Below are 72,089 nucleotides of genomic sequence, written 5' to 3' on the forward strand. Positions count from 1 at the left end.
GCTATGCAATGTTTACGTTTAGATTTTGACATATGAGATATAGATGTTAATTGGTCTCATTGTGCAGCTCTGCCTGTCTTCCTTTGATGTTTCTGATACTGGCATAGAAATCTTGCAAAATGACATTAAACCACACCTTCGATGCAGATCACAGATTAATATTATAGATCCAGTATACTTGGTTAAAATGCATAATTTCATACCAAAATACTTTTATCTAATCCAAGTAACAGTAATAGTCACAAAACATTTCTGTCTTCAGTCACTGAAATAGATAATATACATGAAATACAGGCTACATTGCAGAATTGCCTTTACTGTCTATATATACTGTACATCCAACATCCTCATCATGCTATTCAGGTCAGAACACAGCTATATATGGACGTTTTTTGTCAATTAAATACATATTTATTATAAAACTTTTGGACCCAAAGATTTCCAACGCTATCAACTTTGAAATACTCAACTAATCGACCATCATTGATTTTTTTTGGTTTGTTGTTTTGTTTTACAAAAACAGCAAATACAAATGAATCGGTTTGAGACATGTCACTGACAGTCTGTGTTCCATATTTGAATGGCACTGAAACACAACACACATAACACTCCCCCTTTACAAGGCAGTTGAAAGCAATTATAATATCAAAGTCGCAGAGCAGTAGGTTTAGTAAATTAATTAATTAATCAAGTAAAATAACAAAACATCTCTGGAAGATAACTGCTTTGCACGACTTTCGCCGTGTTGCCACTCTGTAATTTGTAGTTTGGCGATGTGGTGAAGCCTCAATTTGTAAAATTGAGACACAGCTAATGACAACAACCTAAAAGGATGGCTGTCGATACCAATTTGGGTATCCTCAATGGGCTCCCTGAGCAATCTCCTCCCAAACTGCACACAAACTAACCATGTCTCTTCTTCCAGTGGAGTTCGAGTTCCAAGTTGCCTCTTTTGAACTCCCCCTTCCCCGTATGGCGCCCGCAGAGACATACGCCCTAGAATCCGACGCAGCGCCTACCTTTTTATGTTGTGTATGTTTAATTCCTCCCCGCCCCAACTTTATCAATCTCATCATTGTGCAGCCCTGGGTGTCACTTTAAAGTGGCGTTTCCTCCAGAGACATTTGCTCTATATCACTACTCCATGGTTAAGCCTCCATGGAGATCGAAGTTCACCTTAAATGTTCTCTCATGTTTTATCCTGTTTGATCCAGGAGCGCCGCTGATACTTTTAACTATTTTAACCATGTATCTCCTGTGAGAACCTGGGTGTGTTGTTTTCTCACCTAAACCCATTAAGACTGGGAACGCATCTGTGTAACCACTTTAACCATTATTTTATACTTTGGCTATTCAAAAATAACAGATCTACAAGCTCATAGCTTGTAGATCTATATATATTTTTTTTTAAAGCAAACATTTTTAACTCAAATCTTTGCTTCTGGGGGGTTCCTGGAACAACATATTTTGAGATGGGGGTCCGCGGCCAAATACATATCATTTTGGGGGTCCTTGACATGGAAAGTTTGAGAACCACTGATATTATAGCAACATAAGTTTTTTTTTTAAACTGTTAGGATTTAGAAGACATTTGTAGAATCCCCAGAAGCAAAGATTTGAGTTAAAATACGATACGATAATACGATAATACTTTATTGTCAGTTTGCACTGAAATTTGTCTTGCGACCCAACAGCCATGTATGCAACATATAACAGTACACACATTTGACATGACACAAGAAAACAACAAAATACATACATAAAGACATGCAAAGACAAGAGCAATGTCCACCACTCAGCCTACCCCTGGCCTATAACTCCTGATTAAGCCTCAATGTCGTCTGATGGACAAAGGACCTCTTCAGTTTGACCTTATTGTATGTTGGAACACCGTATCTCCTTCCTGAAGGCAGCAACCTATATTATATTCTCCATACAAAGCATGGCTAGTGTTTGAAGTGATATTCCTTGCCAACCTTATCATACTGTTATTATACGTAGATGTATAGAGCCTCTGAAGTGGTTGTCCAACAATCTTTGAACAAATGTTCACTTGCTGCAGCAGTTGTGACTTTAAAGCTACAGACAGACATCCATACCAGGTGGTACTACAGTACTTCAGAACACTCATAATAACAGAAGTGAAAAACAAAAGAAGAATCTGTCTACTAGTACCAAAAGATCTCAGACGGCGAAGGAAATAGACTCTTTGTTTTGTCTTCTTACCCACTGATGCAATCTAAAAATGTTCTTTAAAATAATATATATATATATTCAGAAGATTTGCACATATTTTCACGTTTATTCAAAAGTAGCAGATCTACAAGCTCATAGCGCGGCACTTGGTGCCGCGCTATGAGCTTGTAGATCTGCTACTTTTGAATAGCCCAAAGAAATCTTAAAATGACACACAGACGCGTTCCCGGTCTTAAAGGGTTAAATGTTGCTGTGGATTCCACCTTATTCTGACCCCAATGTATGTGAATAGTATGATATGCATTTTCAGTGTTATTTCTTGAAACGGTGCCGAAACTACTCTTGTGGACTGACGTTGTTTTTCATTTCAAAAGGTCTTTTTAAAAGGAATTATGTATCAGCATGGATGTGGAGCAGCAGCAGCAAGGGTAACACAGAGCCCTGTTGATTGTGGATTTAACATTAGTGTGATTAGCACTTCAACGCTGATGGCTGCCTCGCTGAATATTCCGAAGACATTTGAGCACTGAATGGTTCATAGAAGGTCATATCCTCACATTCGTGACTCGCGATGCTTCAACACTTTCTTGATTTGAAATTTAAAAAAAAATGTTGCCCATGCATAAATAGTGCTTTAGAGTAAGACTAAAGGGATATTTCACTTTAAAAAAAATGTTGGGTCATTTTATCGTCTACTCAGGCTTCTGTGAGCCCCCAAGACAGGCTTTAATTTAATTTGCTCTATTCAGTATTTAGATATTTGATATTAATTTTATCAGACACGCCCCGTTCTTATACAAACCCATTGTAACTTCAAACCCCATTTTAACCATGATATTCATCGGAAACACCCGTCCTCGGTTCTGGTGACTCATACTGCCCTCCTAATACAGTACATGAGGGGGCCGTGTTTTTTGGATTCAGTTTTTCATTAATTTTATAAAGAAAATGTATTATATTATTTTGTTTTCATTACAAATAAATGAAAAAAGTAATTGAAAAAAAACACGGCCCCATCACGTTTTAGGAGGGCAGTATGAGTCACCAGACAAGGACGGGTGTGTTCGATGAATCTATGGTTAAAATGGAGTTTGAAGTTACAATGGGTTTGTATGGGAAGAGGGCGTGTCTGATCAAATTAATATCAAATATATAAATACCGAATCAAGCAACTTAAAAAACGCTCCGGGGCGCTACCAAAAGCCTGAGTAGATGATAAAATGAGCTAAATTATTTTTGAAAGTGAAATATCCATTTAAGTAAGAGGTCTGATGATGCAAACCATTTGACAAATACTCATGGCATAGACCTACGGTGAGCAATCTCAATTCTCAATTCAAAATGTACTTGAGTAAAAGTACAAAAGTATTGGTATCAAAATGTACTTAAAGTACCAAAAGTAAAAATATTCATTATGCAGAATGTCCCATTTCAAGTTTTCAAATGTATACAAATCATTTGAAAATAGCCGATCTACAAGCTCACAATGCGTCGCATTGCGACGCATTGTGAGCTTGTAGATCGGCTATTTTCCAAATGGCCAAAATGTATGTATAGGGCTGAAGTGGTTAATGTATGTTTTGTAATAATAATCAAAATCTATAAAGTAACTAGTAACTTAAGTTTTCAAATAATTGTAGTGGAGTAAAAGTATAATATTTGCCTCTGAAAGGTAGTGGAGTAGTAAAAGTACTGAAAATTTGAAATACTCCAGTAAAGTAAAGATTCTCAGATGTAAGAGCTACCTGATGCAAAATGGTCTTCTCCTTTCTCTGAAAGTCAACATTGAGAAACCATAAGCTATAAAGAGAGATGCGCCAACAAAACTGTCCCCCGCTATTTGCTAATCTGCTAACAATGTAATGAATGGCTCATATTCTGACAAGGAAAGCGTTGCCAGTCATTACTGGCTGTAAAACATAGCAGCGAATCTTCATGCTTCCCAGAAACAAATACTCTTGGCTTAATCCATCAAGACCGGGAAAGCATCTGTGTCATTTTAAGATTTCTTTGGTTCCTCAAAAATAGCAGATATACAAGCTCATAGCGCGGCACCGAGTGCCGCGCTATGAGCTTGTATATCTGCTGTTTTTGAAAAATCTAGATTTTTTTGGCAAATCTCTGACAACAGTTTTTTTAAAGCCAACGTTTGTAACTTAAATCTTTGCTTCTGGGGGTCCCTGGAACAAAACATTTTGAGATGGGGGGTCTGCGGCCAAATACATATCTAAATACATATCAAAATATCTAAAACGGTCTTCTAAATCCTAATGGTGTTGCTATATCAGTGGTGCTCAAACTTTTCCATTTGAAGGACCCCCAAAGTGATATGTATTTGGCCGCGGACCCCCATCTCAAAATGTGTTGTTCCTGGGACCCCCCAGAAGCACAGATCGGAGTTAAAAATGTTCACTTTAAAACATATATATATATAAAGATTTGCACAACATTTCCAAGAAGAAAAAAATGCAGATCTACAAGCTCATAGCACGGCACCAAGCTTGTATATCTGCTATTTTCGAATAGCTAAAGAAATCTTAAAATGACACAGGTGCGTTCCGGGTCTTAATGGCTTAATAACGAATGCAGGTGGTGCAGGTTGGTGCTTGGCACAGGAGCCGTTCGGCCCTGCCACGGCCCCTAACCCTAAACTCCAACCTTGCCAAATAGAGGTCTCTAATCTCCTAGTGTCACACTAAGTATGGTTGACATTTGAATTTTAATCCTGATAACATGAGATAAGATCTACAGTCAATATTGATTGACCACTAAGGTCTCCCTGCCTCTCGGCACTTTCTTGTACTTGGAAGATGGAGTGCTTCTCCACTTTTTCAAAATGTTGTATAGACAGTGGTGGGGAAAAAGTACTACTGTACATTTCTTTACTCAAGTAAAAGTATCGATACTGCAATATAGACATACTCTGTTACAAGTAAAAGTCCGGAATTCAAAATGTACTTGAGTAAAAGTACAAAAGTGTTGGTATCAAAATGTTCTTAAAGAACCAAAAGTAAAAGCTCTCATTATGCAGAATGTCCCATTTCAAGTTTTCAAATTTATACAGATCTTTTGAAAATAGCAGATCTACAAGTTCACAATGCGTCGCGATGCGACGCATTGTGAGCTTGTAGATCGGCTATTTTCAAATGGCCAAAATGTATGTAGTGGCTGAAGTGGTTAATGTATGTTTTGTAATAATAATCCAAATCTATAAAGTAACTAGTAACGTAAGTTTTCAAATAATTGTAGCGGAGTAAAAGTATAATATTTGCCTCTGAAAGGTAGTGGAGTAGAAGTAAAAGTACCAAAAATTTGAAATACTACAGTAAAGTAAGAATTCCTCAAAAGCGTACTTAAGCACAGTACTTGAGTAAATGTATTTAGTTACTTTCCACCACTGCTAATAATATGTGATGTTGTTTTTTTTACCTTCTCTGTTAAATGTTTTTAAAATGTCTGTCTGGCAGCAGCAGCCATATTGTTGGCTGTTTGTCATTCAACCTGAGCACTTACCGGATAAAAAAAGAATGCAGGAACCCTGCAGGAAGTGGACTAAATAGAGAGCGTAAAGGAAGCATGCCTCGAGAGACAAAATCTTGATGAAACATTAATGGACTTTTGAAATGACTCCACTCCCAAATCCAAATTGTTTATTTATTAGCCGCTCTCTGGGCACTAAGGCAGCTGTAGTTGCCAATATCGCCTTTCTAAACATAGATTTTTAATTCAAGCCAATTGGGGCCATAGATGAATTCTGTAGAAACGTTTACCCACTCTGCTCCCATATGATGCGTTTCCCCCCATAGGATGATTTTCAGGGTATCACGTTCCCATTAACAGATTTGACTTTATTGAATAATACATTATATTATTGCTGTCGGGGCAGAAACCTCGTACCTCCATATTTCAGCTTTTTATGAATTCACCGCTTCATCATGCATGTGTGTCGAGTGTCGCACAAAAGTAGTGAAAATAGTAGATCTACGTGCTTGTAGATGAGCTTGTACGAGCTTGTAGATCAGCTATTTTCACTATTTTATTTTAAAAACACATAAGTTTGGACATAAAAGGTTTCCACCCGACAGTGCCGATATGCATCTATACTGATGCCTTGTAGATCTGTTATTTTAGCTGGACTTTTTTTTTTTTTTTTTAGGTTCTGGCTACAACAAAGTGCCCAAAATAGGGAGGTTGAAAGTGGTTAAAGGAAAAGCAGAGTTTTAACAGGGACACTGCAAATCACTGAGCCAAGAGACAATACATGTTTGAATCCAATGCATATTATCATACAGTATCATTCTCTCTCTTTTGTGCTCTCTCACTTTCTGCTGTAATATAGCAACAAAGCAGGAAATAATGCTTTTTGAAGAAATGTGACTGTTATGGCCCTTATCTGGAGGGCATATTTTATTGACTCTTTTAACTCTGTAAGACCGGGAACGCATCTGTGTGTCATTTTAATATTTTGTTGGGCTATTCAAAAATAGCAGATCTACAAGCTCATAGCACGGCACCGAGTGCCGCGCTATGAGCTTGTAGATCTGCTATTTTTGAAAAATCATGAAAAGTTGTGCAAATATTTTTTTTTGGTAGACATTTGTAACTCAAATCTTTGCTTCTGGGGGTTCCTGGAACTAAATATTTTACAAATGTTCGCTTTAAAAAATATATAATCCAAGATTTTGCCACACATTTTCACGATTTTTCAAAAATAGCAGATAAGCAATAAGCTTAGCATCATCTTCTCCAGTTTCTGCAGGCTCCTCCTCTTCGTCTTCCTCCTCCTCATCTTCATCCTCTTCCTCCTCACCCTCTTCGGCGTCAGTGTCTTGTTCCTTGTTTTTCTCCAAGCTCGTAGCGTGGCACTCGGTGCCGCGCTAAGAGCTTGTATATCTGCTATTTTTTGAATAGCCAAAGAAATCAAAAATTGACCCACAGGTGCGTTCCCGGTCTTAATGGGCTAAAGATTGCTTTTATGGGCATTATTTAGCTCGTCCAGCACACTGTATTTCACGGTACCATACTGCCATCTGAGTGAGTATCAACAAAACACAACATGTGACTGGGAAAAAAAGCTGCAGCACAATATACTTTGGGTGGGAAGGTATATCTGGTTCAAAGGCTATGTTCCTGGTGACTTGTGTGCGACCCGCGTCACCTGGGATTGACTCGCACACCGCTCTCCTCCTGCCTGTGCTTCGTGCCTTTGTTCAGAGCAGACGGTATATATAGCACAGTATATCTCACCTATGTACTGTATGTTATGTTGTTCTTTCTTGCCGTCTGTCATTTTCACCACCATCAAAATAGATCGATGCCATATAGATTTACCTGCACTGAGAGATTCAGAGTTATTCTGACCATGAACAGAGCATAATAATACTGTGTGTGTGTGTGTGTGTGTGTGTGTGTGTGTGTGTGTGTGTGTGTGTGTGTGTGTGTGTGTGTGTGTGTGTGTGCGTGCGCTGGTGTGTGTGTGTGTATTGCTACTTGTGAGGACCAAGTATAGTAGAATTTGAAGAAATATACATTGTGAGGACCGTTTTTTGGTCCTCACAAGACAAATGGTTGTTTTATAGTTAAAAAACATTTTTTAGAGATACGTTTACTATTAGAAAAACATTCAGGTCAGGATTAGACATTTAGGTGTCTTAGAGGTTAGGTTTAGGGATTGGAATTAGAATTAAACATGATTTATACTTAGTTGCGTGACAGTGTCATGGACCGAAAAACAGCCGATCTATAAGCTCACAACGCGTCGCAGCGCGACGCGTTGTGGGCTTGTAGATCTGCTGTTTTTCGGCTTTAGGCTTACGGTTAAAAATGGCAAAATATATATATATTTTTTAATGACATTCATAAAATGGCTGTCCTAAAGCGTTGATGTCCTCACAAGTATAGTACTACAAACGTGTGTGTGTGTGTGTGTCTTGAAGCACAGGTTCAGATGTTCCTGGAGATGTAAACAATCTCCATCTAGAGCTGATCAATTCAAACACAATACGTGAAGGGAGAAAAAAAAAACTATGAAAACCTGTGACCACTCAATAAGTATCTGGGATCTACAGCTTCCCCGCACTAGATAATAACAGCAAAAAATCCTATCTTTATTAATAATTCACAAGCCAAACAGTGCTCAGGGCAGTCGCAGAGGGGATCTCTGAACCCCACTTAGCCATCGCCCGGGGCTATATGAAAGAATATGGCAGATATTTGCAGTCAAGAGGAGCAAGCCTTCTGTGTTGTATAGGTTTCATTGCCGTGCAAAATACATGCAAACTGTGTAATTTTGAACGGGCTGTGGGGAGATTTACATTGAGTCCCCAGTGTAAAATCATGTAAACGAGCGTGCTGAAACGGAATACAGAGCGTAATAAAAAAAAAGGCAGTGTTATTGAATCAGCGGTGCATTCTGGAGAAAAGGCTGAGGATTGTAATTGATAATCACCGGGATTATTCTGCTATCCTTGTGAACATTATGTATGAAGAGATGCTTGCCTGCCCAAATCCGTCCTAAACAGCTACTAATGAAAAGAAAAAATCAGGGAATAGGGAGGTGACAGTATTGGAAAACAGGCCATCATCTCTTAGCATTCAGAGTACTGAGACATCTCACACACACACACACACACACACACACACACACACACACACACACACACACACACACCCACCCCCACTCCTATCATTCTAGTGTGGCAACAGCGCCATCTTTTGGCAATTCCATTGAATAGTGTCCAGTGAGGGAGAAAAAGGAGGGGGGAGGGGGGCTGATGAATGAATCAGGCTTTTGAGAACAAAATAAAAAATAATATATATGGTTGCAGTGGTGTAAAGTAACTAAGTACATTTTCTCAAGTACTGTACTTAAGTACAGTTTTGAGGTACTTTTACTTTACTGGAGTATTTCCAATTGTCTATACGTTTACTTCTACTCCACTACACCTCAGAGGCAAATATTATACTTTGACTCCGCTACAATTATTTGAAAACTTTAGTTACTAGATACTTTGCAGATATAAATGATTACATTATAAAACATACATTAACCACTCTAGCCCTATTTTATACCTAGGCTATTTGAAAATAGCAGATCTACAAGCTCACAACGCGTCGCATCGCGACGCGTTGTGAGCTTGTAGATCTGCTATTTTCAAACATTTTAGTACTTTTATTTTGGTACTTTAAGTACATTTTGATACCAATACTTTTGTACTTTTACTCAAGTATTTTTTTTTAATCCTGGACTTTTACTTGTAACAGAGTACTTCTACGTTGCAGTATTGATACTTTTACTTAAGTAAAATATCTGAGTACTTTTTCCACCACTGTATTTATCATGCATACAATGCCTTAACTCACACTGATTATCAGATCAACAAAGTGGCTCTTAACTCATGTAATGACTTGATATACACATACAACATGACATCATTTAAATGTATTTGGCAGTGTTGCATGTCACAGTATAATAGCCATTGTTTTTCCCTTTTTTCCCTCTCCTCCTCCTTTTGTGCAGCGATCAACATCACCCGTGCCAGATTCAGTGGAAACGATGAATTCGGTTCGACTTCCTTCGTGGCCTACACCGCCGTGCCCAGCCTCAGCTTCTTCTACGAGTTCCAGTTAAAGCTCACGCTGGCTAATAACGCGTCCGCCTTGAGAGACAACCTCATTCTGTTCTCTGGACAGAAAGGACAAGGTGAGAACAATCTTGACACCCCTGCGAAGGGGTGTAAAATGACTTCCTCGGATCATTCCGGAAAGGATGAGCGCACGGCAAGTTCAGAAAAAAAGTCTCCTGGGCATGCAGTCTAATTCATTAAGACCTGAAAACCGATTCTACAAAATGTCTTCTAAATCCTAGCATTTAAAAAAAAAAAAAAAAACTATGTTGCTACAGTATATCAGTGGTTCTCAAACCTTTTCATGTCAAGGACCCCTAAAATTATATGAATTTGGCCGCGAACTCCCATCTCAAAATATTTTGTTCCAGGGACCCCCCAGAAGCAAAGATTTGACTTACAAATGTTCGCTTTAGAAATATATATATATTCAAAGATTTGCACACATTTTCACGATTTTTCAAAAATAGCAGATCTACAAGCTCGTAGCGTGGCACTCGGTGCCGCGCTATGAGCTTGTGTATCTGCTATTTTTGAATAGCTAAAGTGTAAAATAATGCTTTTTTAGCTCAAATGAAAAAGTGACACAGATGCGTTCCAGGTCTTAATGGGCTAATTCTCAGGCTTCATTACCGATGCTCAAAAGAAAAATTCCATTTGCCACTTTGAGAGATTTCACCCACTGTGTATGGTAATGTGCCGGCCCAAGAGATCAGGGGTTCCCCGAACCTTTTCAGCCCGAGACCCAAAAGAGAAATTTTAGTTTTTCCGTTGGGACCCAGCCACCCAGGATTACAAAAAATGAATTCAACCACTTAAGCCCCTTTTTCTAAACCAGCAAAAATAGCCAACCTACATGCTCACAAGCTCAGGCTTTGCACCTTGGTGCGTTGTGAGCTTGTAGATCTGCTATTTTTGCAACTTTTTTGAATTTCTGAAAATGTTTAACATTCTTACTTAAAAAAAAATTGGTTGGAAAAAATACAAATTCTTTGTAGGAAAGGTAAAGAAAAAAAAACAGTTTGTGAAACCTGTGAGATCATCTAATCAAGAGGATTTCCTCAGAGGTGTCCCGTGGTAGAATTTGACTCACCGTTGAGTCTCCCTGCAATCCAGCAGTTATAGATTCATTTCCGTCCGAACTGTTGTCGTTCGCCACTATCAAGTGGAGGAATTTAGCATGAAATGGATAGGCGAAGCATTATCTGATTGTAAATTGCATTAATCAGTTTTTTTTTTGGGGGGGGGGGGGGATTTGGCTGTCGTCAAGGTCCACTGGCTTTCTCCGTTTCGGAGACGCTCAGCCTTAGAAATGGCAAACGACCATGTCATTCCTCACCCGCATATTGTCATCGTCGGGCAGAAACCTTGTATCTCCTAATTTTTATCTTTGTACGTTTTTTTCCCGCAGATTAATGCCCTACTTCATCGTACATGAGTGTCACGCAAAGCTAGCGAAAATAGCCGAATGTGAGCTTGTAGATCTGCTATTTTATCTCTCTATATCTCTATTTTACAATAAAAAAAGAAGTGGTTAGGTGTGTCTGTGGGTTTTATAGATATTGAACCAAGGAAAAGTATTAACAAGAGCGTATGACTAAATAATAACTAAATTGGATCCATTGGAACGCAGGTTGTCTTCTAAAAAAGCAACAGTTTTGGACGTACAAGGTTTTCGCCCGACGACGGCGGCGATATTTAATCCCCAGAAGCAGAATAAATAACACCGTCGGGGTTGTGGATCTTCTTCACCTCGCTTGTTTCCTCTTGAGATTTCATTTCAACAAGAGAAGAGGGGAAGAGATGAGAGGGACATGAATAATGAAGCGCTTTGCCAGCGGAATGAGCGGCGCCGAACAAAATGAGACAAAACTGATGAAAAAAGTGTGTAAAATAAGAGGATTAAATATGAGCAATTCACCTATTAATTGGTCTAATGCGGTCTCATCCTGGGACACGCCGTTAGAACATATTTATGAGCATTTTTCCCTCAAGCATTCGATTCGGTCTGTGAAGATGGAGATGAATGTGCAGAAAATTACACATTACAGAGATTGAATACAACAAACAGTAGATATATACAATTGTCCACGGCATAGCAAAAATGCTTAGGTTAGTTTAACTCCAACCCTTACAGCTCCAATTGTTTCCATTTGTACTCTCTTCTTGAGTTGAATTAACACCGAGGATTTTACTGTGAAGGCAGACTTGTATGTATTTAATTGTTCAGTTATGTATTTACTTGAGGAATGTTTAGCATAAGGTCTTTCTTTCTTTCTTTCTTTCTTTCTTTCTTTAAGGAAATGATGGCGATGACTTCCTGGTGTTGGGCATAAGGAATGGCAGGATTGTTCACAAGTACAACCTGGGTTCGGGCGTGGCCACCATAGTCAGTGACCGGCTGAACCGGCAGACTGACATTCACACCGTTCAATTTGGGAGGTCCAAAAGAATAGGATGGTTACAGGTGCTTTCTTTATTTATTCATTTGACAATGCAAGGCCTTTGAGGGAGGTGAGGGTAGGGGCTAAAATCATTACGTTCAAATCAAGTTAGAAAAGTAGATCAAAATGTATCCGCTTGAATGAAACCGAATGTGGTTTTATCATGACAAAATGTGCTCCTTTAGTTTCACAGATACCTAAATGATTGATCTGATCAACTGTTGATAACTGGGAAAAAAACTGATATCTGTGAGACCGTGTCACTTTAGATTTTTGCGTTGGCTATTCAAAAATAGCAGATCTACAAGCTCCCAGTGCGTCACATCTGCTATTTTTGAACATTTTCGAAAAATCTCGAAAGTGTGAGAACTACCGATTCAGAAGGCTTTTTTTGTTTTTAGAATCGGCCTCAGGTCTTAATGGGTTAAAGAGCATTGCATGTTCCGCGCTGAGTGCTGCTGACATTATTTTGTGTCTGCGTTCAGGTTGATGGACAACGCAACAGGACGGGCTCCTCTCCGGGACCTCTGGTGGGCCTCAACGTGTACAACCAGGTATATATAGGCGGATATAATGAGTACACTCCTGAGCTGCTGCCACTTGGCTCCAGGTTCCGCAATGGATTTCAGGGTAAGTTACTCTCATGCAAGACTTATTACGCTGCAGACTCCCACTAGTACTTCTTAACCCATTCAATCCGGGGACACATCTCTGTCATTTTAGATTTCTTTGGCTATTAAAAAAATAGCAGATATGCCGCGCTATGAGCTTGTATATCTACTGATTTGAAAAATCGTGAAAAATGTTTGTAAATCTTTTTTAAAGCAAACATTTTTAACTCAAATCTTTGCTTCTGGGGGGTCCCTGGAATAACATATTGTGAGATGGGGGTCCGCGGCCAAATACATATCATTTTGGGGGTCCTTGACATGAAAAGGTTTGAGAACCACTGATATAGAAACATTCTTTTTTTCAAAAAACTATTTAAAAGACGTTTGTAAAATCCCCAGAAGCAAAGATTTAAATAAAAAATGTTCGCTTAAAAAAATATAACATTAAAAGATTTGCACAAATGTTCATGATTTTTCCAAAAATAGCAGGTCTACAAGCTCATAGCGCGGCACTCGGTGCCGCGCTATGAGCTTGTAGATCTGCTATTTTTGAATAGCCATAGCAGGCTATATAAGATAATGATTAAAGTGGTTAAAAATCTAAAAATGACAGATATGCTTTCCCGGTCTCAATGAGTTAACAGCGCTTCTCCTCTGGCAGAGAGAGGAGGTTTGTAATAATAGAAGGATTACAGGGGCTGTATGTGAGACCAGAACAGCGCTTTGAGGATGATTGTAGCTGCAACCCTTTAACCCTTTCAGACCGAGAGCGCATCTGTGTCATTTTAATTTGGATTTCTTTGGCTATTCAAAATTAGCAGATCTACAAGCTCATAGCGCGGCACCGAGTGCCACGCTACGAGCTTGTAGATCTGCTATTTCTTTTTGAAAAATCTTTGAAAATGTGTGCATATCTTATTTTTCCATAGCAAACATTTTTAACTGTATTACAACTTCTGGGGGGGTCCCTGGAACAAAATATTTTGAGATGGGGGTCCGCGGCTAAAATTCATATAATTTTGGGTGGTCCCTGACATGAAAACGTTTGAGAACCACTGATTATAGCAACATATATGTTATGTTTGTACATATATGTTTGACATAGAAGACATTTGTAGAATCTCCCAGAAGCAAAGATTTGACTTACAAATGTTTGCTTTGGAATAAAATACATATATATTCAAAGATTTTCTCAAATTTTCACGATTTTTCAAAAATCTTGTAGATCTGCAATTTTTGAATAGCCCAAAGAAACCTAAAAAATGACACAGATTCTTCTTTCCCGGTCTGAAAGGGTTAATCACTTCACACCCATAAAGATGCTGGATGCGTTATGTGCAAATCCAATTCCGGCGCTCACAAGTCACTTGGACAAGAGTACCATACAAATTATCTTTGTCATCATCAGTATCCGTTCTATTTGGCTCCCAGGTGACCTTAATGTAAGCGCGCGTTCCGGGAAGCATTCATCGTGCTTTCCTAATGTGCGGAGCAGCATAGTAATATTGCCATAAAATGCAATGATGATAACAGCTATGAATATCATCACAGCCCCATTGGTAGTCCCGCCGTTCATTGCTCTGATGTTTGTTATTGTAAAAAATATCATGGCACATCCAGTAGAGATGAACAAGATAGAATTTAATATTTGAACACGATTTTAATATTTGGAGACTGTCGGCAATTCTCCCGTGTTTTTGTTCTGATCATCTTTTTCCCTTATTCATCTTTCTGTCAGCATATTTTAATCTTAAATCAGCTATGAGAAAAAGATGAATTCCCCCATGTGTAGCTTTCTGTTTGTCCCGTACTGGTATGAGCACCACCTGAGCCGGGTAGACAGTGGTGCTTGGAAGTGTAACCTTTCTGCTACGGGGCTGTAATGAGAACTCATGAGCATCTAATCAGATCTGTGTGACCTTCCTGGAGACCTAATCATGATGGCTGGCAGTGAACACACTGATAATGCACTCCTACTGCCAGTTATCAACACATCCATCCGCACTCTCCCCTGTAGAACGGGCAGCACAGAGGAGCCACTGTGTGTGTGTGTGTGTGTGTGTGTGTGTGTGTGTGTGTGTGTGTGTGTGTGTGTGTGTGTGTGTGTGTGTGTGTGTGTGTGTGTGTGTGTGTGTGTGTGTGTGTGTGTGTGTGTGTGTGTGTGTGTGTGTGTGTGTGTGTCTGTGTGTGTGTGTGCAAGTAGAAACATTTTTCTGTGTTAATTAGCTTAACCCATTAAGACCGGGAAAGCATCATTCTTTTTTGGACTATTCAAAAAACAGCAGATCTACAAGCTTGTAGATCTGCTGTTTTTGAAGAATCGTGAAAATTGGTGCAAATCTTTGAGTACATATATTTTTTGAAACAACATTTTTACTCAAATCTTTCCCTTCTGGGGGGGTCCCTGGAACAAAATATTTTGAGATGGGGGTCCGCGGCCAAATACATATCATTCTGGGGTCCTTGACATGAAAAAGTTTGAGAACCACTGACATATATATGTCAGTGGTTCTATATATAGCAACATACGTTTAAAAAAAAGAAAATGTTAGGATTTAGAATTCGTATTTGTAGAATCCCCAGAAGCAAAGATTTGAGTTACAAATGTTCGCTTAAAAAAATATATATATTCAAGGATTTGCACACATTTTCACGATTTTTCAAAAATAGCAGATCTACAAGCTATATAGATTTTTGAATAGCCAAAGCAATCTAAAATTGACACCGATTCTTTCCCCGCGGTCTAAATGGGTTAAACTGGAAATGAAATAACAACGGCCTATGTGAGCACTTTGTGTTGACTTGTGATGAGCTTGTCCATTAAATGCCTCCGGCGTTTTGTGAACCCGGTGCAGCGTTTATGCAGATGACCTTGTCAAGCTGTCTGACAAAAAAAAGAAACCTGTGTGCTTTGCGTGCCGTCGTGTTCAAAACAACTACTAACTAATGAATGCCAAGTCTTAAAAGCCCTGACAGGTTTTTTTTATCATGCTATTAAAAGTTCCACAGAGAATCTTCTCCAAAACAATTACGTTCTTTTGTAGTCAGAAGTCGATTTTAAAAAATGCATTTGGTGGAGAGACTTTATATTCCAAATGTAATAGTTTATGAGCCAATTAACGTGGAATCTAACGCAGAAACACTTTGCATTTTTCTAAAAGGTTTCTTGGTTCTGTTTCCATACCCAAAATCTGCAAAAATAACTAAACCCTTATCCTCGTCGTCGGCAGACTACATATTTTTGCAGCTCTGCAGCCATCACTTGAGTCTGCCGACTGCGGAGAGTCGACAGCATCATGCCATGAATATTCATGAGCGAACATGACATTTCCCCTGCATCCTGTTTATGCCAATGACTAATGCAGTGGAGGGAAGAGAGGCACCGTGTGTACACCACTAGCAGGCTCGCGTTCGGGCCTCGTATTTATAGTAGGCCGTGTGCTCCGCAGGTACAGGCCAAAACAAATATTTTCCCTGCAAAATTGAATCACGAAAGCTAGAGGCAAATATGACGGGGGGGGAAATTGCGCTCCAATGTGTTTTTTTTTGCAAATCATATGATGAGTCGTGTTTCCGTTTAAAAATGACTTTAAGAATTGCCATCTAATAATGCTGGGAAATGTCATTTGATATGGAAAGCATACTTCATATCTGACTTAAAATCCTGTTTTTAGGGAACTAGCTTTGTTAGTATGAAATATGAGTGGATCACATTTTTATTAACACAATCATAGGAAAATTAAGTCTGCATTGCATTTTATTAATTACTTAAACCCTACAGTATATATTTGGTTGATCGGGGTCCCACAGGGCTCTATATTAGGTCCGCTAGTATTCCCCACTACACCAATTTCTTTGCTGGAAATTGCCGATCTACTGTACAAACTCACAACGAGTCAAAACACGACCCCTTGTGAGCTTGTAGATCTGCAATTTTCACTGAACGGTTGCCCTCAGAATAGGGTTCAAGTGGCTAATACATGTGTTAACTCTTTAAGACCGGGAACGCATCTGTGTGTCATTTTTAGATTTATTTTGCTATTCAAAAATAGCAGATCTACAAGCTCATATGAGCTTGTAGATCTGCTATTTCTTTTTTTTTGGTGGACATTTGTAACTCAAATCTTTGCTTCGGGGGGTTTCTGGAACTAAACATTTACAAATGTTCGCTTTAAAAAATATATAATCCAAGATTTTGACACGAATTTTCACTATTTTTCAAAAAATAGCAGATCTACAAGCTCATAGCGCGGCACTCGGTGCCGCGCTATGAGCTTGTATATCTGCTATTTTTGAATAGCCAAAGACATCTAAAAATGACACACAGATGAGTTCCCAGTCTAAATGGGTTAATGATGAAATGTCCTTATTTTTGGAGAATGTCGCAGTCATGCGATAATGTCTTAATTAGGTGTTAACGACATAGATTGACCGCTGGCGTGTTTGTTCATTCTAAGGGTGCATATTTGACGTGCAATTCCGGACGAGGAGAGATGGGAAGTTCCAGGCGCTGGGACAGCCTGAGGGTCATGCTGCCTTCGGGCGCAGTGTGGGTCAATGTGGGGTCAACCCGTGCAATCTTGTTACGTGCAAGAATGGAGGAAGATGTGTGGACTCTGGTTCATCTGTCTAGTAAGTAGAACATAACTTACAGTAAGTGTTAAATAATGTTTTACCAAAAACAGATCTCAGGTTTAACAGAGAATAACCATTGCTTGTGAGGTCAGCTGTTCTTGATATTTGCACCTCAAACACACACACACACACACACACACACACACACACACACACACACGGACACACACACACACACACACACACACACACACACACACACACACACACACACACACACACACACACACACACACACACACGGACACATTGTTCATTGTCATGCTTATACTGTCTATTACCAACGAAAACAAAACAAAAAACAGGCTGTATTCATATTTGTTTTTACTTTCAACTTTGAGGAAAAGTAACAAATAAAAGCTGTGTTGTCTCGTTAACTACTTTCTATTCCAACAAACAGCTGCTACACGTTGAAATTGTCGTTTTTTTTTTGGTTACATGCAGCTTAATATTATCATGAGCACTGATTTAGAACGTTGGTTACCGTTGCTATTGCCAGCATGCACACACAAGCGCACACACTCACACACCATATTAACAGACACCTGCCAGCCAATCAGAAATGAGCATTGTCCGCGTACCCATGGTATAGATATATATATATCCCATTGATACCTGGAACGCATCTGTGTCACTTTAGATGTCTTTGGCTATTCAAAAATAGCAGATCTACAAGCTCGTAGCGCGGCACCGAGTGCCGCGATACGAGCTTGTATATCTGCTATTTTTGAAAAATCTTTAAAAAAAAAAAAAAAAAATGATTTTTTTTCCAAAAACTGTTACGATTTTGACTTTTTTTTAAGAATCGCCTCAGGTCTTAAAGGGATATATATATATAAATATATATATATATACACCGTAACCCAAATACGTAGCAGGGAAAAAATCAGTGGCGTGTATAAAAGCGGGGGAGATGTATGTTGCTGAGTCTAGGTCTTTTCTTTTTTCTTTTTTGTGCTCTGTGGTTCCGTTAGTTGTCAGTGCCCGCTCGGGTGGAAAGGAGCTCTCTGCGGTGAGACCGTGTCTGCGTGCGATGTGGAACACAGGCCTCCTCCCCTGTGTGCTGCGGGCTCCACCTGCATCCCTCTCCCCAGCGGATATACCTGCCGGTGTCCCCTGGGGAGCGCGGGCCTCCACTGCCGGGAAGGTCAGATCATATCGTGCGCCATTAAAATGCAACTTGGCTAGAGATGTGGCTGCTGTGTCCTCCTCCTCCTCCTCCTCCTCCTCCTCCTGTGAACGAATGCCTTTCAATTATTTTTCTTCTTCTTCCCGCCAATGAGAAAAATGCTCCGGCCCGTTAACCACTTAACCCTTTAAGACCGGGAAAGCATCATTTGTGTCTATTTTTTAAGATTTCTTTGGGCTATTTTAGAAAAATTGTGATTTTCTTTTGCAAATCTTTGAATATATATATATATATTTTTAAAGCAATTTATTTTTAACTCAAATCTTTGCTTCTGGGGGTCCCTGGAACAACATGTTTTGAGATGGGGAGGTCCGCGGACAAATACATATCATTTTGGGGGTCCTTGACATGGAAAAAGGTGATATTATAGCAACATAAGTTTGTTTTTAAAAACTGTCAGGATTTAGAAGACATTTGTAGAACCCCCATGACTTTGAGTTAAAAACATACAGTATATATTCAAAGATTTGCACACATTTTCACGATTTTCTTTAAAAAAAAATAGCAGATCTACAAGCTCAAAGCGCGGCCGAGCTACGAGCTTGTATATCTGCTATTTTTGAATAGCCAAAGAAATCAAAAAATTATACAGATTCTTTCCCGGTCTGAATGGGTTAAGTATACTTTGTCTTTTGATGAATAGCGAAAATAGCCGATCTACATGCTCACAACACGCAGTGAGCTTGTAGATTGGCTATTTTCACTAATAAACAACTTTGAAAAATGTCGAATTTCAGTCGAGACTTTGTAAAAAATGCCCATTTATTACTCACTTTCCCAAAATAGGGATGCCAGTTTTTTTTTGTGATGAAAGGTTTTGATTAACCTTAATCAAAATGTCTCTTTTTCTTTCCCCCAGCTGTGACAATCAGTGATCCATTCTTCAGTGGTAACCAGTCATCCTGGATGTCGTTCTCCTCGGTGAGCGTCAGACACAGTACCGTCCTGGAGATGCAGTTCCAGCCCTTATCAGCAGATGGCATCCTGGTCTACATTGCACAGCACCTCAGTGCCAGATCAGGTACTGATGAGGAAAAAGCCAGATCTTTACATGACGTCGACTAGTCGGTTGTCAGGGGTCATCGCCATGCTGGCTTGTGGTGGATATTTTTGTAAAAATTCAATTTTTGCCGTGGACATACAAAATGAGTGGACTATAATATTACCAGAAACACATAAAGAGCTGTACTGAATGGCCATGACAGGTCTGTAACTCTGAGAGTGTACAAATGGAACCAAATGGACCCTTACGGGTCCATTTGGTTCCATTTGTACACTCTCAGAGTTAAGGGGGTCCTAATGTGATTTACTATGACACTGTATGCATAGTGTCAATGTAAATCAGTGTCATAGCATATTCTAAAGAAAACCTGGATACTGACATTCAGTATTTGGGTATTATAATCAAAATAAGAACATTATAGTGGTGTGTAAAAAAATAAAATGAAAAAATTGCCATGGACAAGACCAAGTCTTTGCCACGGACACATTTGTCTGTAGTGTGTACAGACATATTGATGACCCCTGTCGATTGTGCTGACTGACGCTGGAGTAGTTACATTGACTTTTGAGGGACTAGTACTTTCTTTCTTTTGGAAATGTATTTTTGACAATATGGTATTTACAGTACAACACTGTATAGCATGACTTTTTTTTTTTACCACAGAATATTATAAACAACATACAACATTACGACATGACATTTTTTGACAGCCGTTAAGTATGCCATATTTCTTAACATGATAAAGAATGAATTATTTTTATCTTATACATATTATAGAGTGACTTTTGGGGGATTTTGTGTTCAAGCTGTGTTCAGGCCAGGGATACTGGTGAGGTGTTGATCACAGGGTACAACTATAAATAGATGAAACTTCAGCCATGCAATTATCTTTATTTGATAGCATTTCAGCCATCTGGCATTCTTCAAGATGAGATTATTTAATCAAAACAAGCTGTACCAAGGCTATATACTGAAGTCTGCCCACCATAACACACCTGGTGGCTATCATCAGGGTGGAATAGAAAATGAAGAAGCTAATCAAATCATTTAAACCATGGGTTCCTAAACTTTTCAGGCCGCGACCCCCCCAAAATAATCACATTTGAACTGCGGTCCCCTCGCCCTGATAAGCACTTGGAATTGTAGGCATTACATGTAGTTTGACTCGGTTCCACAGATAAATGCGAGGCGTTGTGAGCTTGTAGATCTGCTATTTTCACAATGTTTGCCTCTTTATTACATTAATATTTAACAATTTGGCCAATTTGGTATTAAAAAGGTCTTAAAAGTCATTAAATTGTAACTTTAGAAATACAGATACCCTGTAGTTATACTGTATGTTGGTTTGTTTACTGTTTAGTGAGAAAACAATGTTGCACATTAAGCACATTAATAATTATAGTGGAGTAAGTGTACAATATTTGCCTTTGAGATGTAGTGAGTAGAAGTCAAATTATTGAAAATTGGAAGTACTCCAGTAAAGTAAAAAATACCTCAAAATTGTACTTAAGTACAGTACTTGAGTAGCCTCCTGCAGAGCCACGCCATACACAAAGACAAGTGTACTTTGACATAAACCAAACCGAATAGCCAAAGAAATCTAAAATGACAGAGATGTGTTCCCGGATTGAATGGGTTAAACCCTGTCTAGTTTGATGACATGATATAGTAAGGATAATGTTTCTTGGTTCTTTTTAGGCCTACATAATGTAGCATGGTAGGATCTTCTTTTAAGACATCAGTGTATGGTGTATTTTGTGCAATATATTTCGTTTTCGTTTCTTCCCCCCCCCCCTACAACAACCCTGTGACGGGGGGGAAGTGATTCTAAAACACTGAGTGACACTACTCAATGCAGCTCACCAGAAATGATATACTGTATGTAATATTCAGAATAAGAATGAAGGCTAAAATTACGACTTTCACTGGTTTATTTCTCATTCAGATATGCAAATACATAGGCCCGGACCGCTTAAATGTAGCCTGACAGCACGTCGCGGGTTCGAGTCCCGATCCTCACAGCCTTTGCTGCGTGTCACTCCCCATCTCTCTCTCCCCGTTTCCTGTCTAAAACTTCACTTCACTATCTATAAAATGCATTAAAAGACCCAAAATAATTATTTCCCCCAAAAAAAGGAAAAGCAAATGCATAAACAGATGCGACGTGTTGTGAGCTTGGAGATCTGCTATGTTCACTACTTCTTAAAGGCATTTTTCCCAGTTTATTTTTTTATGAAATTCTTTTGAAAAAAAAAACATTTGAATTTGTTTTAAACTTATTTATATCAATTAATTTAAGCCTAGAATCAAGCCACCCAGGGTCCTGGTGAATCATGACCATAAAACATTTTTTTCTGTGATTTTATTTTATTTTATATTTAATTATATGATATACTATATTTAATAAATACCCTTTGTTTTGCCGTTTTCAAAAAAGTTATTTTCACAGAATCAAACGTTTTATGGTCATGATTCACCAGGACCCTGGATGGCTTGATTCTAGGCTTAAAATAATTGATATAAATATTTTTTGAAATGTCAATGGGAAAAATGCATTGACTATTTTGAAGTGGAACCAGAAAATGGCCGCCACTGCTATGCCCTATAGGCTACCTCCACGCTGGAGCAACCCTGTAGCATCCATGACAGCTGGCTGTCAAGCAGCACAGACACAAGCAAGCATCATGACATACAGTACAGTAGTCAACATTGTGAAAAGCTCTCAGCTCTACTGAGGCAGTTTAGTGTCTCATTCGTTTTAATGGCTCATTGTCAATTTTAATTAACTCCCATATCTTTTAACTTTTTCTTAGCTGTGCTTATGCCTAATGATATTCTCCCCATTAACTAAAGGATTCGAAATAAGCCTATTGGCTTCTTCCTGTTCTTGAACATCAACTTGTTTCTTTTTGATATGTTTCCCCTTTTTGAGTGGTGCCAACCACTCCTATATCTGACTTTGTCCGTCCGTCCGTCCGTGTGTCTGTCCGTCCGTGTGTCCGTCCGTCCGTCCGTCCGTCCGTCCGTCCGTCCTTGACCAATCAGCACGGCTGATTGGTCAAGCTTCACGTGACACGTGACAATATGTTGTCATGTGTCACGTGACAACATATTGTTGCTGATTGCAACACAAGGATGCAACCAGTTACACTTTCGAAGGCACCACTCTCTTCACCCTGGGTGTGATTTTTTTATTTACCTTGTGCTAAATAAATAACTAACTTAATTAATGATGAAAATGACTGCTAGGGATAATTGTTTTTTTTTCTCTTTTCTTTCCTACTTACAGGAGACTTCTTCTGCCTCTCCTTAACGTCAGGATTTGTCCAACTACGCTATAACTTAGGGGACAGCAGCACGCATGTCTTACAATCTGTCCACAGAGTGGACCTCAGGGGCAGGACCTGGCACAAAGTGAGAGCGGGCAGAACCGGTCACCGAGGGTTCCTAAGCCTGGACGAGCAGGAAGTGAGGTCACGCACGGCCGAGGGGATGACGACCCTCGACGTGGCCACGGACGTCTTCGTCGGAGGCGTTTCCTCTCTGAGCGCCGTCTCTCCCGACGCGACCGAAAACGAACCGACGGGCTTCACCGGCGGCATACGAGAACTCGTCCTCAACGGCCGCGAGTTGGAGCTGACGGAGAGCGGGGCTCTCGACGGCGCCAACGTGGGCGACTGGGACGGGACCGCCTGCGGTTACAAGGTCTGCCTAAACGGAGGTCGCTGCGGGGCGGTGGGCGTGGACTCGTTCGTTTGCGCGTGCCCCGCGCCGTGGACCGGCCCCGTGTGCAACCGGTCCGTAAACTGCGTGAATCACCTTTGCAAACACGGCTCCTTGTGCGCTCCTAATGCGAATGTCTCGTATCAATGCATATGCCCCTTAGGACGAGAGGGAAGGTATTGTGAGGAAGAAATATCCATGCATACTCTTAGGTTTGTTGGAAACTCATATGTGAAATACCAGGACCCCAAATTCAGCATTAGAAATCTGAGATACACACAGGTTTCCTTCAGCTTTTACTCACACACAAATGATAGCATGATGCTGTGGATGGGAAAGGCAGAACATGACGACGACTACCTCACAATTGGACTTGAGAACGGTTTCCTGAAAGTCGTGGTTAATCTCGGAGAAAGACTTTCCCTTCCCACAACCTTCAGAAATGTCTCCTTATGCTGCAGCCAGTGGCATCGTGTTTCCCTGTCTTTAAACACCACCGTTCTTCAGGTTTCCCTGGACGAGGACAGGGTCATTTTTGAAAACGTGGACCCGTTCGAACGTTACGTAGCCTTGAATTATGGAGGTCTGTTTTACTTTGGAGGGTTTGAATTGAATAGGAACGTGTCGACGGTCTCGTCCGGGCTGTTTTCAAAGGGATTTGTGGGAAATCTCAAAAACATTTATTTGTATCAAGACCCTAAGCAGCTGCTTTTTCTTCAAAATAGTGAAGGTTTTAATGTTTTTAACAGCAATCAAAAGTAGCAGAAAATATACATGCAAATGGCATCTGTGATAGTGAAAATAAAATGTTACGTTATAATTTTCATATACCGGTGTCTTTTGGGTTAGTCTCAATGTTGTTGGGGTATTTGTCACTGTACATTTGCACATAGGTACGTAACATTCATCCTCTGCATTTACCATCTGAGCTATTGTATCGTCAGTCGGGTGGAAACCTTGCATGTCCAAAATCACTACTTTTCGTGAAATGGGAAAAAAGACCATGGGTTCCTATGAATCCAGTGTAGCTGTTTAGTCACAAGCAATTGTTAATACTTTTCATTGGCTCAATATTTATACCCAGACTTAACCACTTTAACTTATTTAAAAAAGCAAAAATAGCCAATTTACAAGCTCACAACCGGTCAGCCAAAATGTTCACGATTTTTCAAAAATAGCAGATCTACAAACTCATACCACAAAGTGACGCGCTATGAGCTTGTATATCTGCTATTCTTGAATAGCCAAATGACAAAGGTGCTTTCCTGGTTTTAATGGGTTAAAGTGTAAGTGATTTTCTTTGGTTAAAATAAGTGTTAAATAGCTCTATATTCTGATAGTACTGGCTGGAGTGTTTGTTCAGTAACAGGAGTCTCCATGTCTCTCCAGCTCTTTATTACACAGGAAAATTTTCAGGTCGAGATATACATTTTATTGGTATCTATTTTACTGAACAAATACTCTATGGCAATGATTACTATCAAGATATATTAAAAAAACATATCACTTGCCATAATCCTCTTACTTTTGTGGTGTGCTGATCAAGTCCAAGACTCAGACATGAAGGGTACAAACCCATATATGGGCATTTATTCAGAATTGTTGCACAGAGCACTGGGCCCTATTTCACGAAAGCAGAATTAGGGGTTAAGCCTGGATCTAACACCTATCCTGGCTTAATTTAGCCAGGATTTGCGATGAATGAGTTTCATGAAAGCTGAATTATCTTGCCAGATTAGTTTAGCCAGTTCATCCTGGCTGAATTCATCCATGACTAGATTTCACGAAAGGAAATTGACGCAATCCTACTTTAGTTACCATGGCAGTTTAGCTGTGAAGTTAGCCTGGTCCGGACCAGGCTAACAGCCAAGCTTAATTAATCCAGTACCTTGTTCTTCAAGTTTTGTGATATAGCTGTTAGTTCAATGACTCAACATTCAAATAAAATGAAATAAATACAATAAGATATAATCAATTTAATTATATTACCGAAATAGTGTGACCATGAATCATAATTGTTTCACAATGACTCATGTGATATGTCATTGTCACTCTGTTAACACTATAGTTCATATTGTAGATGTTTGGTAATATATTAGGGTTTTTTTTAGATTATAAAAAATGTCTGACATACATACATATACATACATCTATATATCTATGTATCTATATATACATACATCTATATATATATATATATATATATATATATATATATATATATATATATATATATATATACACACACACACAAGCATGCACGCGCGCGTGTGTGTGTGTGTGTGTGTGTGTGTGTGTGTCACATATAAATGATGTCTGTGTGTATTTACAGTGGATAGAATTCCAGAATGAGATAGTCACAATGACACAGACTACTGTACTTTTACGATGTGTTGCTGTCCTGAAAACCATACACATTATGGGTTGTTGTTTAAGAAGTGCTTTATGATTGGAGAAGGCAGCCCAGGTGCTCATCCAGGCTCTTGTCATCTCCCGCCTGGACTACTGCAACTCCCTCCTTGCTGGTGCTCCGGCATCTGCCATCAGACCTCTGGAGCTTGTTCAGAAAGCTGCGGCTCGTCTGGTATTCAACGGCCCCAAGTTCTCCCACACAACTATCCTTCTCCGTTCTCTGCACTGGCTCCCCGTAGCGGCTCGCATTCAGTTTAAACCCCTGGTGCTAGCCTATAGGGCAGTGAAAGGAACAGCTCCTTCTTACCTCCGGGCTATGGTCGATGCCTACACCCCTGCCCGACCACTTCGGTCTGCCACCTCGGGGCGACTGATTGCCTCGTCACTCAAGGGTCCTTCTGGTCGATCGACACGGTCACGACTTTTTTCTGTTCTGGCCCCACAGTGGTGGAATGAACTTCCCACTGATGTCAGGACAGCAGAGTCACTGCCCATCTTTCGCCGCAGGCTGAAAACCCACCTCTTCAGGAAACACTACCCTTCCTCTTTGCCTGGCTTACTTGTTGTTAACTAGTTGTACGAACTCTTGTTTTATTGTTGTACTGTTTTATTGGATCTTGTTTAGTCGATACACTTTTTGTATTAGCTCGTGCTCATTTGATTTTGCTATTTTGTCTCGTGTTTAAGAAAGTAGGTAGCTGATATATTGCACTTTTACCTTAGCGCTAGGTATACTCTTGGTTGCTTGTTTTTGCAGGAAATGCACTTAAGACTTCTGGTGATTAGTAGTTTTGTTCCCTACCTATGTTGAATGCACTTACTGTAAGTGGCTTTGGATAAAAGTGTCTGCTAAATGTCTGTAATGTAATTGAACATTTGACATTTAAGGTCTAATATTTCCACAATTGCTACAAATGTCTACAAAACGTAATTCCAACAATGTTGGACATAAACAAGAAGTTGAAGGGTACATATAAGTCTGACAATGATGCATGTTCAAATCATGTATACTTTACATTAACTAAACTTTGTTTTACATTTTGCACAAAATAGCCGATTTTACATCGAGGTGCCCACTTTTCCTTAGTGCCCACTCTTCTTGTATCCCACCATGACACACGCCATCTACTGGCCAAATGTATTCCTGAATCAGTCATATTGATCTCACTATGATTTCCCCCTCATTCTCAATCATTACAACTCCAGGTCTCTGTACTTTTACGTGTCCGGTGCAATAAAAAACACAAATCAATTCCTCCAAACGACGTCTAGTGTGTTAAACATGGATGTATGAAATTGTAAACACGACCCACGTGACCCCCACCCACCCCCCACCACCCAGCAGCAGTAGCTGAGCCACCAGCAGAGGACAGGCTGTGTATGTATGGCTGAATGACTGGAGGAAGTTACTGGGACCCTGGATCTGGCTGCTGTCGATGAAATGTAAACTCCTCTATTACCTTAACACACACATTAACACCCACACACACTCATTAACACCAGATTAACACGCACACACTGGGTAAAGAGTCGTTGCGTTTAGGGTTTGAAGTGATGCAAGGGGGGGCGTGTTGATCACATCACGTTAGCAGCTACCAAGGCTACAAAAACAAACTTGACAGGCCTCTAGCTGCTAAGCTAAAGCTAAGCTAACCAAACCACAGCTATAGCATCGGGGGGGTGGGGGGGTTGTGGTTTATTGTGGATTGTTTACATCTCTGGTGGGACGTTGTTTGGGTGAAACGTGCACGTTAGGTGCGATCGGAGCCATTGATCACCACGACTCTGAAAGAGTGTTTAAAGATCTGCTAGCTAACTTCTATCTGTGCTAAAGAGCAGCGTTGCCATGTCCGCTCATTATAAGCGACGTTGGGCTTGTTTTTCTGTAAAGTTGGTTGTTAAATATTTTTGGTTGCGGTTTTTGGGGTTGTGTAGTTGTTTATTTGGGCTTAATTGTTTCTAAAGGGTGCATTTCTCCTTTCCGACATGTCGCCTTTCCGACGTTAACGAACCCTATACCTAACCCTAACCCTAACCCTAACCGCACGCGGAAGCCACTAGTCGGAGTGGCGAGATGTCGGAATGGAAGGAGCACCCCGTTTCGAAAGTGTAGTTGTTTATTTGGACTTGTTTCCTAAAGTGTAGTTGTTTATTTGGGCTTGTTTCTAAAGTGTAGTTGTTTATTTGGGCTTGTTTCTAACGTGTAGTTGTTTATTTGGGCTTGTTTCTAAAGTGTAGTTGTTTTCAAATAGCTAATGTACATTGTTTAAAGGGCGAAGGGCTCGCTTCTTTTGGGCTTGTTTTCATAGACCTTGTTGCTGACTCCTCTCGCAGAATCTGGCAACACTGCAGCATACTATGGTGGTTAGGTAGCTGTGATCTGCTAATGAGTGAGCTAATCCATCACATGTTTAATGTGATGGATTAGAACTCGATCAACACATGGATTAAGACACTTAATCTACACCATCAAGTCCCCACAGACTTAGTTAAAACAGCCACAACAGAGCTTTAGTGTTTATTATCTATTCTCTACAGCATGGGGTTGTTTAGCTCCAGTTCTACTTTAGGCCTACTACACCAATTCTATCGTTACATTAAAGTGCTATCGCGAGATTATTATGCTACTAGCATGCTACTATGGATGCTAACATGACAAATATGTGTTTGTTTGTTGTTGTACGAACGAATATATAATTCTGCTGCAGTGGCGGTCATATATATATATAAGGCTGTGTGACGTTAGATATGCATGAGTTTACTGTCCAATGTTCACATTATGGTGCTGAGATGGTAGTTTTAGTGCAGGGATCGCAGAGTTTACGGATTAGCATCATAGGTTAGCATCAGGGTTGCCAGATTGTGCGAGAGCAATAAGCGAGCAGGTCTATGAAAACAAGCCCAAAAGAAGTGACTATTTGAAAATAGCCGATCTACAAAAAAAAGTGAAAATGTAGGAATATTTTCAAATGCACACAATCTTGTATGGAGGACCTGGCTCAAAATATTTTCAGAAGGTTGGGTCAACACATACATGTGGGGGGTCCTTGGCATGAAAGTGTTTGAGAACCACTGGTTTAAACAACATTAAGGGAACAAGCCTAAATCAACAACTACACTTCAGAAACAAACGCCCCAAAAAACGCAACCAGCAATGTTTAGATTCAGAAGCAACTTTACAGAAAAACAAGCCCCAAGTCGCTTATAATAACCGGACATGGCAACAACCGTTAGCATCATAGAGGCGGTTAGCATGCTAACGCTTCAGTCAGTCAGTTGGACATGTCTATTCACTGGAAGCTTGTTGATGCCTCAGCCTGCACCACGCCATGGTAACTGTTACTGTCACTGTACATACAACACACACATCACCACTTCAGTAAACGTGGTGTTCATGGGTGGTTTATGGACGTGTATATTTACATAAATGCCTCGTTGTCTCTTTCTGGGCTCATATGGTTTCGGTTTGACCTGAAGCTCAAGCTTTAAGTGTGCTGCCTTTCTGCAGCACTTTGTGGTTGTTAGTATGTCACTTATAACGGTCATTAATGGACTGGCTGCAATGTATCGATATATATATCAATATCGTGATGATATTGATATATTGATAGATTCGATTAGATATTTGCTGGCATTCTGGATCAAAATCATGTTTGATCTGTTAGGTGTTATTGTGACATGGCATGATATAAGTGTGGTTTCCTGGTTGGTTTCCTGGTTGTTAAGGCTGCATTGAAGTGATGTATAGTTTCCTGAACTTATACCTGACCAGACCGTTTCTAGCTGACATCTAGTGAGGTATCTGTTTGTTTTTGTGCCAATCCTATACACATTAACAGTGATATCATGTTAAATGGTAGTTATTACATATTTTTTATCATTATATGGTAGTGGTGAATATGAAACAAGTACATAACTAGTTAGTATATGGTATTTACTAATTGTTTCTTGTTTTGTTGTCCCCTTTTGTTTTCTGTATAATTGATGCAAAGTTTATTTTCGTTCTATTTCGTTTGTTCTGATATGTAAGACTTGCAGCATTGTCAATTTGTTTTTTTTTTAAGGCTTTATTTAAATTATTTTGCCGTTTCCTTTTTTTCCTAATGTGCCAATTAATTTAAATGAATAAGGTGGGCATAATAAGCTTCGGCTTCAGCCCGTACCCTTTCGGTCAATAATTATCTTGTCTTCATTCTGTATGTAGCTGTTCTATTATTTGCCTTTTATAGTTATATCAGGCATTACTGATCTGATGACTATTCATACAAAATATCATTGTGTTAATATTTAGTAAATAATAAATGTGGGGTGCCTGGTAGCTCAGCCAGTGTGTGTGCCCAGACCATGAGAGTGTAAGGACTTGGGTTCGAATCTGACCCCCACCTTGTCTCACATCTCTCTCTGCCCTTGGCTTCCTGAAGAAACAAACGTCAGTCAGTCAACACACTTCATTCACACAGGCATAAGCCAGAGGCTGCATATTTTGCTTTATTCAAAAGTGACTGGGTTTCTTTTCTTTCTTCTTTTTTAAATGCTTGTGATGTAGCCTAATATACTCTTGTATTTATGCAGGCCGACAAGAAGGCAGCAGCATTCATGGATATTGTGGACACCTGTAATCGTTTAATCCCTAGTGACCAGCTGGATGACTCCCTACTAATAGGTCAGAATCTGGAGTGTGAAGCAAGTAATGAGTTTGGAAGTCTCGTCCAACTGGAGGAATCACTGAAGAACATGCTCAGTGACAAAGATCCCATGCTAGGATCTGCAAGCTCTCAGTTCAATCTCTTGGACAATGAGGACTCCAGCTTTCAGATTGCTGGTCCAACAGGTATGTACAAAGACCGACTTCTATTTGACAGCGTTTAACATTTACTTCACAACATTTAATTGAGCAACATTTAATTGAAAAGACAAAAGAAAAGGATGCAGGGCCGATAGCCGAGTGGCTAACATAACCTATAGGCTCTGATGCCTGACAGCGAGTCCCTGGATCAATTCCCAGGCCTGGCATGTCGCTCCCTGACTCCATCTGTTTCCTGGCTCTCTCCTCTATACTCTGGCCGTCAATAAAGGCAAGAGAACGCCAGAAAAAAAGAAACAAAGGATGCAGATCAGCAGACAATAACAAAGATGTCAGCATGGATGCATGATTTCTGTACAACTACACTTTTAATGTTTCAGGATTGCTTGCTGACCTGGAAGCTGGTCTCACTTGATATGATTAACCCATTAAGACCGGGAACGCATCTGTGTCATTTTGTGATTTCTTTGGCTATTAAAAAATAGCAGATATACAAGCTCATAGCGCGGCACCAAGTGCTGCGCTATGAGCTTGAAGATCTGCTATTTTTTGAAAAATCGTGAAAATGTGTAAATCTTTGAATATATATATATTTAAAGTGAACATTTTTACTCAAATCTTTGCTTCATGGGTGTCAATGGGAAACAAAAAAAAATCAGAACCCAAGATATGATGATTTGAAGATTTTCTGCTCCATTCACTCTTTGTTTAACTTCTTACTGAAAAAGGCTGTATCTCGGCTCCTAAGCACTTTTTTTTTTACAATGAATTTTGGCTGTGGCACTCAGAGCCAAAATTCCATAAATAAGCTGGGCACTGAATGAGTTAATAGCCTAAGAAATCTTAACATGACACAGATGCGTTCCTGGTCTTATATTATATTGCATAAACTACAACTGAAAGTCTTTGTAATTGCAGGTCTTGAGGTAGCTGCCACAGAACCGGGCCTAAGTGATGCTAGTGGTGAGCTGAAGAGCACGGAGACTGCGGTAGTCAAGCGAGCTGTCGGGCGGCCAAGGAAACCTCCACGTCATTTAGAATCTGGTAAGTCCGTTTTTCAGGGTATTGTACCGGTCGATTATATGGTGTGACCGTCAATTTGTAGATGTGCTAATCATTTTTTTTACAACTTGCTTTCCTTCATTAAAACTTTTTCTTCACTTGCTTCTTTTTTTAAAACAGAAGAAACCGATGGCCAGGGACCCACCAAAAAATTACCCACAGGAAGACCTGGACGGAAACCTGTGAATAGGCTGAAGAAGTCCTTTCTAATTGAGAAAGGAGTCAAAGGTGCCCAGCTGAAGAAAGAATTAACGGAGGGAGGGCGGATAAACATTAATGATCTTAATGTTGGACTGTGGATAAATCCTGTGGTTGTTCTGAAGCCCTTGACTGTCACGGTCGGAGGGGTCACAATTGAGCTGCTTCCAGGGCCTTCCTACGCGGCGAATGCTGATGCGGGCCAGTGCTTTGAAGACACGTTTTCATATTGTGGAGGTATTCAATATGCCATGTTGCAAGATGATGCACAGGACACCGCACAAGAGAACCAGACTAATTTAGGTGGCATTGACAATATGTCCACTGACGACGTTCCCCTTGGGCTGGGCCCTTATGTAAATCCAAATGAGGTTCAGGCTGCCAACGGGGCACTCATGAGAAACCCCCGCACGGAAGAGACCAAACTTGACAATCAAAACAGTCCCACAAAAGAGGCAGTTAAGCAGCCACAAAACACGCATGGCAACAAAACCGATTCAAATAGTAAGGACAAAGAAAAGACTCTGGGCCAGAAGCAGCTCAAGCCTAAACCGGGACCTCTAAGGTCTAAGAACTTGTGTAGACCAAGCAGCACGATGAAGGGGCCTAAATCTCCACAAAACAAACCTTCAAAAATCATCCCCGCACCCGGCGTCAACAGGGGGAAAACTCTGAATGAAAAGAAAGACGTGTCGTTGAAAAGGCACGGAGAAGAGGTCCAAAACGAGCATGCGCCCAAAGTGCAGAAGATGCAGGACAAACACGCGAATAAAGTGAAGCCAAAATTGCCGGGTGCCAGCGGCGCCGCCGGCAAGAAGAGCCCGTCGTCGTCTGACGGCGGCCCTGCCGAGCCGCAGGGACCGACCAAGAATTCACACGTCGGTCCCAAACCCGAGAGTTCCCAACCGGCACACGCCGCCACGGCAGGTCACTCTTCGAGATCGACGGAGGACGGCGGGCAGGAGAAGTCCAAGGTTAAGAAGCCAGAAAAGATCCTTCAGAGACAGAAAAGCAAAACTGTGAGAAGCAGCCTGTCTGTGGACGAGCCACAGCTGTTCATTCCAGACAACGCACCGCCGGTGGTGAAAAAGGAAACCGTTGAGGAAGAGACCGCCAGCGGTGACACCGCGTGGGAAGGAAACAACTGTGGCCTGTGCAAGACACACCATAACAACACGTGGGTCTTGTTTTGCACTTATTATTTCATCGAGTAAAGTTGCCCCTCGTAGCTGATGGATTGTGTTGTATAATTGTTTCATTTGCTAGCAGATCTCGTTTAGCAAACATAGTGTGATGAACAGAACAGAGAGCTAAATATTACAGGGATTTATTCATGGTTGAGATGAAACATAATGACGGTAGGATTAACCCTTTTAAGACCGGGAACGCATCCGTGTCGTTTTAGATTTCTTTGGGCTATTCAAAAATAGCAGAGATACAAGCTCATAGCGCGAGTGCCGCGCTATGGGCTTGTAGATCTGCTATTTTTTGTAAAATCGTGAGAAACTTTACAAATCTTTGAATATAAAGCTGAATATTTAAAGCGAACATTTGGTAACTCAAATCTTTGCTTCTGGGGGGTCCTCGGAACGAAACATTTTACAAATGTTCGCTTTAAAAAATATCTGCAAATATTTTCACAATCTTTCAAAAAAATAGCAAATCTACAAGCTTGAGTGCCGCGCTATGAGCTTGTAGATCTGCTATTTTTGAATAGCCCAAAGAAATCTTTAAAATGACACGGATGCGTTCCCGGTCTTAATGGGGTTAAAAGTGTGACATTTCCTTTTTCGACCAATGAGCTTGAACGCTGGCTTTGTTTATAGGTTCATGGTGGGCTGCGGTCGCTGTGACGACTGGTTCCACGGCGACTGCGTCGGCCTGGACCTGACGAAGGTGCGCGAGATGGAAGAGGAGGACCAGATGTACGTGTGTCTGAAGTGCTGCGAGGAGCCCGCCGCTGACACGCAGACTAGCACCGCTAAGCCAGAGGCCAAGCCCGACGTACAGGACAACAAACCGCCCCCCAAGCCCACCAGGCAAGGGCCGCCGCAGCTGCCCACGTCACCGGGGGCCAGGCCGGTCAAGAAGGTAAAGGAGAAACACCTTGGAAGTCCCTCATAGGCTCTCCGTACATTATTATCGGATTACTTACTTTAGCCTGTTAATTCAATTTAGAAATGGTAGTCACTTATGTGTACTTGGTTGCCTTGTCGCTTTCTGTTCTCCAGCCATTTCAGCCATTGATTTTAGCCAGTGTTACCGCTACATGATAAGGGTTTGTTATTCTTTTTTTTGGTTCTGCTTTTTGTGAGTTTGAGGTCGGTCTACACATGGGTGTTTTGACAAAAAAGACACTGAATTGTTGGTGCAGATACTGTGGTTTACCAGTTTAGTCAGAGATCACGTTTTTACACACTTCCTAAAGTTCCTGAGAACTTAACCCACGGATGTCTTTTCTGGCTGAGCCAGTACCACACACGGGCACACGTCTGCCTCGTGGGTTCGAATGTGGCTCGTGACCCGTGTCATCTGCTCGCTGTTTTAACCCATTAAGGCCTGAGGTTCCGATTCTACAAATGCCTTATAAATCCTAACAGTTTTTTTGAAAAAAACGTATGTTAGTGGTTCTCAAGCTTTTTCATGTCAATTTGGTTCCAAGGACCAAGATTTGAGTTACAAGTGTTTGCTTTAAAAACATATATATTCAAAGATTTGCACACATTTTCTTGATTTTTCTAAAATAGCCAAAGTGTAAAATAATGCTTTTTAGCTCACATCTAAAAATCCAGGTCTTAATGGGTTATTCTCCCCTTTTCCATACCTCTCCAATGTGCTGTTTACTAAAGCATAATATTTAGGTTTCCTAACTTTATGTTAAGTTTGAAGATTAGCTTATTACAGCTTTGAACTAGTTGTGTATTGTGTGGTGTGGCTAAGATGTTTGTGTTTCATTCCTACATAGGAGTCTGAAAGAAAACAGTCAACAGAGGTCAAAGACACAAGCCAAAAAACAGGTACCTTTTTTACATTTGTTTATCTAGTTCATATTATGTTCTCAGTATAGGTGGCCAAATATCACAGACAGCAGTGATGTGTCTTTACGATGGACAAACGTTAGCTGAAACGTGGGACCTAATAAAAAAACAGGGGCCTAATAAAAATGTTCTCACTCTTGTCATTCTGAGTGTGACCCATCACTTTTGTAAATTGAGGATATCGCACCAGAGGAGTCAGAGTGCGGTGGTAACAAAAGGTTTATCTATCTTATATCACAGACACACATGATAGATCCCCAGAGGGAAATTCAGGTGTCTTACAACTGAGGACATCAACTAATAACTACTGAGAACATATTAACCGTTATTCTGTCATCTTAGGAGTTCCAGCAAAACTGGAGATGAAAAGGAAGACTTCATCTCCGGGCTTGAAGAAACCGGTGTCTGTGGACGAAATCAGGAGGAGTGTGCGTGATTCTCTCAAGGAAATCCTCTTGCAACGGTAGGCACTATCCATGTGGCGACTTGAGTGAATGAGTTCACTCACTGACATCCAGATGACAATCAGTTAATTCACTTAATTCAACGGGCTGTGATAAAATTTGCCATGTCTATGTTGTGTGTGTGTGGTAACCGTGTGGCTGTGAATCGGGACATTGTTTGCTCAGCAATCAGCCCAGTATCACAGGAACACATGTAATACACTTGTTGGGTACAGTTTAGGCCTGTCACGGTTACAACATTGAAGTTGACAATTAATTGTCACACAAATAATTTTAATTCTCGCGGAATGTTTGCCCCCAGAATAGCCAAGGACATTAGGGTTCATGTGCCTAAACTTACTTAAGACCTCTACACACTGTACGATATTTGAAATGGTCGGCAAGTGAACAGATCGTTACGCATTTCACATTGCACGAGTTTCTCTCTTGAAATCGGGCTAAATATATCGTTGTGATTCCCGCACGATTGATTGATCGGCGACAGGGGTTCACTGATTACAAGATATTTCACCACGATGTGATCCCGACCCAATACATACATTTGTTTTTATTCCAAACGTCTCACGAAAACGTGAAAGGCTCCTGTGATATATGCACGAGACCGAGACAGGACGCTAATGATTGACATTAAATAATTCTCAATTTCTCTGTATTTCTCTCTCTCTCTCCCTTTCTGAAACAAACGTTTCAAAAGTCAGCCAGTTCAGCTCAGCAGTAGTGTTGCCGTGTCCGCTTATTATAAGAGAGTTGCTTGTAAAAAATATTGGTGGTTGCGTTTCTTTTTAGCTTATTTCCAAAGTGTAGTTGCTTATTTGGCTTTATTTCTTAATGTTGCTTTTTTTCTTTGAAAATAGTTGCGACGCGTTGTGAGCTTGTACGGACATGCAAAAGTGTCACTTTTCAGCTACAGTCACCTTTTTGAACCCAAATAGGGCAATTGTGTGACACCTGACCCGAAAGAAAACAACATGTTGTCACCTTTTTCACCTCGGGGCTGTTTGCATGCCTGTAGATCGGCTATTTTATTTGTATATAGGTTTAAAATGCTCATGCAGCCTATAGTCGTTTTGTTGGGCTTGTTTTCATAGACCTGGCTGCTTATTTCTCGCGCAAAACCTGACAATACTGTTCAGAGATACGTGCGACACACACACACACACACACACACACACACACACACACACACACACACACACACACACACACACACACACACACACACACACACACACACAGCTCTCTCTCTCTCTCTCTGTCTGCAAGCCCTATTCCTCTAATAATAAACAGCCCCATCGTCAAGCAGGCTCGCTCACTCTATCAATCTGTTTATCATGTTTAACTAATACAGGACTGGACTGTCTGTACGCTGATATTGCGGTTCTATTCGGGAGGACTAGCCACGGTGCGTCTCTGTTGTATTGGACTCAACAGTGAATCATGCTGATAATAAAATAGTTTTCCCACCAGCTACCTCGCTGCCTGGTACTGAGCTCTGACTGGCTCTAGCACGGCTCTCATCGGATCCGACAAACCCAAATATCCAACATGCTAGAAAAGTAAAAATTATCGGGAACCGCTCGCCGAGCGCAATTTATGGGGGTGTTTCTTCTCGGAGTACCTTACACACTGCGCGATCAACACCTCTGCGAGGAACGCCCGATCTGGACTGAGATCGGTGGTTTTATCGGCGATCACCAAAAAATATCCCCGAGAGACAAATCGGGTCAAATATCATACAGTGTGTAGAGGCTATTACCACTACTAGTGCTTGACCTTGACTGAAAGAAATCTATCCTGTATAAAAGTTTAACCGCTTGAACCCTCTAGACCAGGGGTCTTCAATGTGTTTCAGGCCAAGGACCCCTTTGCTGAGAAAGTGATGAAGCAGGAACCCCCACCACTACATATTGTATAAAATTGTGTTGCAGATTAAACTTTTTCAAAGATTTGGCGGACCCCCTGTAGTAACTCTGAGGACCCCCTAGGGGTTCCGGACATCTGTTGAAGACCTCTGCGCTAGACTTAGTAAACTGGACCTGAGTTGAGCTCAAGTTGAGCTACGAGCTCACAACGTGTTGCGAGCTTGTAGATCGGCTATACATTTCCACAAGGGTCTGTGTTAATGTATAGTACAGTACGGAACATGCCCGAAGCTGTGAATAGACAATAACGTGTTGGTGGTACTTGTCAATAAAGTAATCATGCTTTTCACTTGTTTAGGTTGAAGGACTCAGATTTGAAGATCACATCAGAGAAGGCCTCTGAAGTTGCCAAGAAGACTGAGAGAGAACTGTTTCATTTGTATAAAGACACCGACAGCAAATACAAGAACAAGTACAGGAGCTTGATGTTCAACCTTAAAGATACCAAAAACAATGTAAGTTCACTCTTAGCCCATTCAATCTGGGAAAGCATCTGTGTCATTTTAGATTTCTTTGGCTATATTCAAAAATAGCAGATATACAAGCCCATAGCGCAGCACCAAGTGCCGTGCTACAAGCTTGTAGATCTGCTATTTCTTTTAGAAAAATCACAAAAATGTGTGCAAATCTTTGAATATATGTTTTTTTAAAGGGAACATTTGTAACTCAAATCTTTGCTTCTGGGGGTCCCGGGAACAAAGTATTTTCAGATGGGGGTCCGCGGCCAAATGTATATCTAAAAATGTTTTCTAAATCGTAACAGTATGTTGCTATATCAGTGGTGCTCCAAATGTTTCATGTCAAGGAACCCCCAATATATTTATATTCAAATATTTGCACAAAATTAATGTTCCAAGATTTTTCAAAAATAGCAGATCTACAAGCTATGAGCTTGTAAACCTGCTATTTTTGAATAGCCAAAGTATAAAATAATGGTGTGGATGTTGTGATTGAAATCTAACACATGTACATGTCAGAATGAACTTTTAACTTATGTTTTAACTATATTTCAGGTATTATTTAAGAGGGTTCTAAAAGGAGAAATATCCCCAGCTCAGTTAATTCGAATGAGCCCTGAAGAACTGGCCTCAAAAGAACTGGCTGCTTGGCGCAAAAGAGAGAATCGCCATGTAAGTAAAGTAACACCTTGACATTTTCATCAAAATCATGTTGTGTCAAAATGACATTTTCTGGTTCTTGGTTCTGTGCTTACAAGAATACAAGACACCTTTTTGTAATGAAAGCAATGACATCCAGACAAATGTTCCTCAGAATGGATGTAGACAGTCGTTTGCAGTGGTGGAAAGTAAAAGTATCAATACTGCAATGTAGAAGTACTCTGTTACAAGTAAAAGTCCGGAATTCCAAATTTACTTGAGTAAAAGTACAAAAGTATTGGCATTTGAATGTACTCAAAGTACCAAAAGTAAAAGTACTCATTATGCAGAATGTCCCATTTCATGCTTTCAAATGTATAAACATCTTTTGAAAACAGCAGATCTACAAGCTCACAATGTGTCGCATCGCGACACATTGTGAGCTTGTAGATCGGCTATTTTCGAATGGCCGAAATGTATACAGGGCTGAAGTGGTTAATGTATGTTGTTTTAATAATAATAAAAATCTAACTAGTAACTAAAGATTTCAAATAATTGTAGTGGAGTAAAAGTACACAATTTGACTCTGAGATGTAGTGTAAAAGTACAAGTATAAGTATTGGAAATGGGAAAATACTCAAGTAAAGTACAAATACCTCAAAATTGTACTTAAGTACAGTACTTGAGTAAATGTACTTAGTTACTGTCCACCACTGGTAATTTGGAAAACTTCATCTTTTCAGACTCAGACATGCAAAAGTGTCACTTTTCAGCTACAGTCACCTTTTTGAACCCAAATAGGGCAATTGTGTGACACCTGACCCGAAAGATAACATGTTGTCACCTTTTTCACCTCGGGGCTGTTTGCATGCCTGCAGACTATTGAAATGATTGAGAAACAGGAGAGGGAAGTGGAGAGGCGACCCATCACAAAGATCACCCATAAAGGAGAGATTGAAATTGAGAGCCAGGAGCCAGCGAAGACCTCTGAGACCGTGGAGGTTGAGGTAGGAGACGGCCCAGACTTGACTCTGCATACATCATACACTTAAGCCCTGTCTTATGACAAATGGGAAAAGTTGCCCATCTACAAGCTCACAGCGTGCTGCGATGCGTTTGTGGGCTTGTAGATAGACTATTTTTGAATTTCATTGAATCATTATTTAACAATGCTAATGTGCTCCACAATGATTTTACATGTGGGAGTTAATTATGATTTTGTGCAACATGTTTTAACATTTTGGACAACCTCCAAACAGACAAGGCCTCCCCTAAGGTGTCCCCGGAACCCAGATTGGGAAACACTGCTTTCAAATATGCCACTATGACTGTTTTTCCTCCTTTTTCTTTGTCCGTTTCTCAGCCCGAGCCTGCTCCCAAAGTGACAGAAGCCCCACTCGATCTTCTGCCACTGGAGAACGTGGAGAGCACAAGGACCGCTAAGGACACTACCGCCCAACACAAGTCCCATTTATTTGACCTACACTGTAAAATCTGCACAGGTAGAACCATTCTGTAATCAAATCAGACGTTTTGGCACCAGTGTTGATTTTGACAACAAATTTTGATTTAGTTTTAGTCATAGTCTTTTGAATACAATTCTATTTAGTTTTAGTCATATTTTAGTCATCTGAATTTTTTACTGTCTAGTCTAGTTTTAGTCGACTAAATAGCATATGTTTTTTGGCGACTGAGTCTTCGTCCACACGTACACGGGTATTTTCATAAACGTAGCTTTTTATATGCGTTTTGGGGGGTTCGTCCACACGCAAACGCGTTTTTGCTCCATGTAAACGCATCTTTTGGAAAACTCCTGCCACAGTGTAGATTTTTAAAAACTCCGGCTATGTGTTCCCGTGTGGACACGGTAAACAGAGTTTTTGCATGGGTCGTGACTGACTTAGCCGTTGTCGTGTGGACAGAGAGATTTTTTTAAACAGGGCCGTGTAGACGCGGAGGTTTTCAAAAACGAAAACGAAATATCTACGTTTATGAAAATACCCGTGTACGTGTGGACGAAGCCTAAATCTACAGTTGATTTAGTCGACTAAATGTATTCTGGCGGTGCCTTGATGGCGTCGTAATGGCTCATTTTACACTTGACTGAAAATAGCCGATCTACAAGCTCACAACGCGTCGCAGCGCGACGCGTTGTGAGCTTGTAGATCGGCTATTTTCAGAGCATAACACCCGACACCAAACGTAAAAATGACTTGTCTTTTAGTTCTACTGGATCTCATTTTAGTCTAGTTTTTATTTGTTGACAAAATTGTCAGTATATCTTAGTTAGTCATCATAGCTTGGTTTTTATTTAGTTTTTATCTAGTTTTCGTCAGTGAAAAAAGGTAGTCGACTAACATTTTTCGTCATAGTTTTAGTCGACGAAATCAACAGTGTTTGGCACATGTTTTTTTCCCCCCTATCCCGTTTCTGACGCGCATCCTTTGCTTTGTAAGGTCGCATGGCTCCCCCTGTGGAAGAGGCGCCGACCAAAGTAGTCGCCACTACTGTTGTGAGGAGGCAGTCGGCCCCCTCAGAGGAGCCTAAGAGCACAACCCCGCCTGTGAAGGATGAAGATCTGCACCTCACCGTCTTAGAAGAGAGCTTCCGTAACGCTAAATCGTTCGTCTCGGAGGGAAGGTAAGGAGGGCTTTCAGTTTATGACGCTGCATGTAGCTTGTGTGTTGTTATGTTTTTGGCTCACGCCTTCATGGCGTGTTTACATAGGTGGAAAAAGTACTCAAATGTTTTACTTAAGTAAAAGTATCAATACCGCAATGTAGAAACACTTTGTTACAAGTGACAGTCCGGAATTCAAAATTCACTTGAGGAAAAGTACAAAAGTGTTTGATCAAAATGTATTTAAAGTACCAAAGTACCAAAAGTAGAAAGTACTCATTATGCAGAATGTCCCATTTCAAGTTTTCAAATGTATAAAAATCTTTTGAAAATAGCCGATCTACAAGCTCACAATGCGTCGCATTGTGAGCTTAAAATATATACATTATATACATTTCGGTCTATTTTCAAAAGACCGAAATGTATATAGGGGTGAAGTGGTAATGTATGTTTTTTTAATAATCAAAATCTATAAAGTAATTAAAGTGTTCTAATAATTGTAGTGGAGTAAAAGTATAATGTTTGAATCCGACATGTAGTGGAGTAGAAGTAAAAGTATTGGACATGGTTGGAAATACTCATGTGAAGTGCAAATACCTCAAAATTGTACTTAGTTTCTTTACACCACTGTGTGTTTATAACATGAACCTTTCTTCAGGTCGGAGTTTACGTCGGGCAGAGATGAGGAGACAGCTTTCCTCTCCAACCTGAAGAGCCTTTGGAGAGGATTCGTCAACATGCCTGCGGTGGCAAAGCTTGTAACCAAAGTCTTTCCCGTCTCGGGCATTTTCGACAACTTGACAGAGGTACACAAGCATGCAAGTGAACATACATAGACCAAATCCCTTGTAGGGATGTGGGTGTTGAGATTAGAGCAAGCTACAGACATATGCAGTGGTTCTCAAACTTTTTCATGTCAAGGACCCCCTAATTGACGCTTATTACCCCGCGGACCCCCATTTGAAAAGATAAGCCAGGGACCCCAATAAGAAAAGTTTTTTACGGTTCTCTAGCAGTGATTCTCAACCATTTTAATTTCAAGGACCCCCAGTTTGACATGCGTTAGGCTACGGACCCCGATTTAATGGCATTTATACCTCTGGGACCCCAATTTACATTGTAAAACCAATGTCAATTTAACTCTGAGAGTGTACAAATGGAACCAAATGGACCCGTTAGGGTCCATTTGGTTCCATTTGTACACTCTCAGAGTTACAGACCCATAAGGGTCCATTTGGTTCCTGTCCATCATTTACCTGGGGACCCCCTGGAACCCCCTCAAGTACCCCTGGGGGTCCCCGGACCCCACTTTGAGAACCAATGCGCTATGGCACTATGCAACTACTCATAGTTGGGTTTTATGACAGGATCTTCCGGACAGCATCCAGATTGGAGGAAGGATAAGCCCACAGATCGTGTGGGACTACCTGGAGAAGATCCGTGCAACGGGAACGAAGGTTAGCTTGTTGTCTTTGTTCTTTAAAAAAAAAAAAGTTTTTATCCCGCGATTTTTTGTAACCCAATTTTTTCACCCGGTGCCAATTTCCTAAGTCAGTGGTTCTCAAACTTTTTCATCTCAAGGACCCCCAAATTGACACTTATTAGCCCGCGGACCCCCATTTGAAAAGATATGCCAAGGACCCCCATATAAGAGAAGAATTTTACGGCTCTAGCAGTGATTTTCAACCATTTTAATTTCAAGGACCCCCAGTTTGACATGCATTAGGCTACGGACCCCCATTTTATAGCATTTCTATCTCTGGGACCCCAATTTATATAGTAAAATCAATGTTAATTTAACTCTGAGAGTGTACAAATGGAACATTTGGTTCCATTTGTACACTCTCAGACCGGGTCTATTTGGTTCCATTTGTACACTCTCAGAGTTACAGACCCATAAGGGTCCATTTGGTTCCTAACTATCATTTAGCTGGGGACCCCCTGGAACTCTCTCAAGGACCCCCGGGGGTCCCCGGACCCCACTTTGAGAACCAATGTCCTAAGTGATCCTGGGCGCATTAAAGCCTGATTCATACTTCGTCCCATGACTGTGTTGCACAGCAAAAACAGCCGACCTAGAAGCTCGCAACGCATTGTGAGCTTGTAGATCGGCTTTTAATAATAGGAGATACTCATACTGTAACACACATATCTGGCTAAAACAATGCAAAAAAAGTAGCTGAAAGGCTTTCTAACGGTTAATAAAAAAGGCAAGTAAATTAAAATTTGGTTTGATTCATGCTTAACCCATAGAAAATCATGGTATACTCCAGACAAATTCAACGTTTGGTAGAATTTCTGCCACAACATAAATGTGTAGATTATGATAAAAATGATTTAATTTTTTGGTGTTTTTTATTTTCTTGCAGGAGGTGTGCCTGATTCGCTTCTCCCCGGAGACGGAGGAAGACGAGATCTCCTATACGCTCCTGTTTGCCTACTTCAGTAGTCGCAAGCGGTTTGGGGTAGTCGCTAACAACTTGAAAAAAGTGAAAGACATGTACATCATACCATTGGGTGCCACCGAGAAAGTTCCACACCAGCTGGTTCCTTTCGACGGTCCAGGTGAGAGCAACCATACGAAAGTTTTGCTCATTGTGAAGTTTAACCCATTAAGACCTGAGGCCGATTCTACAAAATGTCTTCTGAATCTTAACAGTATTCTGAAAAAAAAAAATGTAAGTTTCTATATCAGTGGTGCTCAAACTATTACATGTCAAGGACCCCCAGAATTATATGTATTTGCCTGCCGACCACCATCTCAAAATATTTTGTTCCAGGGACCCCCAGAAGCAAAGATTTGAGTTAAAATGTTTGCTTTAAAACAATATATATATTCAAAGATTTGCACATATTTTCACGATTTTTCAAAAATAGCAGATCTACAAGCTCGTAGCGCGGCATTCGGTGCCGTGCTACGAGCTTGTAGATCTGCTATTTTTGAATAGCCAAAGTGTAAAATAATGCTAACACACAGATGCGTTCCAGATCTTAATGGGTTAACATATACTACTTTACTGTGTTTCAAATGGTTAACCTGCCCTTGTGTGATTTGACAGGACTGGAAAACAACCGTTGCAACCTCCTTCTTGGACTCCTCATCCGTCAGAGTCAGGGACCCAAAAAGGACTTTCTTCCCGTGGATATAAACGAAACGCCGAGGATCATCCCCGAGAGCAAGCCCCCGAGCGTCTCCACGCAAGACATCCGAGCCGTGAAACAGGAGGAGAAGCGCTATCTCACCTCCCTGGCTCCTGTGCCGGCCAAGGAGGACAAATTACTAAACGCCACCGAAGATGCCGACGAACCGGTAACGGAGTCCTTTGAAGAAGCATCTGCCACCGAAGAGGGCAGTAATCAGGAATCCAACAAGCCGTTGCGCTTTCTTCCAGGCGTGTTAGTTGGCTGGGGCGGAGAGTTGCCTCCCCTGCCAGATGTGGGAGGAAAGCCAAAGCCCGCGGTCGATCCCTCTCAAAGGACCCCGCCGGCTCCCAAGGCAGACGCGGCAACCCCGGGAACCTTTACTAAAAGTCCCACAGCGGCTGCTCGCCTCGACCGTTTTGTCATCAAGAAGAAGGAGCCAAAGCCCGTTCAAGCGGAACCGGGGCTTTCGAGCCCGACGGCAGCTTTCGGTGCCAACATTTCGGTGGTAAAGGATGCCGTCGCGTTGAACCAAGGTGCGTCAGTGTCTCTGAAAGACAAGCCGCCAGATGTATCGACCGAGGCGTTCTTGGCAAGCTTGTCCACGGCTCAGGGTGGGAATGACGCTACCGGCGCCATCGCGACCAAGAAAGCAGAGGTTAGCCTGCCACCCGAAACTGAAAAAAACAACCCAGACGGGAATTCCCTGTCGCTCTCGAAGCCCCAAGCTACAACTACAGATCAAACCAACAGCTTGAAACCCCCCATCAGTGGAATCTTAAAGAAATGTTCTGCATATTCCAACGTGACTGAAGAAAAGAAAACAGAGGCGGTGCCCGAGGCTACTGCGAACAATCCAGCCCCTTTTGTGCCGCAACCTGTTCCTGTGCTGACCAGCATTAGGCATGATCCCGCTGTGGTATCTCGACAAGAAGAACCTCAAAGCAGCTTGAGCTCATCCCACACTGAAGGAGAAGGTCCCTCTATTTCCCAGGCTAACATTAGTCCTGCATTAGTCGCTCCAACTGCGTTCGCACCGTCGGCCCAACAACCACAAGCGGTCTCTTCTTACACGGCCACTCGCACCGAAACCACAGATTTCCAATACGAGTCGGCGATGGCACCGGTTGACGCGACATTTAGCAACGCCGCACCGTTCCCAGCCCAGCAGCCTCCTCCGGTACCCGGCAGCTGTGTTTACCCCTGTGGCCCGCCTCCTAATGTGATTCCACCCGCACACCTCCAGGATCAGAATCACGCTCCGCCATGGGCCCACGATGGACCCGTGCCCCACCACGCTCCTCCCGGACCGCTGTTGCCCTACGCCGACGGTTACTCGTCCAACGAACCCCCGTCGTCGGCCAAAGACTACAAGCGGTCGTCGGACGAGTACAGCGACCCCTGGGAGAGGCCTCGACACCCAGAGGACAGAGACCCGCAAGGACGACACAGACACCACAGCGAGTCCCGCCACGGGAAGAAGAGCAGACACCACGAGCGTGCGAAAAAGCACGAGTACAGAGATGGAAGTAGACACGCTGGACACACCGATGACCGCCATGGCGAGCGTAGGAAAGAGAGGCACCATAGCGACGAGTACCGCGCCAAGGAGAAGGACAGGCACAGACACAGGAGAGACTCTGATTATGAGAACGGCAGGAGAAATTCGAAAGACAGTTAACTCGTGGGTTTTGTATGCCAGGTTATACCAGGTTGCAGCTGTGCCATTTCCTTACAATTTTACTGTTTTTTAAACTGTTATTTACAGTACGGCTAATAATGTTTCACCAGATGTATCGACACATGCGGACATCTCTTAATCAAAATTTTGGAGAAAAGAAATTGAAGTTTTAACCTTTTCATTTTATTTTGTATATGTATCACACTTGCAGACCTGACCATAAATGCTCCAAAACGCAAGCGGTTGTTTTCACTTCCATAACATACAGCACAAGTGAGGTAAATGGATTTTTTGTTGAATTGGGTTTGATTGTAATGCAGCTGACCAGTTATATTTCCATGGGGGAAAAAAAAGGAAAACCATACAAAAAAAACAGCCACTTCTCTTCTGGATTTTCTCAATTTCTTTATTTTTTAAATGGCTGTTTTCTATACTTCAAATTTTTATTGACAACGTTGTCTGTACATTTTGGCTTGTCATGTAAATTAGAATTCAAGTGTGCCTTTGCACTGTGTTTATGTACAGTCCGTAATAAAGCTAATGTTTTTTTTATTGTTGATTTATACAAGCCTCATGTTCCCTGAAAAAGTTCTAAGAATGTAAAAGAAAATGACTACTGGATGAACACAACAAACTGCATCCTACAGACCATTCTGTACCAGCATATCGTCGCTGTCTGGCAGAAACCTTGTATCTCTATATTTCAATTTATATTTTTTGGTAAATTAATGGCAGAGTTTGTTGTACAACAATAGCAAAACTAGAATATTCGCAATTCTGGGAAATTGTGGTTGCGCCGACGCCAGTCGCGGGTCGCGGCCGCCGAGACTCGAGGAATACGCTGGGAGGAATACCGTCGGAGGCTGCGCCAATTATGTTGTCACGTCACTCCTGAGATCGCTTGCGTTTCATGTGGTATGGTAAGCGCTGTGTGTGTGTGTGTGTGTATATATATATATATGTGAGGACTTTTGTTACTTTTGGTTAAGTTTTAACATGTTGGACCAAATAGCCAATTTTACATCGAGGTGCCCACTGTTCCTTAGTGTGCCCAGTGCCCCAGGTGACAGTGAAGTGACAATTTAAAAAAAAAAAAAAGAAAGAAAAGAAAAACACCATTACTGCATCAAAAGTAATCAACACACTATACTATAAAAACTGGTCAAACATTGGCCAAATAGTCAAATAATATAAGAAAGAGGAGTTGGGAGCTTGTAGATCTGGTATTTTCACAATATTAATCTGTGGAACTGAGTCAAACTAAATGTAATGCCTACAATTCCAAGAGCTTGTCAGGGTGGGGGTCCCCAGTTCAAATATGATTATTTTGGGGGGTCGTGGCCTGAAAAGGTTGAGAACCACTGGGTTAAAGAGCAATACAGGTACAGCTGCTCTGTCTGTGCTTCACATTCTGTTTGTCTCACTTTAGGCTCTGCTCCATAGTGCCTCCAGCGTATATAAAGTGTGTAATCTGATGGCTATAGAGTGCTGCAAAGATGGAAGTTCTTCCAGCATGGGTTTCCAATGCAAATGTATTTTACATAAATTAGGAAAATTTGCTTTTTATCAAACAAAGGCTTATGATTTACAGGATTGCTTCAACAAGATGGCCATCCTTCACACATTGTACCCCCCCCCCCCCCCCCCCAAGGACCCACTTTTGACAACCAATGCTCAGTCTAAAACACAAAAATGCAGTGCCTCCGGTTTGCCTCAGGGAGGCAGTATAATTCCTCCAAATCCAGTGAACAAAACAGGCCACGCAAACGTTTTCAGTTTTTATATTTATCCTTTTAAAGACAAGATTATAGTAAAACCACAATCAATGGCGTTGCATGGCATACTTTATACATAATAGATTAGTTATCAAGCAGCAGCAGAAGAAGAATCCGATCAGTAGCTTCTCCAGTGTGGAGTCTCATAAAAAGTGTTTTAAAAATGAGTTTCAGCCCCCCATTAAATCATTTGAAGGTCCAACATCACAGTGCAATTCTCAATGTTCATTTAACTCAGAAGATGTACTATGCCCCTCCCGTCTCAAGCAGCAGTTAAAACATGTTTGTTTATACTAATACTTCAAAGCTCCAGTTGCTCATTGAATGGCTCATTTCTTTTACACTTTTGACAGAAGGATAATAATATACAATATTATGCAACCTTTTTTATCATTATGTGTGGTGATATAAAAAATGTTTCATAAAAGTTTCATAAAAATGTTACACCCATTCACATATTAGATTATATTATTACCACTTCCAAAACAGAAAATATCACCTTACACATAGAACAAGCATAGGACAATTCTTATTCTACTACTCTGCCACCAAAATGTGGAATGCCGTGACACCATCCCTTTAAATAATTGGATAACTGGCTTCTTTCAAAACGAGCCTAAAAATCCTAGCCTGGTTCCAGACGAATCTGCCTTTGCAAAATTGCGTTGCACTTTAGCCCTCAGCAGATTAGCAGTGTGTCGTGTGATATTGTCTGGCCACGCGAGGCTATAAAAATCCATCTTTCAGGAGACCAAAAGGGGAGGTAAACACATTTTTCCATAGAAAGGAGGTGGCACCCCCCCCCCCCCCCCTTTCTCCTTCGTACATATAGTGTTTTATATTTGTTGATGACATGTATTGTTGTGTTAGTTTTATGCTATGTTAATGTATTTAATACATAAGACCACAATGGGAAAAAGTGCCCAGGTCATTTTTGTGTTATCCTTTTAGCCTAAATGTCTGACTGTACTCGTGCGGTTTACATTTCCGACTAGTAAAGTATTCAATCAATCAATGGGATCTCACTAAGTGACATCATTCTAAACTACAATTCAGGAATATATCTGCATTTAACACGGTAAAAACGTATATATTTTTTTTAAACTACATTATGGGAATGTTGTCAAAGAAATCACTGCAATTCCTCTTTAATTAAGCTTTTCATTTGGGTCTAATCCGTACGACAACACGTCATTCTCCACAGCGGCCCAAGCCATTCGCTCTGTGGTGAAGTTGATCGCCCACTCCCCTGATGGAGTCACTGCTATGGCGCCGCCTCCACCCTGGACCCGGTCATCCATGTACCTCAGTGACAGTTCCACAGCCTGGGACACCTCTTTACCTGTGTGGGAGGAAGGAAAAACAAAGAACATCACACAGGGAAGGTTTATTTATTTATGTGATACTATTTATTTATTTAAGCCTGATTCATACTTAACCCATTGACCTGAAGCCGATTCTACATGTCTCCTAAATCTCAACAGTATTCTGAAAAACGTATGTTTCTATATCAGTGGTGCTCAATCTTTTTCATGTCAAGGACCCCCCCAAAATTATATGTATTTGGCCGCGGACCCCCATCAAAATATTTTGTTCCAGGGACCCCCAGAAGCAACGATTTGAGTTAAAAATGTTCGCTTTAAAAATACATATATTCAAAGATTTGCACACATTTTCACGATTTTTCAAAAATAGCAGATCTACAAGCTCGTAGCGCGGCACTCGGTGCCGCGCTACGAGCTTGTATATCTGCTATTTTTGAATAGCCCAAAGTGTAAAATAATGCTTTTTAGCTATAATCTAAAAATGACATAGTTCCAGGTCTTAATGGGTTAAGTTGTGTGCTGATGTCACATGCTGGAAATAGAAGCTCAATGCAATGTTAGCTTGCAGATCTACTATTTTCAGCACATGACACTGGTCAGTGGTGGAAAGTAACTAAGTGCATGTACTCAAGTACTGTACTTGAGTACAATTTCGAGCTACTGTTACTGGAGTATTTCCAGTTTTCAGTACGTTTACTTCTACTCCACTACAACTTTTGTAGTGGACTATTTCCACCACTGTTTTCTGCACATGACACTGGTGCACAACAAAAAGTGTGATACTCAGCCTTGCTCCACGTGGAAAAGGATGAGCCTGGCCAAAGTGACTTTAAGAATGGACTCCCCATGGCCAGTACAAGATACTGCACCGCTATGGTTGTCCGCGTATCCTCCAGAACCTTATTTGCAGAAGAAAGGCCACACTTCAGCGGGATACCTCAGTTACAGTTATTCCAAAGGTTATTCATAAAAAAAAATCTGGGGTGCACAACAACAAATAGGAAAGAGTTTTGTGCCTTTTGCACTGTCTACAATCTCACTCCCTGGGCATATCAGCAATTTACAGCTCCAGCAAAGTGCATCACTGTGCTCCTAGCATCTCATAAAGCTGCGACTTTTACATCCATAAGAAATGTCAAAATATAGTACAGCTAGTTGGATGTGGATCACAAATAGATCACCACTGAGTGACAATACGTTCCGTCTGCCGCGTTATGAGCTTGTAGATCTGCTATTTTTTAACATTTTGAGAATTTTTGAATATATATTTTGAAGCTAGCATTTGTCAAATATGTTGTTCCAGGGACCCCTATAGAAGCAAAGATTAAAAACAGATAAGAACAGATAAGAGTAATACCAATGACAGGAGAATCTCCTACTCTGCCAACCATTTTATTCCTTATCCCTCCGGTTGATGTTGCACAAGCAACATTACCAGAACAGTCAACGGCAACTGCACCCACGGTATCATGGCCCCTGGAATGCAAACAAATAAATGTACCAATTAATTTAACCCATTCAATCCGAGAACGCATCTGTGTCATTTTGGATTTCTTTGGCCATTAAAAAATAGCAGATATACAAGCTCATAGCGCGGCACTTGCTATTAGCTTGTAGATCTGCTCTTTTTGAATAGTGAAATCGTGAAAATGTGTGCAAATCTTTGAATATATCTATATATAGATCAACTAGATCCTGGAACTATCGAACCCTCAAAGTTGTCAAGTATTTACCCAATGGCACAGAGGTAACTGAGGGTCTCAAATCATATTGGTAGGCCTACTTTATAACAGGAAAAAGACAATCAAACACAACAATGCAGATACATACCGCTGAGAATTAAAAAGTTCCTTCACTCCAGTCATATACTTCTTGTGTTTTTCCCACTCTTTTCTCTCATATTCCGTCACCAGGGTCTCTGTAGGAACTGTATGAATACCAACTGTCTCTGCAAAGAGGTTTGCTCCTCTGCCGGTCAGCATGACGTGGTCAGTCTGGTAGCAAACAAAAGGAAATCATGAATCAATCGTCTCTCCATGCAGTGACCTTCTTTTTTTTTTACAGATCGTTCCATGACAGCATATTCACACATTATCATCATCATTTTGGCGAGACTTCAAATCAATCTGTGTTGTAAAATGCATTAACCCATTAAGACCCGAGGCCGATTCTACAAGCTCATAGCGCGGCACGAAGTGATGCTTGTATATCTGCTATTTTTGACACACACACTCTAAAATGGTACAGATGCTTTCCCGGTTTCAATGGGTTAAAAGCTAAAACACGATAATGTCACTTAAAGCAAAAATGAAAGGTGGGACAAGAGCCAGTGTGTTGTATTTCAAACAAATGTCAAGTTGATGTTCATATTGTACTGAAGTGAATGGATAGCAATAGCTCCCTTTGAAAGTCAAAAAATGGTATGCTTTGGGAAATAGTCAGCAGTGATGTCAAGTATGCAAGCCATACTGCCCTATTTTCTAGGAATGTATGTATTCATTTGTGCAGTGCACTGTATAACTACAAAAAACGTTCTATGATTCCATAAATGTCTGACACACAACAAAGTGCAAAAGTTGATTCAGTTGTCTTTCAATTTTGACATAAATCTGCCCATAATCTCATTGGATAATTATTTGAATGTAGATAGATGCATGGCATCTTCAGGGCAAGATGACATCCTTTACAACTTAGAGAGTTAGATCATGGTTCAGTGATCTAGTTGGTTTTAATGCCCAGCAAGAAATAGCACTTACATTAAACAATTTAATTTACCTCAACATTACAAATGTTATAAACATTTCCCAAAGGAAATCAGTGCGTCAGTAACTTGCCAATATACCTCCCCTACCCCCCCCCCCTTTGTTGAGAAAGTGAAACATTAAGGACAATAGCACCTTCTCCATCACAGCCCGTGCAAGTGACACAGGGTTTGCGATGTTCTTCACTGAGGACACAGCTCCACTGGCAAGTGTCCTCCCATCCATGATTATGGCATCCAACTCCACTTCCCCATCGGCGTTTAGAACTGATCCATGCCCTGCAATGGAGATGTCACATTCATCAGCTGGAGTCCAAGAACAAGGTTACACCCTTCATGCTTTGGCCCCTGAGCTCCATTCTGCAGACCGAAGCAACAGCTCTGACAAGTGTTTCATGCGTATTTGCTTAACCCCTTAAGGCCTGCGGTTCCGATTCTACAAAATGTCTTCTAAATCCTAACAGTTTTCTGATAAACTTATGTTACAGTGGTTCTCAAACCTTTTCTTGTCAAGGACCTCCACAATTACATGTATTCAATTAATATTTACACAATAAGTTTAGTTTATAAATAATCAATCATCAATAATGTCTATATAACTAAATGTGTAAACTAAAGGCAAATAATAGAACCGATTCAGGTAAGTTAAGAAAATTACATCACTTTAAATATAAGTCAAAACCAGGAAAAGACAACATCATGATATGATGGTATCCAAAATCCCAGACAATAATTTTATATAGGGAGTGAGTCTCATATCAAGATATCGATATACTGTAATATGCATTGCCAGTCCTACTTTTAGGCCAGATTTGGTATGAATAATATACAAGTATGCAATTCTGAACTCAGCCTGTAGAGAGCACAGGTGAGCAAGGCTGAGGTTGAGGAGGACAACAACCCAACACACTGACAGTGTATAACTGACTGCCATTGAGAGAGAGAGAGAGAGAGAGAGTGAAAGGATTTTGATCTTGGATTTAGATCACAGACTGTGACCAGTGGATTGACTCCAACACCTTATTTGTACTTTGTTGCGCACCAGTCTCTCTCACCGAAAATAGGTCTACGAGCTCATAACCCGTCGCGCTCCGATGCATCGTGAGCTTGTAGATCTGCTATTTTCGGTGCGAGACACAATGTGCAACTAAGTATGAATCAGGCTTACAGTAAAATCCTGTGTCTTTGGTACGGAGCCTCTCCTGGAAGGGGGATAAACATGTGCGTGTAAACCCTGGGGATTGAACTGCTACCAGTGGGATATATTGGAAGTCGTACTTGGATCACACACACAAATGGATTTCCCTTCTGTCTATATATTTCATCCCCTGCCTTCTGTGCCTTCCTCAGGTTTACCGTCACTCTCACCCAGTGCAATAGAAACACTGGTTCTCAAACTTTTTCATGTCAAGGACCCCCAAATTGACACTTATTAGCCCGCGAACCCCCATTTGAAAAGATATGCCAGGGACCCCCATAAGAAAAGATTTTTACGGCTCTATAGCAGTGATTCTCAACCATTTTAATTTCAAGGACCCCCAGTTTGACATGCATTAGGGCTACGGACCCCCATTTAATTCTATCTCTGGGACCCCAATTCATATTGTAAAATCAATGTTAATGTAACTCTGAGAGTGTACAAATGGAACCAAATGGACCCTACACTCTCAGAGTTACAGACCCATAAGGGTCCATTTGGCTCCTGTCCATCATTTAGCTGGGGACCCCCTGGAACCCCCTCAAGTACCCCTGGGGGTCCCCGGACCCCACTTTGAGAACCAACGCAATAGAAACACCCACTCAGATTCTACGAGAGTTGCAGCCCCAGCAACTCCCTCGATCCCATTCCCCGCATCCGCAATGAAATACCTTTTGCTTTACACCTCATCAAAAAGGCTGTCTTGATCTCATTCTCCACAGCAAGGTGCCACACTTCCTTTACACACCTTTTGTTTTTATTGCTTTGAACAACTTATTTTCCCCTTTTATTATTGCTCTTCTTTTCTATTACATCCACCTATTTTATTAAGTTCATGTTTTTTTTCTTCCTCTTCCTGCTTCTGTACTTTAGCACAATGGCTTTTCAAAAGTGCTTTATCAATAGAGGATATGCGCATGCTTAAAGTGAATGGCACATCGAGTGGCAAATCGAGTGGCAAAGAAACATGCAAAATGAGTTTAACATTGTTTAATGTTGTTTAATGCAATAAGATATGACTTTTCTGTTTGGATGCATGGGCTGTCAAGGCCAGAAAGTATTTTTTTGACACTCAGTAGGCATTCCTGCATAACTTCCGGGTTTGATGATGATGTCACACGCATATCCTCTATAGAACTCTAGTTTTGTTTTGTTATCAAACTCAACCGATGAGATTTAGGTTCTACTGAACACCAATAGGTTTCAGAAAATACCCCTATATACATGATTGTACATTATTGTAGTGCAAATATACATCTACAAGCTCAAAAAGACCCAGAAGGAAACTATAATGACATGCCCAAGGTAGAGATGGAAAGTTTAAAGTGGTTCATTTCTGCTAAATAACGGTAATAATTCTATGTCATATATTAAGCCTTTTACCTGCATCAAACGCTGTGTTATCCTCCATTGCCCTCACAGCCACCTCAACAGCATCCAGAGCACAGCCTCCAGTCTTCAGCACTGAGAAGCCTTGACGCGCTGCACTCTGCACTCCTTCAACAGAGGCCTTGGACAGTTCCTCTGGGATGGCCCATGCCCCACCATGCACAACCAGCACTGCTTTCATCTTTAAACCTGCAACCAGAAAACACAACAAAACAGGTTAGGGGACTTTCCCTGAGCCATGGCAGACGTAGGTATTGTCTTTTTATTTGATTTATGTAGATCCTATAGGGTCACATGATATAATAAAGAAACCTGGCTGGAACACAGCACCTTCAAGCACCTCAAGTGATGCGATGCGTTGTGAGCTTGTAGATCTGCTATTTTCAAATAGCCGAGGTATAAAATAGGGCTAAAGTGGTTAATGTATGTTTCATAATATCATAATTTATATCTGAAAAGTAACTAAAGTTTTCAAATCATTGTAGTGGAGTAAAAGTAGGCTACAATATTTGCCTCTAAGATGTAGTGGAGTAGAAGTAAAAGTATCGGAAATTGGAAATACTCAAGTAAAGCACAAATAACTCAAGATTGTACTTAAGTAAAAGTACTTATAGTTACTTTCCACCGCTGTAATTATTTCAGTACAAATCTTGAGCAGGGTAGCCTGACAGCCAGCAGGTGTGCCAGTAATAATATTTACACTTTAGCATTTTAAAAAGGCTTTTTATTGAACAATACGGGATATACGGGTACTTCTGAGGGCCCGTACATAATTTTAACATCCACTTCATAGTTGAAATCTGAACGTTTATGTATATGTACGGGGCAAAAAGGAAGAAAGTGCAAACACCAGGTTGAAGTTGCGTCATGACTAGCTGTAGAATACAACTCTCGTAGACGTATTTATGATTCTGACGTTTTCAATCTACGAGAGTTGTAGGGTTCACCCCCCATGGACACAGGGACTTTCAGCACTATACCCCGTAGACACTCCAAACATGTACACATTGAAAATAAGGTGCTTACCCAACACGCCCCTAACGTTAACTCTCGCTACAGGGTAGTAGTTTAATGTAACAATCCATATCTTTCAATAAAGAAGTGTTTTAATGCCGTCTGTGGCCGAACGCCATTTTTCACCCTCGTTTACTTTCTGTTTACATTGAGTGTAATTCCGGGTTTCACCAGATGGGTACGTCAATACCGCCCATTGGGAACTTCCGACAGAATCGGCCACAGACGGCATTAAAACACTTCTTTATTGAAATATATGGATTATTACATTAAACTACTACCCCGTAGCGAGAGTTAACATTTGGAAATTGGGGGCAAGCACCTTTATTTTCAATTTGTACATGTTTGGAGTGTCTACGGGGTATAGTGCAGAAAGTGCCTGTGTCCATTGGGGGTGAACCCTACAGCTCTCGTAGATTGAAAACGTCAGAATCATAAATACGTCTACGAGAGTTGTATTCTACAGCTACGTCATGACTGTCATGATATGACAGTCATGTTTCAGGGCTACGGTGGTACATACAACAACACACAAAATGGCTCGTTTCTTACCTGTTCACTTCTTATGTGAATTAATTCAGTGACCTGCCAGTGTTGGGAAAAATGTATACTTTACAGACTAGACTACTAGGCCATAAACAGTAAATAAGTAACACTACCGACCAGTGTTGCCAGGTATTGAGAGAGAAACAAGCCCAAAAGAAACGCGCCTCGCCCTTTAAGCAGTGCATTGACATTGGCTATTTGAAAATAGCAGATCTTAAAATTTAATAGGAATATTTTTTAAAGATTTTAAGTACAACACAAATCTTGTGCACAAATCTCTAGCAAATAATAGAACCTTTTTTGCGGGGAACATAGAACCTGGGGAACATAGAACCTGGGGTACATAGGTACGGTCCCATATTCATTTGGGGGTCATTGACATGAAAATGTTTGAGGAGCCACTGGTTTAAAGCCCAAATAAACACCTATACTTTAGAAACAAGCCCAAATAAACAACTAACCGCAATCCACCACCAATATTTACAACAAGCAACTTTACAGAAAAACAAAGTCGCTTATAATAAGCGGACATGGCAACACTGCTACCGACTCCGGCGTCCATTCATGAGTTGAAATGGGAGGGGCTACAGCTGCACATGGTTCACTAAGCAGTTCATTACGTCAGCGGTTCTCGTTGGGTGGTCCGGGGCCCACCAGGGGTCCTTGAGAAAGTTCCAGTGGGTCCCCAGAAAAATGATTCAATTAATGAACAACAGTGCAACAACTAATGAATCATCAAATGAACAGCAGTGGTGGAAAAAGTATTCACATTTTTTACTCAAGTAAAAGTATACGTGTATACAAATACTGCAATGTAGAAATACTCTGTTACAACTTCTTACAAGTAAAAATAAAAACTTAAAAACTTGCTTGAGTAAAAAAAGTACAAAAGTATTGGTATCATTGTCGTGGAGTAAAAGCACACTATTTGTCTCTGAGATGTAGTGAACTGTACAGTACTTGTACATACTTAGTTACTTTCCGCCACTGGCAACAACCAATGAATCATTAAATGAACAGTCACTATTATTTCACCGGAGAGAATGTATAAACATGATAATTCAGATCATAGGTTTTACTCTCTCCAATCTTTGAGACAGTAATAGAATTCTGTACTAAATCTAATCCAAGAAGCAACATTCTTCTTCTGTTTGGGCCCTGGCTCCAAATAATTTCAAATGGGGGTCCACAGCCAAAAACATGTCAGTTTGGGGGTCCTTGACATGATCATGTTTGAGAAGTTGAACAACTGCATTATGTGATTGAACATGAAATGCAATGAAACCCTCTTATCTGCTTATTTAAGTGACCTCTTATCAATAGTTACAAAGGCCAGGGACGTGTTGGTCTCGGACAACTGTGAAACTGAGTAATCAGGCAAATGAGGCAATAAAACTGACCATACAGTTGTAAAATTCATACATTCTTCACATATTGATAACCATTCTGCATGAGAATAAACGTTTATACCTGACATGTAGAAGGTCCTTAATCCTAAAGATAGGCCTAAGGGGAGATATTAAGACACTGCACATTGCAGTCAACTATGCACATTTCCATTTCTCATCAGAGATCATTATTAAACCTACATGCAGGAAACGAATGCTGAACATTCAATTCAATTGTATTATAGTGCTAAATCACGAGACATGGAACAGAGACTCTAGGTTTCCATCCTGAGCAAAATGAATTTCAGTGAGAAAATGCACTGGATGTTATTGACTTAAAACCAGCAGAAGGGAAAGGCACTGACTGTTTCTGGAGCAATAGTGTGGATTATTACATTTCTACCAGTAATGAAATGCTGTCATGGTTCCTCTGCGTGTTGTTCACTGCCTATCATTGTCGAGAGAATATGTTTTGCACCCTGTCCGTCCGCGCGTGTGTGTGTGTGTGTGTGTGTGTGTGTGTGTGTGTGTGTGTGTGTGTGTGTGTGTGTGTGTGTGTGTGTGTGTGTGTGTGTGTGTGTGTGTGTGTGTGTGTGTGTGCGTGCGTGCGTGCGTGCGTGCGTGCGTGCGTGCGTGCGTGCGTGCGTGCGTGAACAGGTAATCTCCGGCACTGTTGGCTTGATCGCAGCGAAACTGTGCACACACACTCCCTGGATGCCAATTCAGAACCTTTGCCCCAATTTTTTTACATGAGCCTGTTATAGCGCCACCAGCTTTTTGCAAAACAATTTTTTTGACAGTACTCCTACAGATTTTGCCCAAATGTCACGCGAATCGGTACACAGTATCTATATAATCATTACACGAAACAGGTCTTTTTTTCATATTCCATCCTGATTGGCTAAAAAAGGCTTCCAAAGTTTGCACGAGTGCTCCGTTTTGAACGAAATGCCTCAAATCATGAACACAGCTTGCAATTTCCGTGAAATTTATTTTGCACACACATTCCCACTATGCCAAGGAAGACATGCCACTTGAACATGTTCAAATCAGCCTCATGGTGGCGCTATAACATGCCGATTACTGTTTTTACCTATAATTGCACCGATCGTCACCAGCATTTTTTCGTCACCAGCATTTTTCGTCATTTTTCGTCACCAGCATTTTTCGTCATTTTTCGTCACCAGCATTTTTTCGTCACCAGCATTTTTCGTCATTTTTCGTCACCAGCATTTTTCGTCACCAGCATTTTTTCGTCACCAGCATTGTTCGTCATTTTTCGTCACCAGCATTTTTTCGTCACCAGCATTTTTCGTCATTTTTCGTCACCAGCATTTTTTCGTCACCAGCATTTTTCGTCATTTTTCGTCACCAGCATTTTTTCGTCACCAGCATTTTTTGTTATTTTTCGTCACCAGAATTTTTCGTCACCAGCATTTTTCGTCATTTTTCGTCACCAGCATTTTTTCATTAGTGGTTCTCATTGGGTGGTCCGGGCCCAGGGGTCCTTGAGAAAGTTCCAGTGGGTCCCCTGAAAAATGATTCAATTAATGAACAACAGTGCAACAACTAATGAATCATTAAATGAACAGCAGTGGTGGAAAAAGTAATTCACATTTTTTACTCAAGTAAAAGTATACCAATACTGCAATGTAGAAATACAATGTTACAACTTCTTACAAGTAAAAATCAAAACTTAAAAACTTGCTTGAGTAAAAGTACAAAAGTATTGGTATCATTGTCGTGGAGTAAAAGTACACTATTTGTTTACTTGGTGTTTTACAATACAGTTGTGTTCTTTACATATTTTAGAAATATATCTTCTTAGTTCAGGTTTTAATTTACACTTGTGTACCTTTTGTTTTGTAGTGATGTCTGAGTGTTTGCTGCTCTGTCTTGTCTCACCCTGTCATTTGCAAATGTTGTTCACCTGTGTCTTGTTTAGCCCTAGCCAATCGTGTGTTGATTGTCCATAGATAAACACCTGTGTCTCCAATGTGTTTCTGTTTGCCCTTCACTGCCAGTCTGTTTGTTGTAGGTAGTTGACTGTGAGTATCTTAGTGTTTGATCTATTCTCCTTGATTCGGTGTATGTAGGCTTTCTTCTTGTGCTTTTACAAGTGAAAATTGCAAGTGCCCTCCTAGTCCTTCTCGTGCTCCTTGTGTTCCCTGGTTTTTGTCATAATAAAAACAAGAAAACTCCATGTATCTGAACTAGTCTGCGTTGGTCTTTCTGTCCTGCACTCTCTCCTGACTCGCATAGTGACAGCAGTCTTCATTGGGTGCAATACGTTAGTCCGACAGACCATACCTAACCCGAACCCTAACCCTAACCGCACGCGGATGCCACGTAGTCGGAGAAATGGGATGTCGGACTTACGTATGCCTCCCGTCTTCATTACTCTTGGAGTCTCTCATTCTCCCCTCTAACATGTTGTCTTGTTTGTCTTTTGGTTTGCATCCATCATCCAACTCCTTACTTCTAAGACATTTTCATTTCAATGACCCTGTTACGGCCCTAGCCGTATGGTTATATTATGTGTGGTTATATTTTGGTTATATGTCTGTGCTATGTGTGGCTTGTGTTATATTGTTGTCTTTCTGTGTTCCATATAAGGTCATGAGTGGTGGTGGAAGCTGTGAGTCTGAGTCTGGGTGTGGTGCTGGTATGAGTGAGTGAGTGATTGCCTTCCAGCTGTCCAGATTGACAGGTCCAGCCTCTGGCCCTGTTCTCCTGCTCCCATTCGTCGCCCCTTTGTCTCCGCCCTAGCCAGGGCTGGCTGTTCTCTGAAGCTCACCTACAAAAGCTCATTCTGCTCTGTCTGTCATGGGGACTGGTTGCTCTCACTTGAAAGAGCTGCAGAGATTCAATCCCTCTGTCTCCCCGAACCCATGTAGCCTGGTCTGATCTGTTCTGTTTTGTTTTGTTTCTGTTTCTTTGCCTTCTGTTTGTTCATTTGTCCATCAGTGACTTTTGATTCAATCAGTTATTTTGTTTGTTCTTTAGCTACTTTTGTTTGCCCTTCAGTTATACTTTTCAGTTTCTTAGTTTAATCTATAAATTGATTATAGTTAAACTTGTTGCTTTTTGCCCAGTATTATTTTGAGTTAAGCATTATCTTGTAACTATTTGTCCACTTCCATTATTTCTTGTATTTAGTTATTCACTCGCCTTGTAGGGGTGTTTGGTCTTTTTGTTGGTTAAACCACTTTGTTTTTGTATATTCTTTAGTTAGGTAAGTAAGTTTAGTAAATGTATATTTTTCTTTTGTTAGGTTTAGGTTAGGGGTAATTTTCTTTATTAGGCAGCCTTTTTACAAATGTAAACCGGCACCCTGAAGTTCTTTGGCACTGGTGAAAAAAGACAAAAAGAGTTTGAAATCTCTGCATAAAAAAAGGAAATAAAAACAATTCATTTGTGAAAGCGACTTTGTCCTCCATTATTATGTCACCTCCCCTACCCTAGACAGGGGGTCGTAACATAATTTGGGGGCTCGTCCGTTCCAAATTATAAAAAAATATCGATCCAAATTATAACATAATTTGGGGACTCGGCTTGGTTCAAAAGTTTACCCCTGAAACGTATTCCTTTTTTGAGGATTATTTGAATTTGGTTTAATTCGTTCGTTTAACAGGTTGCATGGGTTTGGTTAGGTCCTTCTGGGTTTCGTTCGATCTGGTGAGTAGTCAAAACTTTGCTCCAGTTGTCTGTTTTGGTTGGCAGGTTAGGTAGAGTATTTGATTAATTGTAATGTCCGCGGTAGAACCAGATGAGGTTGCATTAACTTTCCCAACTTCTCCCACTCTAGACAAATTAGATAAATGCACTAAAATTGAGTTAAATTTGATTGCTAAAGTCTTCAAAATTTCTGTCCCATCGGGTGCCAATAAGGCCGAACTAAGGTCTCATATTAGGGGTGTGCCGATACACTAATTTCACGAAACGATACGATACGATATTTGGCTCACAACTTCGATACGATTTCGATACGATACGATACGCACTTTTTTTATTTTAAAATATATGGAGGAGAAAAAAAGAAAATGCAAACAAATAATTCTGTTTTTGCATTATTCAGACATGCAAACTTGTAGCTTTTCAGCTACAATAGCCGTTTTGAATCCAAATAGTATGACACCTGACCCGAAAAAAAAACATGTTGTCACTCTTTTCACTTCGGGGCCGTTTGCATGTCTGATTATTATGATTGTAAAAAAAAAAAAAAAAAAAAAAAAAAAAAAAAAATCAAAAACGATATTTTTTTCCCCCAAAACGATACATATCGTCGCGAAAACGTATCGCGATATATCGTGGGACGATATATCGGCACACCCCTATCTCATATAGAGGAAAAACTTACTGAAAAAGGGATCATAGAGCGTGTAAGCATCGGGCTGGCGGAGAATATGGCTGGGCGTTCGGGTGAGAATGTGGAGGCGACTGCTGACACAGGCTCCCCTGCGCTCACTGAGCTTGAGGAAGGAGAGGCTAGTGTCTCACCTCAGGACTCAGAGATAGATCCGCTTATAGCTCGTACCAATGCTGGGGGGGACTCACATAGTCTAGGGCTGGCCCTCCGCCTCCGAGAGGTGGAACTCGCAACAAAAACCAAGGAGGTTGAGCTGATGCAACTCCGCATCAGGGCCGCAGAGCTCGACAGGTCACCTGCCCCCCAGCCCAGGATTTCGGGATGCTCTCAGGATTTCAACATCAGTAAGCATATTCCTTTGGTACCGCACTTTAAAGAGACAGAACTCGATTCGTACTTTGACACTTTTGAACGCATTGCAACCACGGTGAAGTGGCCAAAGAACATGTGGAGTTTGTTACTGCAGTGCAAATTAGTGGGAAAAGCTCGGGATGTGTGTGCAGCCTTAACTGTTGAGGAGAGCCGCAAATATGAGGTGGTAAAAGAAACCATACTAAGGGCATATGAGTTAGTGCCGGAGGCGTACCGCCAAAGGTTCAGGTCCTGTGAGAAAACTGCCAACCAGACTTATGTAGAATTTTCCAGGGAGAAAAGTGTCTTATTTGACAAATGGTGCACTGCAAACAAGGTATTGACTATTCACCAGCTTCGTGATTTGGTATTATTAGAGGAATTTAAATCCTGTCTACCTGAGCGTATAGTTGTCTACTTAAACGAGCAGAAAGTGGATAATGTGGTTAAAGCTGCGGTGTGTGCCGATGAGTTCATTTTGACACACCGATCTGTGTTTTCTGCTCCCTCTGCACGCCGCAATCCCATGGGCGGCAGAGTGGGGGGGAATCAAAAGTTTTCTGTGTCAAAAAGCCCGCCTCGTTCTGGTTCTAATGTTGTCTCTGGTTCAGAGACTCGTGATTGTTTCTATTGTCATGAAAAGGGTCACCTCATTTCGGCATGTCCCACTCTACAACGAAAAGAAACTCAGAGTCCAAAAAAATCAAAAGCAGTTGGGTTCATTCGGTCCATTCCTCCTCCACTTTCCTCTGACACAGGGGCGCCTGTGTCAGATGAAATGGAGGAATGTTTTGGACCCTTCCTTTTGAAAGGTTCAGTGTCCCTGTCAGGTCAGGATAAAGATCAGGTACCGATCACAATCCTGCGTGATACGGGAGCGTCACAATCTCTCATGTTATATGATGTGTTGCCTTTCTCGAATAATTCCTTTTGTGGATCTGATGCTCTATTGTTGGGGGTGGAGATGAATTCATTACGCGCTCCGTTGCACTCTGTGTTTTTGCGTTCGCCCCTGGTCTCCGGTTTTGTGCAGGTGGGTACTCGCGCTCAGTTACCAGTCGGCGGCGTTTCGTTAATTCTCGGCAATGACTTGGCAGGGGAGAAAGTTTTCCCAACGCCGGAAATTGTCGAGAATCCTGTGATCGATTTGGATCAGTCTATGGGCACCTCGGTATTGTTCCCTGCCTGCGCTGTGACCCGTGCACAGGCAAGGAAGGGCTGTGATGAGAACATTAGTTTGAAGGACACTTTTATGTGTTCTGAGCAACCAGTGAATCTTCCTGCCGCCATGGTTAAGCAGAAGATGGTTGATGTGATGCCAATAAAGACTGAATTTGTGTTTGATGTCGATAAAGACACGTTCGTTTCGGCACAGCAAAATGACCCATCCCTCGCTGTTTGCTGGGGGGCCGCTCATGCGCAGGATGCGCAGAGTGCGTACAGTGTAGTGGATGGCATTTTGTTGCGCAATTGGTTCCCGCCCGGCGCTGGCAACCTCGGGTGGAACTCCGTTCAGCAGGTTGTTGTACCTGAACCTTTTCGTTCTCAAGTCCTTAGTCTCGCACATGACAATTTGGCTGGTCATTTAGGTATTCGTAAAACGTATCACCGCATTTTGCGTTATTTTTATTGGCCAGGGCTTAAATCTGATGTGTCAAATTTTTGCCGTTCGTGTCATGTTTGCCAAATGATGGGGAAGCCTAACCAGGTTATTCCTCCTGCTCCTTTATTACCTATTCCGGTGATGGGAGAGCCCATCGAACATATCATTATTGACTGTGTTGGCCCACTTCCCAAAACGAAGTCAGGTCATCAGTATTTGTTGACTTTAATGTGTGCTGCCACTCGGTATCCGGAGGCGATTCCATTGCGCACATTAAAGGCCAAAACTGTAATAAAAGCTCTGGTTAATTTTTTCTCTATTTTTGGTTTACCCAAGTCCATTCAATCGGACAGGGGAACAAATTTCACCTCTAAAGTTTTCGCGCAGGTTGTCGCGTCCTTGTCCATTAAACACATACAGTCTAGTGCTTATCATCCTGAATCTCAGGGCGCTCTTGAGCGGTTCCATCAAACGCTCAAGTCAATGATGAAAAAGTACTGTTCTGAGACGGGCAAGTCGTGGGATGAGGGGTTACCTTTTCTGCTCATGGCCGTGCGGGAAAGTGTACAAGAGTCACTTGGTTTTAGCCCTTCTGAGCTGGTGTTCGGGCACAGTGTGCGTGGTCCTCTCCGGGTGCTCCGTGATCGCTTGCTATTGAAATCCACTGTTCCATCCTCAAATGTGTTGGATTATGTAGCTAAATTCAGAGACCGCCTGCACAATGCCTGTAACCTCGCACGCAGCGCATTGACTGCGTCCCAGGGGAAAATGAAAAAACATTTTGATCGCAAATCGGTGACACGCCAGTTTAATGTGGGTGATAGGGTGCTAATGTTGCTCCCGTTTCTCACTTCGGCCCTTCAGGCTAAATTCTGTGGCCCATATGTCATAGGAAAAAAACTTAGTGATACTGATTATGTAGTTGCGACCCCAGACCGCCGGAGTAAAACCAGAGTGTGCCATGTTAATATGCTCAAACCCTATTTTGATCGTTCTGAGAGTGTTGCGCCTTCAGTTCTACCCACCCCGGTAGCCTCAGTAGTGTCCGTCGTGCCTTCTCTATATTCCCCAGAGAGTGATGGCTTGCGTTCAAAGAGCTCGGCTGGCTCTCGGATGCAAAATTCTGAAATTCTGAAAAATCTGCCTGATTATTTGCAGCACTTGGATTCTGTGGCTCAAGCAGACGTAGTTAGTTTGATTGAAAATAACCCCATTTTATTTTCAGACATACCTTCCCGCACTACTGTCCTATCACATGATGTGGAAGTAGGTGTGAATCCTCCCATTAAACAACATGCTTATCGGGTAAATCCTACTAAACGCTCATTGTTTAAGAAGGAGGTTGATTATTTGCTAGATAATGGCCTTGCCATTCCCAGCTCTAGCGCATGGAGTTCGCCTTGTCTGCTCGTGCCAAAATCTGACGGCAGTCAACGCTTCTGCACAGATTACAGAAAGGTAAATAATGTTACCAAACCTGATTCGTATCCTCTGCCTCGCATGGAGGACTGTGTAGACCGTGTTGGTGCTGCTAAATTTGTTACAAAACTTGATTTACTTAAAGGGTACTGGCAGGTCCCTTTAACTGCTCGTGCTTCAGATATCTCTGCCTTTGTTACCCCCGATGGTCTCTATCAGTATACTGTGATGCCATTCGGACTCCGTAATGCACCTGCTACGTTCCAACGGCTTATGCACAATGTGTTAGCTGGGGTGGAAAATTGTGAGGTGTACCTCGATGATGTTGTTGCTTTTTCTGATACGTGGCCTGAGCACATGCACACTCTTGGTGTAATCTTCGGCAGGTTGGCGGGCGCTAATCTGACTCTAAATTTGTCAAAGTGTGAATTTGGTCGTGCCACCGTTACGTATCTGGGAAAAGAGGTAGGTCAGGGTCAAGTTCGGGCCATTGATGCCAAGGTCAAGGCCATAGTGGACTACCCTGTACCTACGTCACGCCGTAGTCTCCGCCGTTTTCTAGGAATGTCGAGCTACTATCGTGCCTTCTGTAAAAATTTCGCTGATGTAGTTGCTCCCCTTACCAGTTTGACCAGTGTGAAAAAGCCTTATGTTTGGTCGCCTGCTTGCCAGCATGCTTTTGAGTCCTGTAAGGCTCTTCTTTGCAGCACTCCTGTCCTGGCTGCCCCAAACTTCAAAATGCCTTTTAAGTTGGAGGTGGATGCGAGTGGAAGTGGAGCCGGAGCAGTACTGCTGCAGGAGGATGACGTAGGTATTGACCATCCAAACTGTTATTTCTCAAAGAAATTTAATGCACCTCAGAGTAATTACAGTACTATTGAGAAAGAGGCTCTCTCTTTATTGCTTGCTCTGCAATTTTTTGAGGTTTACGTGGGATCTAGCCCATTGCCTGTAGTTGTTTATACTGATCATAACCCTTTGGTTTTTCTGAGACAGATGAAAAATTCGAATCAAAGGCTCATGCGATGGTCATTACTGGTACAGGATTTCAACTTAGAGATTCGTCACAAGAAAGGAGTTGATAATGTCTTGGCAGATGCCCTTTCTCGTGTTTATGCCCCAGCTTAAGAAACTTCTTTTTGGGGGGGGAGGTTTTCTTTAAGGGGGGGGTGTTACGGCCCTAGCCGTATGGTTATATTATGTGTGGTTATATTTTGGTTATATGTCTGTGCTATGTGTGGCTTGTGTTATATTGTTGTCTTTCTGTGTTCCATATAAGGTCATGAGTGGTGGTGGAAGCTGTGAGTCTGAGTCTGGGTGTGGTGCTGGTATGAGTGAGTGAGTGATTGCCTTCCAGCTGTCCAGATTGACAGGTCCAGCCTCTGGCCCTGTTCTCCTGCTCCCATTCGTCGCCCCTTTGTCTCCGCCCTAGCCAGGGCTGGCTGTTCTCTGAAGCTCACCTACAAAAGCTCATTCTGCTCTGTCTGTCATGGGGACTGGTTGCTCTCACTTGAAAGAGCTGCAGAGATTCAATCCCTCTGTCTCCCCGAACCCATGTAGCCTGGTCTGATCTGTTCTGTTTTGTTTTGTTTCTGTTTCTTTGCCTTCTGTTTGTTCATTTGTCCATCAGTGACTTTTGATTCAATCAGTTATTTTGTTTGTTCTTTAGCTACTTTTGTTTGCCCTTCAGTTATACTTTTCAGTTTCTTAGTTTAATCTATAAATTGATTATAGTTAAACTTGTTGCTTTTTGCCCAGTATTATTTTGAGTTAAGCATTATCTTGTAACTATTTGTCCACTTCCATTATTTCTTGTATTTAGTTATTCACTCGCCTTGTAGGGGTGTTTGGTCTTTTTGTTGGTTAAACCACTTTGTTTTTGTATATTCTTTAGTTAGGTAAGTAAGTTTAGTAAATGTATATTTTTCTTTTGTTAGGTTTAGGTTAGGGGTAATTTTCTTTATTAGGCAGCCTTTTTACAAATGTAAACCGGCACCCTGAAGTTCTTTGGCACTGGTGAAAAAAGACAAAAAGAGTTTGAAATCTCTGCATAAAAAAAGGAAATAAAAACAATTCATTTGTGAAAGCGACTTTGTCCTCCATTATTATGTCACCTCCCCTACCCTAGACAGGGGGTCGTAACAGACCCCCATATCTCTGAGCGTGTACAAATGGACCATTAGGGGTCCATTTGGTTCCATTTTGTACACTCTTGGGAGTTACAGAAATGTAAGGGGACATTTAGAACCCCCTCAAGAAACCATGAGGGTCCCCTGGACCCCACTTTGAAAAACAACGCTTTACACACATCCACTACAGATTCTGCAGACTAACTCACTCATAAACAATTAGTTAATTAGCCTTTGTCTTTATATTCATAATCAATTCTGTGTTTAAGTGTATTGCTCTTATTTTTTTGAACTCTGAGCCAGGTTCACACTCTTGATTAAACAGCTAGTTTTGGTCTTCTGAAATTGATAAATGACTTTAAGATATGACAATAATGACTATGTGTTTTGATAACATTAAACATCCCTCTGTTTGCTCTCCAACCATCTGTTTGTCACTACCGAAACGAAAGTTAAATCCGAAAAAATCACTAAGTGTGGAGGCCAAAATCGTCCCCCCAAAAACCTGTTAGGAGTACGTTTCAGGCAATTTAGAGTTGATTGGTAGTACTTTGTAGTGACTTTTTTTTTGGTCCCTAACATTCATCGAGCTCTGGACTTAGTACATTTCACCATTGTGTCACTACCGAAACTAAAGTTAAATCCGAAAAAATGACTAAGTGTGGAGGCCAAAATCGTCCCTAGGGGGTCCTCAGAGTTACTACAGGGGGTCCGCAAAAACTTTGTGTGCTATGATTATTATTTTTTTACATTAACCACTTGAACCCTACTATCCCTTTTCTGAGGAGAACTTTAGCCAAAAATAGCAGATCTACAAGCTCACAACGCCTCGCGCTGCGCATTTTTTCGTTACCAGCATTTTTCGTCATTTTTCGTCACCAGCATTTTTTCGCCATCAGCATTTTTCGTCATTTTTCGTCACCAGCATTTTTTCGTCACCGGCATTTTTCGTCATTTTTCGTCACCAGCATTTTTTCGTCACCAGCATTTTTTCGTCACCAGCATTTTTTGTCATATTTCGTCACCAGCATTTTTTCGTCACCAGCATTTTTCGTCATTTTTCGTCACCAGCATTTTTTCGTCACCAGCATTTTTCGTCATTTTTCGTCACCATTATTTTTTGTCATTTTTCGTCACCAGCATTTTTTCGTCACCAGCATTTTTCGTCACCAGCATTTTTTCGTCACCAGCATTTTTTCGTCACCAGCATTTTTTGTCATTTTTCGTCACCAGCATTTTTCGTCATTTTTCGTCACCAGCATTTTTTCGTCACCAGCAGTTTTCGTCATTTTTCGTCACCAGCATTTTTTCGTCACCAGCATTTTTTCGTCACCAGCATTTTTTGTCATTTATCGTCACCAGCATTTTTTCGTCACCAGCATTTTTCGTCACCAGCATTTTTTGTAATTTTTCGTCACCAGCATTTTTTCGTCACCAGCATTTTTCGTCATTTTTCGTCACCAGCATTTTTTGTCATTTTTCGTCACCAGCATTTTTTCGTCACCAGCATTTTCCGTCATTTTTCGTCACCAGCATTTTTCGTCATTTTTCGTCACCAGCATTTTTTCGTCACCAGCATTTTTTCGTCACCAGCATTTTTTGTCATTTTTCGTCACCAGCATTTTTTTGTCACCAGCATTTTTTCGTCACCAGCATTTTTTGTCATTTTTCGTCACCAGCATTTTTCGTCATTTTTCGTCACCAGCATTTTTTGTCATTTTTCGTCACCAGCATTTTTTCGTCACCAGCATTTTTCGTCATTTTTCGTCACCAGCATTTTTCGTCATTTTTCGTCACCAGCATTTTTTCGTCACCAGCATTTTTCGTCATTTTTCGTCACCAGCATTTTTCGTCACCAGCATTTTTTCGTCACCAGCATTTTTTCGTCACCAGCATTTTTTCGTCATTTTTCGTCACCAGCATCTTTTGTCATTTTTCGTCACCAGCATTTTTTCGTCACCAGCATTTTTCGTCATTTTTAGTCACCAGCATTTTTTCGTCACCAGCATTTTTCGTCATTTTTCGTCACCAGCATTTTTCGTCATTTTTCGTCACCAGCATTTTTTCGTCACCAGCATTTTTCGTCACCAGCATTTTTCGTCATTTTTCGTCACCAGCATTTTTTCGTCACCAGCATTTTTCGTCACCAGCATTTTTTGTCATTTTTCGTCACCGGCATTTTTCGTCACCAGCATTTTTCGTCATTTTTCGTCACCAGCATTTTTCGTCATTTTTCGTCACCAGCATTTTTTCGTCACCAGCATTTTTCGTCATTTTTCGTCACCAGCATTTTTCGTCACCAGCATTTTTTCGTCACCAGCATTTTTTGTCATTTTTCGTCACCAGCATTTTTCGTCATTTTTCGTCACCAGCATTTTTTCGTCACCAGCATTTTTCGTCATTTTTTCGTCACCATTATTTTTTGTCATTTTTCGTCACCAGCATTTTTTCGTCACCAGCATTTTTCGTCACCAGCATTTTTTCGTCACCAGCATTTTTTCGTCACCAGCATTTTTTGTCATTTTTCGTCACCAGCATTTTTCGTCATTTTTCGTCACCAGCATTTTTTCGTCACCAGCAGTTTTCGTCATTTTTCGTCACCAGCATTTTTTCGTCACCAGCATTTTTTCGTCACCAGCATTTTTTCGTCACCAGCATTTTTTCGTCACCAGCATTTTTTCGTCACCAGCATTTTTTGTCATTTTTCGTCACCAGCATTTTTCGTCATTTTTCGTCACCAGCATTTTTCGTCACCAGCTTTTTTTCGTCACCATCATTTTTTCGTCACCAGCATTTTTCGTCATTTTTCGTCACCAGCATTTTTTCGTCACCAGCATTTTTCGTCATTTTTCGTCACCAGCATTTTTTCGTCACCAGCATTTTTCGTCATTTTTCGTCACCATTATTTTTTTGTCATTTTTCGTCACCAGCATTTTTTCGTCACCAGCATTTTTCGTCATTTTTCGTCACCAGCATTTTTTCGTCACCAGCATTTTTCGTCATTTTTCGTCACCAGCATTTTTTCGTCACGAGCATTTTTTCGTCTTTTTTCGTCACCAGCATTTTTCGTCATTTTTCGTCACCAGCATTTTTTCGTCACCAGCATTTTTTGTCATTTTTCGTCACCAGCATTTTTTCGTCACCAGCATTTTTCGTCATTTTTCGTCACCAGCATTTTTTGTCATTTTTCGTCACCAGCATTTTTTCGTCACCAGCATTTTTCGTCATTTTTAGTCACCAGCATTTTTTCGTCACCAGCATTTTTCGTCATTTTTCGTCACCAGCATTTTTCGTCATTTTTCGTCACCAGCATTTTTTCGTCACCAGCATTTTTCGTCACCAGCATTTTTCGTCATTTTTCGTCACCAGCATTTTTTCGTCACCAGCATTTTTCGTCATTTTTCGTCACCAGCATTTTTTGTCATTTTTCGTCACCAGCATTTTTCGTCACCAGCATTTTTCGTCATTTTTCGTCACCAGCATTTTTCGTCATTTTTCGTCACCAGCATTTTTTCGTCACCAGCATTTTTCGTCATTTTTAGTCACCAGCATTTTTTCGTCACCAGCATTTTTCGTCATTTTTCGTCACCAGCATTTTTCGTCATTTTTCGTCACCAGCATTTTTTCGTCACCAGCATTTTTCGTCATTTTTCGTCACCATTATTTTTTGTCATTTTTCGTCACCAGCATTTTTTCGTCACCAGCATTTTTCGTCACCAGCATTTTTTCGTCACCAGCATTTTTTCGTCACCAGCATTTTTTGTCATTTTTCGTCACCAGCATTTTTCGTCATTTTTCGTCACCAGCATTTTTTCGTCACCAGCAGTTTTCGTCATTTTTCGTCACCAGCATTTTTTCGTCACCAGCATTTTTTCGTCACCAGCATTTTTTGTCATTTATCGTCACCAGCATTTTTTCGTCACCAGCATTTTTCGTCACCAGCATTTTTTGTAATTTTTCGTCACCAGCATTTTTTCGTCACCAGCATTTTTCGTCATTTTTCGTCACCAGCATTTTTTGTCATTTTTCGTCACCAGCATTTTTTCGTCACCAGCATTTTCCGTCATTTTTCGTCACCAGCATTTTTCGTCATTTTTCGTCACCAGCATTTTTTCGTCACCAGCATTTTTTCGTCACCAGCATTTTTTGTCATTTTTCGTCACCAGCATTTTTCGTCATTTTTCGTCACCAGCATTTTTCGTCATTTTTCGTCACCAGCATTTTTCGTCACCAGCTTTTTTTCGTCACAAGCATTTTTCGTCATTTTTCGTCACCAGCATTTTTTCGTCACCAGCATTTTTCGTCATTTTTCGTCACCAGCATTTTTTCGTCACCAGCATTTTTCGTCATTTTTCGTCACCATTATTTTTTTGTCATTTTTCGTCACCAGCATTTTTTCGTCACCAGCATTTTTCGTCATTTTTCGTCACCAGCATTTTTTCGTCACCAGCATTTTTCGTCACCAGCATTTTTTCGTCATTTTTCGTCACCAGCATTTTTTCGTCACCAGCAGTTTTCGTCATTTTTCGTCACCAGCATTTTTTCGTCACCAGCATTTTTTCGTCACCAGCATTTTTTCGTCACCAGCATTTTTTCGTCACCAGCATTTTTTCGTCATTTTTCGTCACCAGCATTTTTCGTCATTTTTCGTCACCAGCATTTATACGTCACCAGCATTTTTTGTCATTTTTCGTCACCAGCATTTTTTCGTCACCAGCATTTTTCGTCATTTTTAGTCACCAGCATTTTTTCGTCACCAGCATTTTTCGTCATTTTTCGTCACCAGCATTTTTCGTCATTTTTCGTCACCAGCATTTTTCGTCACCAGCATTTTTCGTCACCAGCATTTTTCGTCATTTTTCGTCACCAGCATTTTTCGTCATTTTTCGTCACCAGCATTTTTTGTCATTTTTCGTCACCAGCATTTTTCGTCACCAGCATTTTTCGTCATTTTTCGT

The 72,089-nt window shown here is 41.0% G+C and overlaps 2 protein-coding genes across 5 annotated transcripts; one reads left to right on the forward strand and one right to left on the reverse strand.

Annotated features, from left to right (window-relative positions):
• The first annotated feature begins 27,167 nt into the window (after positions 1-27,167).
• Positions 27,168-46,421, forward strand: phf3 (PHD finger protein 3). Of its 4 annotated transcripts, none has more exons than XM_084076715.1 (16): positions 27,168-27,281; positions 30,411-30,669; positions 31,561-31,686; positions 31,825-33,079; positions 33,729-33,993; positions 34,868-34,919; positions 35,283-35,403; positions 37,625-37,781; positions 38,340-38,456; positions 39,302-39,430; positions 39,787-39,925; positions 40,880-41,063; positions 41,701-41,848; positions 42,410-42,499; positions 43,412-43,607; positions 44,102-46,421. In XM_084076715.1, exons 2-16 carry the CDS (start codon positions 30,435-30,437, stop codon positions 45,862-45,864), a joined length of 4,977 nt encoding a protein of 1,658 aa, XP_083932841.1. In that variant the 5' UTR covers positions 27,168-27,281; positions 30,411-30,434; the 3' UTR covers positions 45,865-46,421. The 4 variants fall into 4 exon arrangements, with proteins under 4 accessions (XP_083932841.1, XP_083932843.1, XP_083932840.1 ...); XM_084076717.1 differs by having other exon boundaries at positions 27,187-27,281; positions 30,502-30,669; XM_084076714.1 differs by lacking the exon at positions 27,168-27,281 and adding an exon at positions 29,109-29,170.
• Positions 46,422-48,787: 2,366 nt separating this feature from the next.
• On the reverse strand, positions 48,788-55,990 carry LOC311058080 (isoaspartyl peptidase/L-asparaginase; the record flags this gene model as incomplete). The annotated part of the gene is made up of 7 exons (XM_084075387.1): positions 55,879-55,990; positions 54,307-54,501; positions 51,862-52,004; positions 50,795-50,958; positions 50,322-50,440; positions 49,753-49,863; positions 48,788-48,981 (listed from the first exon to the last, which is right to left on the reverse strand). The coding sequence occupies exons 2-7, from the start codon at positions 54,491-54,493 to the stop codon at positions 48,788-48,790; spliced, it is 918 nt and encodes a 305-aa protein (XP_083931513.1). The 5' UTR covers positions 54,494-54,501; positions 55,879-55,990.
• Between the last annotated feature and the right edge of the window lie 16,099 nt (positions 55,991-72,089).

This window comes from Gymnoscopelus microlampas, assembly GCF_963454915.1.
Source record: "Gymnoscopelus microlampas genome assembly, chromosome: 13".
In the NCBI taxonomy this organism is placed as follows: domain Eukaryota; kingdom Metazoa; phylum Chordata; class Actinopteri; order Myctophiformes; family Myctophidae; genus Gymnoscopelus; species Gymnoscopelus microlampas.

Bases quoted from the DNA above. Each gene is read 5' to 3' on its own strand.
- phf3 (XM_084076714.1), top strand. The intron at 41,064-41,700 runs GTAAGGAGGGCT...ACCTTTCTTCAG, and splicing joins TCGTTCGTCTCGGAGGGAAG to GTCGGAGTTTACGTCGGGCA. The intron at 43,608-44,101 runs GTGAGAGCAACC...GTGATTTGACAG, and splicing joins GGTTCCTTTCGACGGTCCAG to GACTGGAAAACAACCGTTGC.